The following is a 67378-nucleotide window of genomic DNA, read 5'->3' as shown; positions in this document are numbered from 1 at the left end:
TGGGGCTTAGCCTGCGCAGCACTGTGGGCAGAGGGCAGCCGGCACACGGGACGGACGACGTCCGGGGCAGTCCGGGGGGCCGCGCAGGCCTGTGTGACTTCTGCGGCAAGTCCACTGGGTGCCCGCGGGGGCCGCTGCTTCCGGAGATGTCTGTGGGGCTGTGTGGGCGACGGGCATCTGAGCCGGGTGACCCAGTGGGCCAAGGGCCGTCCCGGGTGGAGGGTCCTGTCCCGTCCATGGGGCTGAGGGTCGCGCCCGCCTGTGCTGAGCTGGGCCGTGGTGCGGCCCCGTCTCCTGGGTCTTGGGCTCCCGCCCCGGCTGGGCGCACCCCCCACCCCTGGCCTCCACACTGTGATCCGCTAACCTGGACTCTGCAGCCGTGTGACCGTGACGGCTCCCGCAATACCATGCTCACCGCCTGCCCTGCCCCTCCAGGAGCCCTGGGGGCACCGCCTGGCTCAGCTCCGGGGCCGAGTCACATCCTAGGGTGGAAGGATGTGCCTTTGCGAGGGAGGGTCCCCCCACAGCATCGCCTCTGCCCAGGATTCGTGCCTCAGGCCAGCTCGCACCACCAGCCCCGAGACCCGGGGCCACAGCACTGCTCTGAAGGGGCAGATGGAGGCCGGAGCACGCGCGCCCTGGCCCTGGCCCAGCAGGTGGCCAGCCAGGGGCAGCCTCACGGGGTGCGGCGTGGCCGGCATGGTGGCAGCAACGCTGAGGGGCCGGGGCTGGTCCCAGGGGCCAGAGGTGGGGTTGAGTCCCGACCAGTGAGAGAGGCCTGCAGCTCAGCGAGGTGGAGCTGTCTTTATGACTCTGCCTTCCCGACAGCCACAGGCTGGGCCTGGGGTCATGGGGTGCATCCCGCTCCCCCTCAGGATGCACAGCTCAGGAGAGGACCCGGCAGCCAGATCAAAGGAGCAGAGAACAAAGCAAACCCCCTCCCCCTCCGGGAGCGCTGGGGTCTGGAGGAGCAGGGTTCAGGGGTGTGGAGGGGCCACTGGCTGCCTACAGGGGCCCGGGGAAAGTGAAGTGGGGGTGTGGCCGGTGGTGCCTGGAGCCAGCCCTAGGCCCCGGAGACATCCTGGGGCCCCGCCCCACCCCACACTGCCACACTCTGGCCCCCCACCCACCCCATCCTTACACCTTACAGGTGAGTCTCTGAGCAGCCTGGGCACCCAGGCCAGGGCATGTGAGCTTGGCCTTTGCCAGATGCCGGAAAGTTGGGGGTATATGGGGGTCAGGGTGCCCTCTGCTCCCCCAGAGAGGAAGGCTCGGAGACCCCCGATGGCCCCCAGGATGGGGCAGGAGGGAGGGGCTGGCGTGGACACCTAAGCTCAGGGGTGCGTGGTTGGGGCAGGGTCCAAGGGTGCCCGCGCGGAACCTCACTCCCTCCCACTAGTCTGGGGGTCCCCGGGAGTGTCTGTGCTCACAGGAGACACCAGCTGGATAGGGGGGTGGCGTGCCCCCACACGCGCCCATGCCCTGACCCCCGGCACCCGTGCGGGTGCGCCTATCTGGAGATGGGCCTTGGTAGATGTGGCTGGGACCTGGGGGCGGGTCCCCAGGGTTCACTCGCCCGTCCCCAGCAGACCCCCACCTGAAGCAAGACCCCCGCAGGCGTGTGAGCGAGGGGCAGCTGGCACCCTGGGGCTGGCACCATGGCCTCACTCCTCCGGCCCCTTTCTCCTCGGGCCGCCCTGCCCAGAGGCCCTTCCTGCGGGGCTTTCCCACCCGACTCACGTTTCCCGGTGTTTGTCCACCCGGCGGCCCCTCCCATCCCGCTGCCCGCGCCCGGCTGAGGGTCACCTGAGGAGCGCAGGGGCCGCACCCCAGGGGCAGCAGCTGTCGGGCCTGCGGGTGCCCAGCACCGCCCCCCAGCCAGGCCCACCCCACGCTGCGGGGCCAGGAGAGAGCCGGGCACCGAGAGGTCACGGGGAGGGCCAGGCCAGAGCCGGAGGCTCGTGGGGGCGGGTCCCCCAGAAGCAGAGGCTTCCGGACAGCACGGTTTGGCCGGGATGTGACCTGGCCGTGGCACTGGGAGTGGGGAAGGAGCGACCCGGCGCCAGGGGCACTGGGGCTGCCTGCCTGCGGGGAGGGAAGCCGGGCTGCGCCTGAGGGCTCGGGGGTGTCAGCCCCCAAGGACCCGGCCCCTGTACCCAGGGAGCTCCAGGCAGCCTGTGGACACGCTGAGTGCCAGGGACGTGGCCAGCGGCTGGTAACACACCGCTGCCCGGCTGGAGGGACAGGAAGGAGAGGCCCGAGACCAGGGTCGGCCCCCAAGCCCCCACCACGGGGCTGCCGGGGCAGCGAGATGGGGAGACACTCGGCCTTTCCTGGCACCCACGGCCTGGGGGGCCCTATGGGGAGCGGTGGGGTGTCTGAACAGCGGCCAAGCTCGGCGAGGGGTCCGAGGCCCCGCGAGCCTCCCAGAGCGTCCACTGCCTTTGCACGGCCAGAGCCCGGGGCCTTCCCCAGGGCCGGCCTCGCAGGCAGCCCAACCAGCGTCACCCAGCCCCCCCCATGGGTGTCCGGGCCGGACACCCACTTCCGCCCTGGGGAGGCCCACGTTGACGCTCAGGTCCTGGGGAGCTGGCGCGAGTCCTCAGCCGGGCTCTGGAACCACGGCCAGGCCGCCGGCCTCCTCTTTTATTCCCAAATAGGACGTTTCCTGCGACCTTCAGCCCTAATGTGTGGGGCACGGAGGTCAGTGGGCAGGAAGCGCCGTCACCAAAAGGACCCAGCGCCAACAGGAGGTGGGAGCCGCCACCCCAGCCAGAGCCAGCGGGGGCGCCTGGGCTGGGCCCACTCCGGCCAGCGGGGGCTCCTGGTCCGGCTCTGCCCGCGTCCCTCACCCCGGCCCCTGAACACATGTGCAAATCCATAAGGGCCCCCCGAACGCTCCCACTGAAAACACTCTGGTTCAATGACTAGGCCCGGACGGCCCAGGTGCGTGTGTGCTGTGTGTGTGTTGGGGGGGGGGGTGCATGTGGTGGTGTTCTCTGGCCCCCTGGCCACCCCAGCGCCCCCTCGGGTGACCAAGGCTCAGCCTACCCTGGGGCCCTGTCCTCTGCCATCAGGCCTCAGGCCCCTGACCGGGCACTCCTGGGGCTCATGGAGGCTTAGGCCAGCTGGACGCCCTCAGGGGCCTGGTCCCAACACAGACGTGTCCGCTGCTCCTGGTTGTTGCTGCTGAAACCCACTAACGCGGGTTCCCTGTTCTGACCACACGACCTGGGTCACTTCATGTCCTCTCCACCATGTGCATGGTCCTACTGTGTGTGTCCCTACTGTTTGCCTGACCCCATAGTACAAATGCCCCTACTGTGTTCATGGCCTACTTGTGTGTCTGTGCTGTGCCCCTGATCCTACTGTGTGTGTGTCCTACAGCATAACCGCCCCTACTGTGTGCATGGTCCTACTGTGTTCCCTACTGTGCAAATGCTCCTACTGTGTGTACGGTTCTACCATGCACATGCCTCCACCGTGGTGCGTGCACCTAGTATGCATGGTCTTCCTGTCTATCCCTACTGTGTGCATGGTCCCACATGCTTGTGCTTTTCCTTACTATTTTTGTGCTCCCACTGTGCGGGAGCCTGAGATGGTCGCTGCTGGTGGAATCCATCCAGGGGTCACTGTGGGTTTGCACCATGGTCAACACTGCCCCACAGGGTCTCTGTAGCCCAGGGCTGCCCCTGCACTCGCCCTCGGCTGTTCACTGCTACATCTCCCGCTCCTTCACATTCCAGCTCTGGGAGCTCCCAGCCTGTGCGGGTCAGCTGGACTGCCGTGGCCTGCCGTGGCCACCACGTGTGTTGCCTGCGGGTCTGCGTTCCTGTGCAAGGTTAGAACTGCCCGTTCAGTCAGTCATAGCAAAATCTTACAAGGCGCCTTACAAATCAACCAAGAGCAGAAGCTGGGTCACCCTGGAAAGGGCGGGCATCACGAGGAGTGACCTGGGGGGCTGAGGACCAATGTGTGACGAGGGACCCCAGAAGCTGCTCAGTGGACGCCTTGTTGATAATGTTGGAACCACGGCCGGGGGCTGGGGCCTGGTTTTGATGACAACACTGAGGCGCCGCTTGCACAGGAGACCGTGACGCCAGCCGCAGCTGCACCTCCGCGCAGAGGGGCCAGCCCCCCGCCCCCCACGGGCCGTAGCCCCAGGCTCTCCGGGGGGGGGGTTGGGGGGAGGGGAGTAGGCTTGGGTCCTGCGTCTCCGGGACAGCTCCTGCCACCCAGGGCACGGGAAGCTCCAGCGCAAGAGCCTCCCACCGCCCCCTCCAGCTATCCCCACCCCCCGACAGAGGCAAGACCAGCCCAGGGTGCCCTGCCCACCGCAGACACCCCTGCACTACAGGACCCCAGGCTGCGCCCCTGTACCTGGCCCGGGGCCAAGTGTGAGCCGGTGGCCCGGCCAGTCAGCTGAGCGCCTCTCCCGCGGGGGCTGCCGGAGCAGCGACGGCGTCACCAGCACCAGGCACCAGCCCACAGCTCCAGTGTGGCGTGACCGGGGCTGGACCCTGACAGCTGCTCCCGGCCCGGGGATTTGCAGCTCCCTGAAGCGGGGGAGCCCGCTGAGCGGCAGGGAGGCGCCACCTCCTCAGGGGGCCGGGACCCAGCACCACCCCGGGCTGCCTCTGTGCACACGAGTGTGTGGAACGAGTGGCAGCAGGTGGAGGGAGGGCCCGGCTGGCGGGGGGCGGGCCAAGTGCTCTGGGTGAGCGGCCCAGGCCCGGGTGAGGCCCGTGGATGCGGCTGGGAGGGCCGTGGGGCTTCCAACCCGCCCCCCAGAGCCGCGGCACAAGTCGGCCCCGCAGCGTCCTGGTGACCCCATCCCGACCCAAGCCCGGGATCCCGCCAAGGGCTGCAGGATGGGGAGGCTGGAAACAGGCGGGGCCAGCGGTGCCCCACCAGAGGACACGGCTCCGACCTCTGAGCAGCCGCCGTGCCAGGCTGCCGCCCGCCGGCCAAAAGGACAGGGCCGGAGCTGTGCGGGCAGTGGGGGGGCTCCCAGGGTCAGCCTCGGGACCCCCACCCCATGCCCTCTCCCACTGCTGCCGTCGTCCTAGACACACCAACCTCAGGAGCCAGCCTGGAGGGGACCGGGGACACGAGGCCAACCGCAGGGAGGGGCAGGGCCCCCGCGGGGGCCAGCATCTGCCCCATCCGAGTGTCTCTCGAGGCCCACCATGACCCGCTCCTCGGAGCTGGGCCGGGCCTGGCCGCCGGGACAGAAGGTGCCACCCCAGCCGCCTTGGGCAGCCCATGGATGACGGAGACTGGGTGACAGGCAGAGATAGGCCTGGCACGCGCGGCCACCAGCAGCTGGGGTCGAGACCACTTGCTGGGGAGAGGACATCTCCCACCGGGGCGTCAGGAGTCCTGCCGTCCGCAGCCCCAAGTGAGCTCAGAGGGATCAGGGCTGTGGAAGCCCAGGGCTGGGGAGGCTCCCTCCTGCATCCTGTCCTTGTGCCTTCTCCCCGCCACCCCGCCACCCCGCCACCCCTCTGGCCCTTCCCCCCTGCACCCGCAGCCGGACAAGGGCCAGGCCAGGCCTCCTGCACCCATAGGAACTGCGGTCACTCAGACTTCCCGGCCCTGGGAAGCCCCAGTCGCCAGGCCGGGCTCCAAGGCGGCGGGTTTTCATCTGCATGGCACCAGGGCCTACGCCCCCACAGGCCCCAGCCCGCCGCTCCTGAGAAGTGACACCGACGCAACTTGAAGACACGCGTTGCGGGCGTGCCGGCGCTGTGTACGGGGCCCCAGGGCACGCAGGGGCTTCTGGGTGGGTGGCGGCGGGGAGGATCGGGATTTTTAGCGCCAGCTGGAGGAGTGGGTGGGACAGGGGCCTGTCCTCTGAAAAGGCCGGAAGGGACTCGGGACAAGTGGCCGGCCGCCCCCGGAGGGCCTGGAGGGCAGCTGTGGACCCGGCCGGCCGTCCGGGCTGGATGCACACGGGACAGGCTGGGCGAGCCCTGACAGGTGGCCGGCCCTCCAGACGGGACCCGCCGGCCAGTGCAGGACTGAGGGGCTCAGGCCTTCCAGACCCCGCGCAGGGCACCCTTTCTGGGGTTATGGAGGCGCAGGAGGGCAGAGCCAATCGGCAGGGCTGCGACTCCACCCTACGTCCACCCCTGTTCCCTAAAGCTCTCTCCTCCCCAGCAGCTCTTAGGAGGGGGCTGCATCTGCTACACCTGGGGGCCTGGCCTATCCTGGGCCAGCAGGTACAGGACGAGGCCCCCTGTGGTGGCAACTCCTCCGAGGACGGATCTCGTTCTGCAGGATGGGGTGGGGATGAAGTGCACCCCAATGGCCTACTAGAGTCTGTGAACCCCAGAACCCACCTCCCAGTGTGGGGTGCCCAGCCCAGCAGCGCTGTGCTCCCCAGGGGGTGACGGGCACCTCCAGGGTGAGCACAACCCCATGGGACCAGGCAGCAGGCAGAAGGGAGCCAGGCCCTTGCCCGGTCCAGGTGGGGAAGCAAATGCCGCCCCTCGCACCCAGCACACACTGGGGGGCTCATGTCCCCCTCGGGGGCGGGAGTGGGGTGGGTCATCTGTGGCCGGCAGTGCAGGCAGCCAGCCTGCAGCCCCTCGGCCCGGGTTCCGGGAAGAGGGAGCCAGACACCGGCACCACTGGGCGTGGCCCACAGCGCGGACAGGCCAGGGTGCCTGTAGCCAAACCCCGCCCACAAGCACCCCAAGATCGCGCCTGCCTCTGAGGTCGGACGAGGTCACCAGAGGATCTCCAATGGGCAGGCAGCTGGACAGGGGGTCCTCAGTAGCATCGGTCTGCCAGCAGGTCAGGGGCCAGGTGGCCGGGCTCCGGGGACAGGATACTGTCCACATGTCTAATGCGACAGGGCGCATGGGGCGTCACAAAGAGGTGGCCGGAACAGTAGCCTCGTCCTCTCGCGGCGCCAGGATGGCCCTCCTGAGGCAGGGTCGGCCACCCTCCAGCCCTTCCCAGGCTGCTGGTGCCCCCTGGCTCGGAGGCCACAGCAGACTCTTGCTGGTCCGGGGCGTCTTCCTGGGCGTGGGCTGGGTCAGGCCCAGTGACCTCCTCTCAGCTGGGCCACCTGCAGAGACCCTTTTTTAGCTGAGCCCCATTCACAGCCCCAGGGGACTCCCCCATCTTGGGGGGACAGTGAGAACCCCAGCACACGCGTAGCTGCAAGCCAAGGCAGACTTGAGGGAAGCACTGCTCTCAGCGAGGCCAGGAGCTGCCTCCTCTGGGTCCTGGGGCAGCTTGTGGGCAGCCCGCTGGCCAGCTGGGCCCTGGGTGTGAGAAGGGCCTGTCCTCCCCGCCAGGCATGTCCTGCTCGCCATCTATGCAGTGGCCATGGCGTGGGGAGCCAGCCCCAGGGCCCCCACGGCAGTCGGGGCAGCGCAACCCCCTCAGCAGGCCCGGAACCGCTGTCCACAGCTGGCTTCTAGGGCCCTGTCTCTGCGCTTCCCGGGCGGTGAGTGGCCACAGCTGGTCGCTGCCACCCCATCTGCCCTGAGCCCGGAGGAGACCGCCGGCTCCTCGCCCTCTGAGCAAGCAAATCCACACGCAGGACGACTTGAGAGAGCTGCGCCACTGGACGTGCGTCACACCCAGCTGCAGGGACAGCGCGGCCTGGAGCCAGGTGCACAACAGGTTCTGGGGTGGCCGTGCCCACTGGCCAGAGGCAGCCCTTTGAGAAGAGCAGGTGGCCAGCAGGGCGGAGCGGCCGGGACCCTCTTTGGCAGAACCAGAGGAGGCCTAGCATCCACGCTGCTCTCGGGATGAGCGTGGCCGGCCCCTCCGGGGCCTGCTGCAAGGGTGATGGGCGTGGAGCTGTGCAGGTGGCCCTGAGCAGGCCAGGGGGCGGGAGCCAGAGAACAGGGCACCTGGCGCCCCTCCACATCCGCGAGGCCAATCTGAGGCTCTCCTGGAAGCCTGCCTAGGGGAGGAGGGTTCCGGGGCGCACTGCCCTGAGAAGGGGCCGGCCCAGGGGGCCTCATTCGCCAGCTTTGCTCTTTTGTTTACATTCAGAATGTCTTTACTGAGCTGCACTGAGGCCGGTGCACATCTGAAAGTTTTCAGTGGGGGAAGGGCGGGTTCCGTCTGGCACGGCCACCAGGGAGCCTGCAGGGTGCAGCCAGGCCAGGAGTCATGGGGGGCCACAGCCGCCTTCTTGGGGGGCTGCTTGGGTAACTGCAGCTCGGCCCTTCCCTGGGCATCCCCCGACCCGTGCCGGCCGGGCACAGTGCAGACCGGGGCACAGGCCGAGTGAGGTCACGTCACACAGCGGACCCATGTGCCCGTGGTGGCTGAAGCATCCGGGCCCAGGGCTGGCCCACGGCCTGTCCATGGCGGCACTGGCAGCCGGAGTGGGCCGAGCCTTGCCTGCGGAGGAGGGGAAGCTGGGCGCCGCTGGGCCCTGAGGCCAGCTCTCCCGGGCTCTCATCAGCTCATCCCGTATCGCCACCATGGTGGGTCACCGCAGCTGCGAGCCAGGGTGGGCCCTGAGGCCGCGGCCTCGGGACCAGGTGCCTCCACTCCACCGGCATCGCTCGCTCGTGAGTCGTGTTTGTGAAGCTCTTACCCACCTAATAAACAACTTAGGAGAGTCTAAAAATAAACAAAGTGTAGGCTCGTGAGCAGCTGCAGGCACTGAGGCGCGTGGTCGTTGGCGCTGGCCGGCAACGGCCGCAGCTCGCTGAAGACACAGGCCCCGGCCGGGCTGCCGCAGCGTGCGGGCCCAACCTGGCGCAGCGAGCTCGGGCTGTAGAAGAGAAGGGCCCACAGCCGTCTCGGAAACAGGTCAGGTTGGGACCGGCCCGGCGCCACTCAGACACGGCAGAGCCCGCCCGCCCGGCGCCCCCAGCTGCAGCGCGACGCTCCCGGCGGCCTGGGTTTGAGCCCCGAGCTGGCGTGAGAACGGGCCGAGCAGGCCCAGCCCCGCCGGCACGGAGCAGCCCGGGGGCCCAGCCAGGTCTGGGAACAGCTGGTCGAGAACGGCCAGTCCGGCGGGAAGCGGCATCTCCAGGGCACGGGAGCCGGCGCCAGCCGCTCGGCTTGGCGGAGAAAGAGGCTTCCGGGGACTCCGCGCGAGGGGAGGCTGCTGGGGGCGTCGGCGGCTGAGGTCGGGTCGCTTGGAAGCGGCGTCCGGAGGAGACGGCCCTCGGCTCCGGGGGTCCCCGCGGTCCCGAGTGGGCCGGACGCCGGTGCCCGCTGACCGGGCGCCCAGAGGCAGGCTCTCGGGGAGGGACGGCGCCCTCCTGTGCCAGGCGCTTCTGGTTTGGGCCCGGGGCGCCGTGGTGTGTGCGGGGCAGGACAGCCGGCCGTGTGTGGCCTCGGGAAGGCCGCCCCCTCCCGCTGGTGCCCAGTCGTGAGCACGGGGGTGAAGACCGCAGGCCGGGGTGGCCCCTGCTCGCTTCCAGCTCCCATCTGGATGGAGGCCCAAGAGCGGGTTGCCGGCTACTTAGTGCCCCCGGCAGGGCAGGGGCCGGGAAGACGGGCGCGCCAGCCCGCCCCGGGGAGAAGGTGCGCAGCCCTCACAGCAGCGCCAGGAGTCCGGGGATGAAGCGCAGGAAAGCGAGTTGTCCCCACAGCTGAATGCTCAGAAAGTGGCACCATAAGGACTGGTGGGCACGTGTGAGGGCATCAGGGGGGCTCTTCCCTGCCGAGCAGGGAGCCGGGCACCCCGGCAGCTGCTCCTTGTCACGGCAGGGTGCCCCACGCACGGCTGCCCTGCGGGTAGCGCTTTGCTGTGTCAGCCGACTCCACCCGTGCTCTGCCGGCTCCCGCGGGGTCTGCGGCCCGGCCTCCCTCCCAGGACCGGGCGGCGGGTCAGCGGAGGCCTCATTGTCACGTCCAGAGACACCACCAGGCTGGCTTGTGCCACGGGACCCATTTCCAAGCAGCTCCAGCTTTGCTCCCCGCTCCCGGCCTGGCGGCCCCGGGGTACCAGGCATGTCCACCTCAGACCCCGGGCAGCGTGGCAGGGTCACCACCTGCTCCTGATTGAGGTGGAGCTGGTGGTGGCTTCTCTGCCATCTGGAGGCCATCTTGATTCACATTTTTGTCCATATTAAGGACCGGGCCATCCCCCTCCGGGGCTCGGCTCTCGCCCACCCTGCGGCGCCTGCGCTGGGCTCATGCTTCGCAAGGGCTTCCCTGTCCATCGGGCTTGTCTGTTCAACTTTCTTTGTTTTGCAGCCAAAGGGCAGGTTTGTCATAAAAAGGAGAGCAGGATAAAGGACACTTGCAGGGCACCAGCGGGCAGGAAGGGCTGCCCCGGAAGGGACAGGTTGGCGAAGAGGCACGGCTGCTGTCCGCAGGCGTCGGGACGCTGCTGCCTCTCAGCTTCTGGAGGGGTCTCTGGGGCAGCTGGTATTCGTGTCATCGAAGGCCACTGTGTCCTTCCTTGGGGCCTGTGGGGTTGCAGCTGACAATGTCCTAACTCGAGGGCACAGTGTCGGGTAAGTGAATACCAGGCTTTCCTGCCCTCCCGCCACGAGGACTGAAGCTGGACCCCGCGGCCCTGAACGCGCGCCTGAGGCGGCACCTGGAGTGGGGTGTGGGCATGAGTGAGTGGGCGCACCTGGGCTGAGACCCGCTTATGAGGGCGGCGTCCCGGGGACGCCAGCAGAGCGCAAGAGCAGAGCGCGAGAGAGACCAGAGCGGGAGAGCGAGGCCAGGAGAGAAGGCCGAGAGCCCCACCCGAAAGAGCAAAGACTTGGGGGGATGGGGGGGCTGCCGGCCTCCGGCCCCCGGGCCCCCTGCCTGCCGTGCGCCTGGTAGATGCCAACAGGAGCCTGAAAAAGCCACCGAGGGCTCCAGGAGTCCTCCCTCACCCGTCAGCTCGGTCACGGAGATCCTGCTCCGGCCCTTGCTGCCGCTCCACACGGCTTCTCCCGTCTTCTCTTCCAGGAGCCGCCAGCCCCGCCGCACAGCAGCCCCCGACTCCGAGCCCGTCGGGGCCACGGCGCCTCCTGCCCGCCGCCAGGCTGGGGCTGTGGCCACACGTGGACTCCGCCCGCCAGCTCCCCAGGGAGTCCTGACATCAGGTAAGAGGCGCCAGACTTGCTCCCCACCGCCTTTCCGTCAGGCCCTTCGTATCTCCACACGGGTTTGGGGATCAGGGCGCTGGGGGGCGGGATGGGCTCTCGGGGTAGCCAGTGCTGGGAACTGATGTCCCGCGGCGCCCCCCAACCCCGTCCGCGAGCGCAGGGCACCCCTGCACTCCTCCAGGCCCCCCACACCCCACCCCCGGGCACTTGCCTCCAGGGGACCGGCCCCGGGGGCGGGTTCCTCCCTCCGGCCCCGTGGCTGCCTCCAGGCGGCTGCCGACTACTTGCCACACGTGTGCGCTCCTGCGCTGCTCCGTGGAAACACCGTCCTGGGCGCTCACGAGGGAACCGCCTGAGGGCCGGCCTGGGCGCGTCCAGCAGGCCCGACTCCCGAGCCGCCCGAGCACACGCGTCTGGTCTGCGTGGGGGCGGCGAGTCACGGAAGCACGGCTGTGGCCGCTCTGGGCATCTGGTGCTGCTCCTTCACGGCACAGGCTGGGCCGGGGCAGCTTCCTGCAGGGGCGCGCGGCGTGCAGGCAGCCCGCTCCTGCTGCCCAGCTGGCGGGGGGCGCGTCTTCCCAGGTGGCTGCCAGGCCAGGGTCTTCTGTGTGCAGCACCGCCCGCCCACCCGGCGCCGCCCGGCTCTTCCCCATGGCATGGCTGGGGGCGGTGAGGGCGTCACCTTGCTACTGAGCTTAGGGGGTACTAGGGGCTGATTGTGCCTCCACAATCCACATGCTGAAGCTCCAATCCCACGACCCCAGTGTGCGGCCTTGCTTGGAAATGGGGCCGCTGCAGACACAGCTAGCTGAACTGAGGGCACCGACGGTGCCTCAGGACGCGGTGGGGCTGCCTCTGCGGGCTTGCTAGGACTGCGTCTCATCTGTCCACCCAGCCCACCAGGAACCGCCAGTCCTGCGGCATTCCACAGCCTCACGTCCACCACGGGCCTGAGCAATGACAGCAGCCAGGGGGAGCAGCAGCGGGCAGCAACCCGGGGAGGGCAGTCCAAGGCCCGGGGGCCCTGCAGAGCAGCCCCGGGAGGTCAGTGGGGGAAGGGCAGGGAGGTTGCTGGGTCAGCAGAGCTGGGAGGGGCAGGCCCTGCTTCCTGGGGTCTCACCCCAGCCTCCCCTTCCTGGGGCTCCTGTCCCATGTCCTGAGGCCTGGACCTTCCACGTGCCTGTTCTCCCCCAGGAGGGGAGACCCACAGCACCTGATGCCCCCACCCTGCCACAGGGTACCCCTGGTGACTGAAGGGCAGTGCCCGCTATGAGGGCGGAGCTCCCACCCTCCCGCAGAGGGCACATGGTGGGTGCCCGCCACCAACCTGTGCCAGGGCCCGAGAGCCAGAAGCGCGGGACTCCTCAGGGCTGGCCCAGAAGACCAGGCCACAGGGCTGCCCAAGCTGCCAAGATGCCGGCGGGTGCAGGCCAAGCCTCCTGCTGACCACACACAGCTTTTCCGGAAGGGAAACAGATGACGCCCTCAGAGAGCTGCTGTTCTCTGGACTTCTGCCTTCTCCAGGCTGGCCAGCAAAGGGCTCGCCCACCGCCTCGCAAGTGCCCTCCCAGGCGGGTTCGGACACCCAGTCCCGCGCTGAAGGCAGCGGCCGCCTCACGTGGCTTCTCTCGGGAAGGCGGCTGCAGGCTGCTTGGGGGCACAGCCTCTGCGCCCCGGCCAGGCACAGCTCCCAGGCCGGCCTCCTGCAGACGTGGGCTCCAGCCTCCGCCTTTCTGGAGAAACTTCCTGCGGATGCGAGGGAGCTCTCGTTTCCCTTCTTCCCAGAAGCGGCGGGCAGACGGCGGTGGCTTCCTGAGCGGGCTGGCGCGGGAAGGGCTCAGAGCGACAGCAAGCCCCGGTGCCGCTGCCTCAGTTTCCCCTGCCACAAACAGCCATGAGCCCTCCCCGGTAGTCTGTGTCCGTCCCCAGCCGGAAGCACCCAGGGCCCAGCTGAGAGCCCGCGGGACCATGTGGCCGTGACCCGCCCCAGCGGTTGAGGTCGGTGCCCAGGCTAGACTCGGGCGGGGCAGGGGAGAGCAGCGGAGCAAGCACGTGGGGGCGGGGAGCCCGGGGACCGGCCCCTCACCTGTAATACGCTTGAGCAGGATGGAGCCCACTGGCCTGGAGTGGGCACAGGGCCCACGCATCGCCCAGACAGGGGTGGGCACAGACACGCCAGGAGACACGCATGTCCTCCTGCCCTGGGGACGGGCCTCGGGGGCCCGCCCCGTGTCACCCTGACCTCGGGGCCCAGCCTCGGGGCGGCGGGATGGACGTCTGTCCTCTGAGCCCAGCCTGTGGCGTGCCACGCGGTGCGGAGACGGCCGGGGAGCGCTGGCCACCGCGGGTGCCACGAGGGGCTCGCCCTGCCCCAGCTGCGACGCGGGAGGTACTGCAGTCCTCCCGGGGACCTCCCGGCCACAGCGCCCCACTCAAGGCACCCGGGGTAAGGGCGGGAAAACAGCGGCCCTCAGCACCGCGTCTCCGCATGGGCAGCCTCAGCCTACGGCCCTGACGCCCGGGGCTGTCGGCCCCCCAGGCCTGGGCGCGCCCACAGACAGGGTCCGTGCACAGGGGCCGTCGTGCAGACGGACACTTCCCTGGGTGAGGCGCCAGGGGCTCGGCGGCCCTTCCTGCTGCCCCCACTCCAGCCCCACCCGCCGGCCCGTGCCCGGACGCTGCGCTGCGGGGCAGGAGGAGCGGCCAGGAGAGGGGGGTGTGTCCTCACGGAGGGTCCGTCCCGGGCCCCGTGCAGACAGACGCAGGCAGGAGGACGGGGGGCGGAGGGGGGCTACCCCAGTTCTGAGTCCCCCTCGGGCCAGGCCCTTTCACAGGGCGGCGGGGGCTCCGCGAGGGACCGGGGCCCACGGCAGGTGAAGGCGCGTCCTGGAGCCGTGGGCCGGGGTGGGGACCTGGCCGCCCAGCAGCCTCCCCGGCTGAGCTAGAAATCCAGGCACCGGCCGGCACTACCCTTGGGGACAGCGAAGCCAGGGACGCCCCACCACCCCACTACCCCCGTCCGTGTGCTCCAGAGGAGATGCCTGGCCGCCCGGATCACCTCCTCCGCCTCCGAGGGCTTCCTCTACCCTTCCACGGGGCTGGCGCAGAGCTGAACCTGGAGCGGGAAGAGCGGGGGTCAGGACACACCCCTGCAATGCTGCAATAGGCACCCTGGACGGGCCACCCCGATGTGAAAGCAGGTGCGAGGATGAAGTCAGCATCCCGCTGCGGCGCCGCTTCCCGGAAGGCCCAGCCTACAGGGAAACCCCAGCAGCGGCTTTCTAGGAAGGGCAGGCCGTGGGGACGCGTCTCCGGGCCGGCGACCCTGTCCAGGAAGGGCAGGGCTCAGGGCAGTGTGGTGCCGGCGCCCGCCAGGGAGCAGCCTGCTCGGCCGCCGCCCCTCCCCTTCCGGAAGCTCCCGCCCACTGACGGCCCTGAGCCCCGCGGGCCCCCAGCTGCGTCCCTTCCAGTGAGGCTCCCACACAGAGCGCCCCTTCCCTCCTCACCCAGCCACACTGCAGGCAAAGCGTCCTTGCCAAGGAGACCTTCTAGAAGGCCCGGTGGGCATGCAGACCTATCGGGGGGTGTGCCACGCGGGCCCTGCCCTGTTCTCCCTGCTTCTGGCCCGGAACACCCCACTCCCGCTCCGCCAGCATCTCCCAGGCGCCATGACCCTCCGGGCGGCTGCCCTCGGCGCAGGAGGCACTGGCGCTCTAGGCCGGACCCTCGCCGGCAATGGACGGTGCTGGGTCACGTGGAGAGGTCAGCTCGATCAGGGAGAGCCCGTCGGGCCTCGCCCCTCAGCCCCCTCGGGAGGAGAGGCCGGGGTGGAGACCCCTGGCCCCGGGCGAGCGGCGCGTCAGCGAGCACACACCGCCAGGTGCGGCCGGCCCGGGGGTGGGCTTCCCTGGGCCTCCGGTGGGCTGGGGCCATGCAGCCGTGCGGAGGGGGCCGGCAGACACCCATCCCCACACACCAGGAGAAGCGGGCGAGCAGCGTGGCCACATCCCGGAAGCCACAGGAGCGCTGTTGGGGTGACGCCCGGCGGCCTCTGGGTGCCCTCTCAGCTGGGTGACCTCCTAGTAATGACCAGCCCTCAAGTGGGGGGCACAGGTCCAGAACCCCACTCCCCCAGTCTGCACAGCTTTGCCCAGATGGGGCCCAGGGGCACAGGCCCGTGTGGGAGTGCCGCTGCGCCCCACCTAACCCCTGGGGAGCTGCGCCCAGCACACACACGCTGGGAGCTCGGCCGGCCGCGGCGGTCTGCTCTGGGCCAGGAAACACCAAGCAGCAGCCTGGCGGCAGCACAGACTTCCTCCCCTGACCCAGGGCCCCTCCTGAGCAGGCCAGAATGTTCCAGAAGGACTTGGGAAAGAGGAAGTGTGCACTGAGCAAGGGCAGGGGGTGCAAATTACAGGGAAGACGACGCCATCCTGCGGCGTGAGGGCCAGTAATGCAAGGCGCGGGCGGGTCAAACGTGTGTCTTGGCACGGAGCCCCCGTGACTGTGGGACAAACAGGAAGGTCTTTCACCTGCCCGGGTCGGGCAGGGCTCGCCACCAGGCGATAGCATCACAGCCAGGGGTACAGGCGGTCTTGTTCCTTGTGTCCAGTTCCTGGTGAGGATGACGCCAGCGGCAGAGCGGAGCCGGAGGGCGCAGGGAAGCTGCTCAGCAGGTCGCAGCCTCAGGGCTGGGCTGCAGGGCCTGGAAGGGCCGATTCCCTGATCGCTTTGCCGATGACCTTGGGCAAAGGCTGCTCTCCTGGGCACCGCGGAGCAGGCCTTCCTCCAACACAGCACACAGGGAAAGGCTTTAGGTGAGGACGTGAACCCGGCAGACGCCGAGGGCCGGCCGGGTGGGCAGCACGCAAAGCAGGCCACGCACAGCTGCTGCCCCTGCGTGGGCCAAGCCCTGCCTCGGCGGATTCCGTCAGGCCTGAGGGGGGACCCCAAGCCCTCGGAGAGTGAGGACGCAGTCACGTAAATGCGGGAGGAGGAGGAGGATGTCGAACTTTAGGCCACGAGTCAGCCCTGGCGGGGCAGACAGGCGCCACGCAGACCGCGGCTCCAGGCTGCCCCTCCACAGCCCCATGGAAGACTGCTGGGCAGGGCAGCCCGGAGGCGGCTGGGCTGGGGCTGGGGTGGCACAGGGGTACAGGGTGGCAGGTTGTAGGACTATCGATATCTATAGACCGTCAGCCCCAAGGGGGACTTAAGCAATGTAAGAGGATTCTTTTTTTTTTTTTAAGATTTATTTATTTATACAAGAACCGGGGTACAGGCCAGATGTGCGGGAGGGCGAGAGGATTCACCAGAGACAGAGAAGGGAACAGAACAGGCAGACTGACAAAGTACACTGCTGAGGGGAGCAGCGGGGAGACAGGAGGGGTCTGCGCGTCATGTGGGACCCTCGCCGGCCGGCTGGGATGGAACCGGCGCTGCAGAGGCTGCGGGCAGCTTCACGGTGTTCAACTGCCTGCGCCACCAGGGGAGGCCGTAAGAGGATTCTTAAGAAGTTAAAAATACGCGCTCTGGGGCCTCCCCGGAGGCGCAGCAGCTTGAGTGCTGGGTTGCGAAGCTGCCCGCGGCCTCTGCGGCGCTGGTTCGATCCCCGGCTGCTCCCCGGCCACCGGAGGAGGGTCCCGCATGGCGCGCAGACCTCTCCTGCCGCCCGCTGCTCCCCTCAGCAGTGTCCTTCGGTCCTTCTGCCTGCTCTGCTCCCCGCTCTGGCTCTGGGGAATTCTCTCACCGCCCCTTGCTTCTGACTGTGCCCAGTGCTTGTATAAACAAAACAAACAAACAAATAAAATAAATAAAACATGCCTCTATTAAAAAAAAAAAAAAATACGCGCTCCGCTGCGCTGTTATGTCTGAGACCTGAGCATGGCCAAGCAGACGTTTGTACCCACCTTTACGCTGAGCTTTCCCGGCATCACTGGATGCAAAAAAGATGAGAAAATATGTATGTCCCCCCTGACCGTCACACGCAAGAGCAGGACTGTCAGCCGGTCGCCCCCCACAACGGCCTATCACACCATTTGCGAATTGACCAACTTCCAACATCCACAGGCGTGGCCGTGTTCCCGCCCCGCAGCTGTCTGGACGAGCACAGGCGATGACATGGCTCCCCCCTGCCTGAGCCAACAAGCAGGTAAGAGGCAAGGGCCAGCCGGCCAGAGCCCTGACCTCGGCCCCGGGCCCACTGGCCCAGGACCTGCACCTGAGGGCAGCAGCACTCTGGCCTGACGCACCCCCAGATGCGGCCCTGACTTCAGACCCTGTGCTGCTGCCCTCCCTGGCTGTCTCCACCACAGACTCTTCAAAACCCACGCGGAGTGAAAACAGTGACTCCGATGGGTGCAGCAAGCCAGTGCCCAGGGCACCGGGAGCAGGACGCCACCCGTCTCTTTCTGACAGGATGCAGAGCCCCATGGCCCGCTCAGGGAGGACACGGAGAGGCCGTCCACACTGCCCGGAAGGGGGGGAGCAAGCCGGCTGGACAGGGTCCCTGCTCTCTGCTGTGGCCAATGCAGGCTTGAGGGACTCGGGCCGTGGCGTTCACAGCCATAGCGCCAGGAGGCGTGGGAAGTGCACGGCCCCGGGGTGTGATGGCTCCCCGCTAGGGCGGCGCCACGCTGTTCCGGAAAAGAAGAGCAGCCCGGCAGTGAGTCTTCAGACTTTATTCAAAAATAAAGACACAAAAATATAGAACTAAAATGTCCAACTGTCCTCCGAGACAGCAGCTCCGCCACAGGGGTAGAGACAAACCTGCGCTCGGGACCAACGGCAGCAACGAGAAAGGGGTGGACTGTGTTGGAAGAAATGTATCTCAGGCCGGTGCTGGCCAGCAGGGCGGTGGTCGCCACCTCCCGCCGTCACAGGGAAGTCCCCAGGCAGCAGCAGTGCCCGCCGAGGGGGCCCTCCGGCACCGCGACTCGGGTTCTCTCCGGGGACAGCGCCTTCAGGCCAGACGCGCCACCCCCAGCAGCTTCCCCCCACAAGGAGTGCTGTGGAGACGTGCCGGTCCCCCCAGCGGGCTGTGCCGCCCCCGGCACGGGTGCACGGGGGCCCGGAGCAGCGTGAGGCATGGCGGGGAGGGACACGCCGCTCCGCCTACACGGCCTCCAGGGCGCGCAGGTCCTCCAGGAGCTCCCGGGCCGCTGCCTGCAGGTGCGGGTTGCGGCTCTTGGCCATGGCCAGGATGCGCTGCAGGGGCAGGGAGCTGCGGAGCTCAGAGGCCGACTGAGAGAGGACCTCGGGCTCCAGCACCACGGACTGGACGAGGCGCAGCACGTGAAGACACACCTCGGCGTCGGGATCTGGGAGAGAGGGAAGGCTGGGTTACCACAGACGCTCCTCAGGACATGCCAGGTGACACGGAAGAGCGGCAGGACCGAGCGACTCTCTGCTCCACAGGGTGTCACCTTAAAGTGCCGAACTGAAATGTGAGCGCCGCCGGGCAGTGGCTGTCGTCCTGCCCACAGGTAAGACTGTTTTAAAAGGCCTTGGTCACCACGGTCCCCGCACAGCAGCGCCCTCAGAGGCCGTACGGACTCCGCCTGGGTGCCGGGTCCAGTCACAGGCTGAAGCCGCCCTCCGCCACCTCTGCGACGGCGCCTGCTCCCAGGCTTGGCCGGCTGGTCACAGCAGGCCTTGTCCCCCTGGGCTGCATCTGCTGGTGGGAACCAGGCTCAAGTCAGGTCCTCTCGGCGCTGCAGGCCCAAGGGGAGAGCTAGCTGCACACCCAAGTGGGCATGGCCACGCCAGACGTGAGTGGCACCTGAACCTGCCCTGCCCCGGAGAGTGCGGCATCCTCCTACACCATCTGAAGGAACCGTCTCTAAGACCTGCCCAAGGCTCAGGGCAGAGTGTGGCTGCCACATTGAGGGGGTACCCGCCACCAGAGGGGGGCACCGCAGGACTGAGCCAGACGCCGAAGAGCTCCTCCTCTAGCAGCCCGCCAGACCCCCAACGACCAGGAGCTGCCGCCACGGCTGGGGGAGGAGGCTCACGCACAGGGCAGTGCAGAGCGTGAGCAGAGCACCCCTCAGCAAGACACAGCCCTCTCAGCACCCGGGTGCACGAGGACGCCGAAGCCTCTGATGCCAGCCCTAAGCACCCACGCTGGAGGCCCCGGACAGGAGGTGTGGCATCTGTGGGGACAGCCACCGTCTACCTCCTCCCTGGGCCCGAGGCTGGGGCGCTCGGGCGCTGGGGCCCAGAGGTGCCGTGGCCCAGCCGCGCAGGCCGAGCTGAGGCAGCCTTACATTTACAGGGTTATTTTTCAAAAGAGCAAAGAAAGACACAGGCTCGTCCATTAGGAGGCCCGCGAGTCTCAAAGCTCACGCCACGGGCATCACAGAAGCCCACGGCCTGCTCCACGGCCAGCAGAAGTTCCAGCGGGCAAGAGCCACCGCGTGTGACATGCTCAGCGGAGCCACACCCAGACCAGGCAGGGGAGCAGCCTCAGACCAGACAATCAAATGAGGATCTGAAACAGGCAGGACAGGCGGCAGGACAGCCCACGGCCCGTGCTTGCAGCTCACCAAGGAGCACGAGGCAGTTTAGAGATTCTACCTGCTCGTGTTTCACTGCCTGTGATTACTACAGATTGTTTTGTAAAGCCTAGAGCAAATGCTTAAGAAAAAAGGCTGTATGGGTCTCCCCTGGTGGCGCAGCGGTTGAGCGCTGGGCTATGAAGCTGCCCGCGGCCTCTGCAGCGCCGGTTCGATCCCCGGCTGCTCCCCGGCCACCGGAGGAGGGTCCCGCATGGCGCGCAGACCTCTCCTGCCTCCCGCTGCTCCCCTCAGCAGTGGACTTCGGTCCTTCTGCCTGCTCTGCTCCCCGCTCTGGCTCTGGTGAATCCTCTCACCCTCCCGCGCTTCTGGCTGTACCCAGTGCTTGTATAAATAAAGAAAAGAAAAAAAGCTGTACAATCAAACGATAAGCAAAAAATAAAATGTAAGATGAAAATAATCCAATAGTAGCAAAAGAGAGGAAAACAAATGGAAATACTTGTGTGTCTCTGACACGTTTAGTAACACCAGCACCAACACCCGGCTGAGGGGCAGCGAAGGCAGACGACCGCAGGTGCCAGCCGCGCCAGGAGAAACACGAAGGCGCAGCTCTGAACCTGCGACCACGCAGCGCCAAGATGAGTCTCAGAAGGACGGCGGCGCCCCCATCACCACAGACAGAGCAGGCTTCGGAAGGGAGGGAGGACATGACCAGGCCCGAGCCGCGCGGGACCGCAGAGGCGGCGTGGACAGACCTGCTCGGAGCTTCCGAGAGCGCAAAACAAAGCAAGGTGGAGCCGCGGGCACGCAAGCCAACACGCTCGGTGCAGGGCCCGGCTCTCACCCCGTCACCGCTTTTAAAAAGGAAGAAGGCAAAAAGAAGTGCCCGACGGACACCATCCACCGGCCTCACCCGATCATGTTAAAGGAATTCAGGGTACATCCCATGACGGCAAGGATGAAAGTACAACTCACTCACTCCACAGAGCAGCGCAAACAGAAAAAAACACCCGAAAAATCCCCAAATACGTGGAAATAAGACAACACACTTGTAAATAATCTACGGGTTAAAAAGAAGCCATGAGGAAAATGAGGAAGGGCCGAGCATGGAACGAAGATGAAAACGCAGCATCAGCCAAATCTGTGTCTGTCTGCGGGTAGAGCCCGCCTGCCGGGGGCTCGAGCACTGGTGCTCACGCTGGGCGGGAACAGAGGCCTCGAAGTACCTCGGCTGCCACCTTAGAACAAGTAAGAGAAAAAGAAAATCATGCATAAAATGTGCCAAAAATAATAATACACAGAACTCAAATACAATTAAGAAAAAACAAAAAAGAGGGAAGTAACAAAGAAAACAAAAGCTGACCCCTTTGAAAAACTGCCTAACACGGGGCGGGGGGGGGGCCCGGGAGGGGAGAGGGCGGCTACCAGGCAGGGCGGCAGGGCCAACGGCCGCACCCCCCCCCCCTCCGCCGCAGGCCGGGCACTCCGGGCGGGCGCAGCGAGGGCTGCTCTCAACCGCTGGGCCCAGAGCGCGCTACACTGGTGGCAGGGACAAGTCCTCGGAGAACATAAACCCCCCAATTCACGTTGCAAAACCAGGCATCCCGCACGGCCGACTCATCAAGTTGCGGTCATAGTTCAAAATGTTCCAACCATTGAAGACAGAAAACCAGGCCAAGGCCCGGAAGGCGTCACTGGCAAATTCCACGCAAACATTTAAGTAAGAACTAGTGAGAAAGACACACCAGCCTTTCAGAAAACAAGAGGGCCAGTCCTGTGCATGAGTCCAGGACCACCCTGACGCCAAGAAAGACAGAGGCCACCGTCCCTCGGGGCTGGGCCTCAGCAGCCTGCGGGTGGCTCCTCGCGCCGGCCGTCTGAGTTGTCCCCACGTTACAGTGGTGCAAAAGCAACGTACAACCGGAAGAAACCGTCCTTTGATTTTGAATTTGGATCTCTTCCCGGGCTAACGGGTGTGATGGGGTGCTCTGGGGGGATGGCCTGGGGGGGGCAGTCAGGACCGGGTGTTCTGGAGTCATCGACACCGGCTCAGGCTGGAGGCAGATGCGTGAGGGGGAGGAGACACGTTCAGCGACGGTTGGTGCATGCCTGAGGGGCCGGGAAGACACAGCTGCCGCCCGCTGAGATCAGGAAAGCGGCGGGCAGCGTTCAGCTGGGGAAGCCGAGACCCGTGTGAACAGTCTGAAGGCCTCCCGAGGGCCGGTGCGGAGGCGTCTGAGCACCCGCAGCCCCTACCCCCCGCAGCCGTTGCCTGCCAGACGAGCAGGTGGGCGCGGCTCCAGTGGGCCGGGGCGGGACGCTGACTGGGAGAGCCCGCGACGTCTCGCGCTCCTTAGACAGCCCAAACACACGGGGTGCGAGAGCCCAGACCTCCCCAGTGCCCGCACGGGCAGGGGATGCTGCGGCGCCGGCCAAGCGCCAGCACGACACGTGGCACCAGCAGCTCCCCGCTAGGTTCTCTGCAGGCCGAGGCCTAACAGGCACGTGAGGACCATGGTGAGCTGGGAAAGCGACGCAAATGGAACCCAGCAGAGGGCAAAGGGAGGGCGTGGGTGGGCCCCGGGAGACGCGCAGCAATGCCGTGCGCCCACACGGTCAGTTCCCAAGTAGAAAAGCTGCGGTTCCCATCCGGACCTGAGGAGTCCGAGCCCGGATCTTGACGGCATGGAGCCACCTGGCAGAGCCCCTCCTCATGCCGGACCCCGCCTCGTCCTGCAGCCCCAGGGAAGCTGCGGCCGAAGAGACGCCTCACCGCTCAGGAGCCACCACAGCAGGGGGACGAAGCCAGGGCTCTCGCTGATGTACTTCAGGCCCTTCAGGTTGATGCTCACGTTGTACAGGGACATCAGCATCAGCCTGGAAGGCACAGGAAACGGGGGTGAGCGCTGACCCTCCCTGCTGGCCCCGGAAGCATAACACGCTTGGCGTCTGCACAGTTCCGACGCCGCCTCAACGACCTGCTGGCAGTGCGGAGAGCAGGCACGAACCACGTTAGCCTCTGCCAGACACTCCAGAAAAAGTGCCACATGACACTCGCTTCCCAGGCTCACACTCGAAAGGCACCTCAGAGGTGGACCCGTGGGGACCCCCTCCTCTGTACCGCCCCGCGTTGCTATGCAGGTGGCCCCGACCCCTCAGGGCCATGCAGGCCCAGGTCGGCCCCTAGCACTGAGCCCTGGGCTCCGCTCAGGGAGTGGCCCAGGGGCCACACCAGGGAGGGCACAGCCCAGCTGCCCTAACCAGCAGCAGGACGGCACCCAGGGCTCAACAGAGTGGGCCAGCTTCCTGGGGACCGGCCAAACTGCTGATGTGTCCTCCGGGGAACAGAGACGCGACGGGCCTGGTCCCTGCCAGCAGAGACCTCACAGCTCCACACAGCGAAGCGGTACCACAGAAGCGTTGTGCACACCGTGAGCGACGAGCGAGGAAAGGAAACCTCCCTGGTCAGAACTAAGCCGGGGGCAGAGGCAGAGGCCGGCACAGGCCCCAGCACAGCCACCCCACTGGGGCGACACAGAGAGCAGGAGCAGCATCACAGCTGGGCATGAGCCCAGGAGTTGCTACACCACCCCGGGGGGGTCACTGTGCGGAGCTCTGAACTCCCCATGATGCCCCTGCTGCTTGCAAGCTCCCTCAGTCCTCTGCCTCAGATGCCCTGTGACGCTGCACGCTCCTGGGCCTCTGCCCACAGTACTGAGGGTACACCCTGCCCACAGCTGGAGTAACTGGGGGCTCACCGCCAGGAGGCCCCTTCCCTTGCCCTCCAGCCTGGACAAGAGGAGGTCTTCCGGGCCATCCCCCGTGGGTCAGTGTCCCCCTGGGTTTGGCGCTGCCTCCAGGACAGGTACTGGACTCACCGGGATGCCTCACTGGACTCCCTCCTGCCCCTCCCTTTTCAGAGGCTTAAGCTGACCCCACAAGTCTGCTCCGAATTCACGCCGCACACACAAGGACGGAGAGGGTGGGTGTCCCTGTCTTATCTGGAACCAGCCTTTCCGGTTCATTGTAGTGAGGTCGGAAGAGACGCCCCCGCCCCACCCCTGGGGCTCTGCAGGTCAAGGAGGGTGTGAGGGAGCAGCAGACAGCGTAACACTCGCGGTGTTTCCTATGTGTTTCTACATATGATCCGTGGCCTGGTTCACTCCTCTCAAGCGTCTCCCCCCAGAAGTCAAGGCCAGCACAGACGCAAAGAGCGGCAGGCAGAACCCTGAAATGCCTCCCGACTTCCCTCCCCTCGTGCCCGAGATCGACACCCGTCTCGTAACGTGACAGGCCAGGGGCTACGGACACACCGGGCACTCACCTGCTGACTGAGTCAAGCACAGGGGTTTACCCAGCTTGGCCTGGCCCGACCCTCCAGCCGGCGCCCCCTCGGCCAGCAGCAGCAGAGGCAGCTGAGACCCCCGCGAGAGGAGGCCCCCGGGCTCTTGCCATGTAAGGACAGGGCGGGGACGGCGTAAGGAGTTCGGTCCGCCCCGAACACCTGGCAGCCAGCAAGGACACAGAGACTCCGGCCCCAGGCGCGGGACTGGACTTGGTCACGCCCCACATGTGCGGGGCGCGCCATCTCCCCAGAGCTGCTAGCAGAGGCCGGCCTGGACAAGACCCGGACTCTGGCTCCAAACCACAAAGCCCAGCTCAGCCCCTAGACTTCTGACCAGACCTCGGAAATGTGCTGTTCTAGCCAGTGAGTTTGTGTAGCGGGTCACACGACAACACAGGTGCAGACGTCAGTGCTGCCATGACAAACACCTGGGGAAGGTCGCCTCGGTCAGCCAGCACAGCCCTGGGCACCCTACGAAGCCCGCGGGCGAGAGCACGCCCTCGTCTCTATCATTCTCCAAAGGACCAGAGAACAGGCCCTGCACCCCTTCATTCTCCAGGCACTTTGTTTCTTCTCTTTAAGGAGACACTGCAAAGAAGCCAGCCCTCTCCCTCAGCAGCCCACGCGCGGGAGGTGCCACCATACACTTTGAGCTTGGTGCACTGTCCCGGCCTCAGGTCCCCCAGGAGCTGCAGGATGGTGTCCAGGAGCACGCGGCTGGAGGTCACCAGGAATTCGCGCCCACAGGCGATGGCAGCCACATCTGCAACACAGAGGAAGACAAAGCATCAGAATCACAGCCATTGCAAATCCAGAGGCTGGTCCTGGACAGTCTCTATGGCCACTGCTCTCCGCATAGACCTAGCGTAAACCAAGTCTGAGAGGCCCTGCCCACGTGGCCGATAGCCCCCCGGAGAGGCCACCGCCGCCACGGTATTGCCAAACCGTGAGGGCCATGCTCCCAGCACAGGAGGGGACGGAGCACCTGGAGAGCAGAGGCCACGCTCCGACCACTGGAAGCGACGGCTGTGCGCAGTCAGGGTCCACACAGCCTGGCTGCTTTAACGGGGACCAAGGACACAAAATCCACTTTCTGTCAGAACGCTGACCCTGAAATAAGAAACTTCGTCCTGAGTGCTGCATCCGACTATGGGTTAGTGCCAAGTTTCCTTTTTTTTTTTTAAAAAAAAAAAAAAGATTTATTTATTTATTTATACAAAAACCAAGGTACAGGCCAGAAGCGCGGGAGGGTGAGAGGATTCACCAGAGACAGAGCAGGGAACAGAACAGGCAGACTGATGAAATACATTGCTGAGGGGAGCAGCGGGCGCAACAGGAGAGGTCTGCTGCGTCATGTGGGACTCTCGCCGGCTGGGATTGAGGGGAGCAGCGGACGAGGCAGGAGAGGTCTGCCCTGCGGGAATCTCCCTGGCCGGCCAGGATCGAACCGGCACTGCAGAGGCTGCAGACAGCTTCACAGCGCTGCACTCAACCACCTGCGCCACCAGGGGAGGCCCTGTGTGCCAAGTTTCTTCAGGCCCACGACCCTGCGGAACTGGTGTGGATACTGGGCCGAGGAGTCCCGCTGGCTCCACAGATGGTGCTCTGAGAAGCCTGGCCCAGCAGGTTCCCACACACCTGCCAGGAGACTCTGTGGGGCCACGGAGATTTGCAGACAAGTTGATAGCATATCGGCTGATGCTAGCGTGACCCATGACTGAGTCCCGCACTCACACCAACGCCCTGGAGAAGGCCTTGCGGTGCCCGTTGCATCCCTAGCCCTCCTGGACAGCTGTGGGCGACGCCAGGGAAGCACCTGCATGCTGGCCGCTAGACACCCTTCACTTGCTTGAGGAAGTTTGCTTTTTCCTTTGTTCTTTTTATTTGTTCATTTTGTTATCTTTATTTTTTTTTTTTTTTACACAAGAAATTTGGTCTATTTACGCTCGCGGAGCAGTGAGGCTCCGGGGCTGCCCACGCTCTACTGTTCATCTGCTTGTGCGGGTGGCTCAGAAGTGGAGAGAGGCTCCGTGCCAGCCCCACTCAGCTCTAGCCATGGCGGGGCCTCGAAGCAGCCCTGCTCCCGCACGCACGTCCCTCTCAGAACGACGGCTGTCAGGTCTGAGTCGCCTACGACGTCTAGTTCTAATGTAGGAGGACTCTGAAGACTTGACCGCAGTGATGCAAGCAAGGACTCCGCGCTTCCTGAGATGCCATGGCTGACCCAGACGCGTGTCCCGCATGGGCCCGTGACCTTGACCTCAGGTAATCGTGTGTCACCTCGCCTGAGTCGCATCAGAGAGGCAGCAGGCTGGGGTGTGGATGGTGTCCTGACTGGTGGCGTCCTTCTGTGGCATTACAGACAGTGCTGACAACTTGCACATGCGTGTCCATGGGCACACATTTCAGTCCTCCAGGGCACGCTGAGGGGCATGTTGGGTTGTGTGGCACTCCGGAGTGGGCGTGCACTAAAGCTCCTCTCCCCTCCCGCCCCGCCCGACTGGTCTCGCTCACCCTGCCTGGGCCTGGTGCTCAGGGGGCAGGGCTGACCCTCAGGAGGGCGGCTCACAGACTGGTGGGGAGCCTGGTGGGCCCACAGGAGGGTGAAGTTGTTCCTCCTTTCATGTTTGCTTACTAAGAATTTTCAAGAAAGGGGGAAAAAAGGGAATTATCATGAATGGAGGATGGTTTCCATAGCAGAGGCACCGTGCGCCCCCTGGAGCCTGCTTCGCTGGTGTCCTCAGACAGCCCCTCCACTGCCTGTGTGGGAGCCAGCAAGACGACGCAGCTGAAGGTTTGGCTGGTCAGCGGCTGGGTGCCTGGGATGGGCAGGGGGCTGATGACAGAGGACGGAGCAGGAGAGGTTTGGGAGGGCCGCAGTACTCGGGGTGGTTACGAGACCGTGCATTGTTCAAAGCGTGCAGAAGCACAAGAAGCTGAGGAAAGACATGACAGGTCAGTTTACTGCACGTAAACTTTAAATTCTGGAAAGGAACCTTTCCTTGAGAAGGCAGAGGGCCTATCTGAAGCTGCCTCTGCTGTCCGCTGACTCCCCACAGGACAGTCTGGGTGCCCGAGGGCACATGACCGAGGCTCTGCCAAGCGGCACTTCCACACCACCCCGCGGCCCCCAAGGGAAATCCACGGGAGGCTGCCGTGTGCGCCACCCAAGCAGGGCAACTGAGCCGAGCTGAGTGTGCATGCTGCACCCGAGGCTGGACCCAGGCCAGATGGACCCCGCTGCACATAGCTTGATTCACAAGCAACACAATGACACACCATGTGCAGCACAGACATCTGGGCCCTCGCCAACAGCAGAAAACGCAATCAAATGTGCAGATGCCTTCTGTTCTACAAGGAGAGAGAAAATACCTTAAAACAATTTTTCAAAGAGACCGCCCGAGGCCAGCCTCCGGCATGCCAGTGCAGCAGGAGGGTCAGAGCGGCTGGTCGTGGATTTCAGGAGCGGCCCTGAGACCACCCCAACCCCAACCTCCGCCCGGAATAGGCCCCAGCTCTTAGGGGCCGTGGAGACACTATCTCCAGACTCTCCTCACTGGGCCAGGATGTGCCCTGAAGACAAAACGTCCTCCAGCGGCGGCACTGGGAGTGCGACCCTGGCGGCTCCCGCGGGACCACGGAGCACCGCCGCGACGAAAGCGAACTGTCGGTGATTCGGGCAGAGGGAGTCCGCCCAGCCGCGCCACCCGCCTGGCCAGACGGCAGGGACCTACCAATCAGCCGTCCAGGTTTATCCTTGCAGCAGCTTTGCCACAGAATTGTATGGACCATAGTCTTTGGAGAAATTCACTGAAGAGACACGCTAGGTTTCGGGATGCTTGACCACATAGCAGCCAGCGCACAGCTGAGGCACCCTCACCAGACGCCCCGGGCGGGCGGACCCCACAGCCGGCGCCACACCCCAGGGCCCCTGTGGCTCACGGGCACCCGGTGCTGGGCACAAGCAAAGGCATCCGAGACCCTCAGCGCTGCCCCACCGAGGCTGCAGCACACGCACCGGCCCTGGCCCAGGCCCGCCGAGCCTGGTCCTCCCAGGGCCGAGCCCGTGAGGCAGAGGCGCCCCCAGAGCAGCTGGTGCGCCACCCAGAAGGTGGCAGTCGCCGGAAGAGAATTACTTACTGGTTACAATTCCAGCCAAGGCGAAAACAAACTGATTTTCATCAGAATCCAGCTCCTTGACATCCCCATCCAGTGACTTCACAAAACTCGCCATTGTTTGACCAGTGATGTGGAAAAACTTCAAAGCTTTATCCTGAAAGTTTGGAAAACACCAGTGTAAAGGTTTCCACGGTCACCAGCATGAAGCATCTCCAAGTGCAGGACACAGAAGTTCCGGCTTAATCACAAAAGCGGTATTTAAAAACCTGTTTATTTGCTAAAAATTCCCATGGAAAAGGCCAGCTAGAAATGGGGGACATGCAGGAAAGCACCCCCAAGGATGATGGGGAGCAAAACAACACGCCCGCGGGGCAGCTCAAGGTTACGCAGTGCTGGGGACAGGGGACTGCACCCAGGCGTGACGCAGCGGTGCCAAGCCTCGCAGCACGGCCTTTCACAGCTCGGGACGACTCACGGGCCTGCGAAGTTCTCCCGCGGAGGGAGGCGGCAAAGCCCCCAGCTATAGTCTGAAGCCAACCTGCCCGCGAACGGCACAGGGAGTGCGGGGTGATGCAAATGTAGGCCGGGACTGCGAGGCGGTTGCACAGCTCTGAGAATCTGCAAAGACCACTCACTGCTCTGCACTCTTCCTGGGGGCTCGCGGCATGTCAGTGACCCTCAGAAAAGCTTACTAAACTTTAAAAGACACATGACGTCTCTCCTCCCAGAGTCAAGCACAATTTTTATGCTACAGCTGCTGAGTCATTTGCCGCCGGCCCCCACCAACAGACCCGGAGGCGGTGCTCCCCGGCGGTGACGGCACCGGCCCCGCCTCAGCCTCAGCCTCCCTGGCTCCTCTGCCCCCTCAGTCATCACGCCATCCTTGTCACCTGCCTCAGGGACCACAGCTCCCCTTTGAAGCTTCCTCTCCCCCCACCCCAGCATCTGCCTGTCCAGCCGCTGCCCCACCATGCCCCTGCTAGCCCTGTCCTCATGCACCATCAGGCTAACCTTCCAGAAAGTCTTCTCTTGTCCTATTACTTTGTGCTCAAAAGCCCTGAGGAATCCTGTCCTGCCACCTACTGGTTAAGCACAGCAACCTGGCCTCTGAGGGCTCCTCACCGCACCCACCCTCCACCCATGTCCGTGCCCCACTTGCGGCCCCACCCCAAGCTTCAAACTTCTCACCCCGCAGCTGATCAGGCCACGTCTCTCCTCTAGGGCTGCTGCCCCATCTCTGCCCCTGCTACCCATTCAGGACACCCAAGGGCCACTTCCAGTCTCCCTGATGTGCGTGCACGTGACCAGCACGCACAATGATGAACGTCACCCACGGGAAGGGCGCGCGGAAGCACCTTAAACTTTGTTAAACATGGGAACCTCAGCTGCGACTACTGCAGTGACACTAGCCACAAACGCTGCAGCCCCTGAGGAAGAAGCGGTCCTGTCCTCCGTGTTCCACGCGCCAGCGCCGCAGTGGTGGGACGCGTGCAGCTGGCCCTCTGAAGCGGCGCGGCGGACTTAAGGCCAGCTGGCGTGCAGGCCCTCACAGCGGGGTCTGCCCCAGGTTACATGAGCCTCGCCCCACGCCCACCAGAGCTGGCGGTGCTTACCCCCCCCAGAATGGCCTTGACCACGTCCTCACTGCTGGAGACACCCCACAGCAGGGTGCAGGCCGCCGCCCCCATCTCCGTGCAGTACTCGGCCTGCTGCAGGAGCTGCTGCTTCGCCTCGTGCAGCTGCTGTCGCAGGGCCAGCTTCTCCTGGAATCAGAACAAGATCAAATCAGAAGAAGGAACACCATTCGACCTTGAAATATCGCTAGTGTTCCCTCTTTCAAAGATTTTTTGTTAAAGAGAAGATATGCACGCAGAATTCTAGAAAAAAGTTGGCAGATGAGGGCCTCCCCGGTGGCGCAGCGGTTGAGCACTGGGTTGCGAAGCTGCCCGCAGCCTCTGCAGTGCCGGTCTGATCCTCGGCTGCTCCCCGGCCACCGGCCTCCCTCTCCTGCCGCCCGCTGCTCCCCTCAGCAGTGTCCTTCGGTCCTTCTGCCTGCTCTGCTCCCCGCTCTGGCTCTGGTGAGTTCTCTCGCCCTCCCGCGCTTCTGACTGTACCCAATGCTGTATAAATAAATTAATTAATTTAAAAAAAAAAAAGTTGGCAGATGAGCTAGTCTTCAGAGATCCATAGTTCGTATTCACAAAGTAAGTCTCGGAAGCAAAATAACGTTCTCAGAAAAGATCCCACTATAGTCCCAGCTTATAAACGCTGCAAGGAGCATCTCGAGGTGAAATGGGGAAGCGAGGCACCCAGGCCCCATCCCGACGCACTCGGGCAGCTCGGCCTCCTGGCGCGGACTCCACCGGGATGCGCCCTGGGCCGCAGATGGGTAAGATGAACAGGTGCCCGAGGGCTCTCAGCTAGGGTGACAGTGAACTGTCCTGCTGTCCCTGAAACTTCTCTTTAAAAAAGCCCTCTCTTCTTCAAATCCTACTTACCAGTGAGAAAAAGAATGACTTGCCTCCTGGTCTGGAGCAAGGCCAGGATGTCCCGCTCACGGCTGGGAGTCACAGACAGCCTAGAAGGTGCGGGAGGCAACACGGGGGCCCGGGCGGACTAGGAGACACAGCAGGCCCGACCTGTGGGTGCCAGCACGGGCCGTGCCAGGCATCTACAAGGAATTCACAGGCCCCCGACCAGGCCGCGGGCACAAGGGCAGTCCACAAAAGCAGCCACGTTTCTGTATTTCTAACAAGAAGAAAAGTGGGATCCAAAGTCTGGAAACTGAACACCCCTGACAACCGCTCAGGAGGGAGCGACCCGCCCGGGCAAGGGGCCAGCAGAGCGCAGGCGGGACGTGCCCCTGGAGCCGCTGGCGCGGGAGCGCAGAGACAGCCGAGGCACGTGACAAGACACGCGCTGTTCAGGCTTGAAAACTCTGCAGGGGTGCAACAGCAATGATCCCCCCCTGCTCTAGAGAGAGAAGACAATCCCTGGCAAAATCCCAGCAAGACACGGAGGCGATCACGCTAAAATGTCTACGGAAAAGCCCAGCAGCCGCTGAGCCCGAGCTGAAGAGGACGAAGTCGGGGGGCACCACGTCAGCACCGAGGCTGCATGGGGCCCCATGATCTGGAGGCGAGGCGCTCGGGGGCGAGGAGACCAGAGGACAGCGAGACCAGAACGAGGACTCAGAAGCGAACCCGCGCAGCCGCCTCTGACGAGAGAGAGGCAACAGGGGAGAGACGGCCTTTCAGCAGAGGGCGCCGGCGGACCGCACGGCCACACGCAGCAGAGGCTCCGAACCGACCTTCACGCCTCAGCAAAAGTGGACTCCAGGGGGCCAGGAACTGAAGTGGACAGCACGGTGACAGAACTCTGTCACGGCGGGGCAAGGAGACTCCTCGGGGCTGCAGCCAGGGGGCGGCCAGTACGACACGGGCTCCCTGTGGGGACAGACACGCGCACACGCCACATGCGAACCCAGGGCCGCGGCTCTGCTCGGGACCGCGGGCGCGAGATGGACAGACGGCGCCGGGCCGGGAGAAACGCCACACGCCACACGCCGGCCCCAGCCAGGCCCTTCGCTCTCCAAGCAGAAAAAGAAATACCCCAGCGGGAGGAGGCGCGGGCCGAGCAGGCCCCCGGAGAGGCAGGCGGCAGGCAGCACACGGAGAGGCTCGCCCGGGGGCGGGGGGTGCGGATTTAAGCCCCGCCTCTCCCCCGGAGGCCGAGGCCGCCGGGCCGCCAGCCTGGGGCCGCCAGCCTGGGGCCGCAGCACCGCAAGACACCCCAAGACACCCCAGCCGCGGGCAAAGCGCTGGGCAGCTTCTCACACATCCGCACGGGGACTTTCCGCGTGGCCTGAGAAACGAAACACGCACTCACACGAACACCGCTGCACGTCCACAGCCCTCACTCGCCACAGTGAAAACCGGAAACCGCCAAACTGCCCTTCAAGGGGTACCTCCGCACCCTGCAAGCCCGCAGCCACGGCTGGCGCAGGCGGCACGGGGGGTCTCAGCCGTCGAGTCCACGGCACCCGGGCACGAGCTGAGCCACCGCTGCGCTTCGTGATACTGCCGAGGGGACAGGGTTACAGAAGCAGCCTTGGCCACCTCCCGGCCTGGGCCGGGGGCAGGCTCGGCAGGGCGGGGGCCGCGCGGGGGCTGGCACGGGAGTGTGCCCGTAGGGGCAGGCCCATGCACGAGCGCGCACACCGGGGAGGCCCGAGCAGGCTCTGCACGTGTGCCGACGTCACTTCCAGCCATTCCCCTCCTGCACTCGAGGGGAGTCCCTTGCTGCCACCTCCTGCGAATCGGTAGTTATTGCAAGAATTTGCCGACCAGCTGGGCCGGGGTGAGGGCTGCAGGACCGCGTAAAAGTACTAAACGCTTTCCAGCTGTACCTTTCCAACAGACGGACTCCGCGGTACAGCAACACGCCCCAGGGACGCTGCTCCCGAAAGGCGACCGAGCCCCGCCGCCCTCGCCGACGCCACGCAACACTCGCGCGGTGTCAAGCACGCGGCTTTCACGAGTCCTCCAAAGGCTTCCCACGCCCGTCCCCGACGTCACCGCACCAACTGCACCGGCGGGTCGGCTGCTCCACACGTCCGCGAGAGAGCAGCCGCGCTTTCCCACCTGAGAGGCGGGCGAGGGGCGGGCCCCGCGGAGCCGGGCCGCTGGCCGGGGCGGGCTCTGTGAGCCGACAGCAGGGAGCAGGCACCCCAGGTCGGGACGGCCACGCCTGCTCCCCACAGCGCTCACGGCGAAGCCGCTTGTGGCCAGGGCTGGCTCACCCACGGGTGGGGCGGGGCGCCCGGGGACACCCCGCCGCGGCGCTTCAGGAAGCCTCTGCCAGCCTCCGCGGACCCGCTGTGCCCCTCGAAAGGCGGTGCTAACCTCCCCCTGAGCTCGCCCGTGCCATGGGAGCAGGAACCCTCCCTCCCTTGAGGTCAAAGGTTGCCAAAACCAGACTCCTGGGTGGCTTCCCATCCCCCCAAGGTCACGGGCCTGGCCAGCTGACAAGGTTGGGTCCGCCCCTGAGGGCGCTGCGCTGGGCAGGGCGGGAACGGCGCCCCCTTGGCCCTTGCCCTGGGCTCTCGGCCTCCAGCACAGACGAGTTTGCTCTCTACTGCTCCCCTACAGCCGGACGCTCCCCCAAGGATGTCGCCCCCCTCGGGAACTAACTAGCCCTTGCCTGATTTCAGGAACTGGTCCTGGGGTTCCTCCCTGGCGGCTCGACTCTGACACCAGCTTCCGGAGGCCCGCCCCCTGGCCTGGCCAGACCTGCGCGGAGCGCAGCAGAGGCCGGGGACTGGCGGCGGGGAGCAGAAGCCCGTCACAGGCAACGGCGGGGCTCCCCTCCACGTGGCGGGCAGAGCTACCGCACAGGAAGCGCGACTGGAAATAGGAGACAGTTACACCAATCTAGCCCCCCGCTCCCACCAAGGTCACATGTCAGGGCGGCACGTGTGGCGCCAGAGCGCTGTGCCAGCAGCGACGCTGACTGTCGAGCACGGCAACACCCTGTTCAGTGACGCGTCAGCCTCAGCCGGCACGCCCAGCAATGGGGGGGGGGGGGAGCACAGACCCAGAGAACCGCCTCGTCAGCACCGACCCCAGGCCTCGCCGCCGGGGTCAGCCTCCTTTAGGACACGCGTGGACGCAAACGAGCCAGAGGGACGCTCGTGACAAGGCTAAAATGCAGCTTTCAACATGTGACGCTCAGCCTGACTGAGTTTTGAGCCGAACTTTCCCTCAGACCTTTCCCGCGGGCTCAGCACTGAAGTCTGCACAAAGCCCGCCGGCTGGGGAGGCCCGTCGCGCCCACCGACGCGCAGGTCCCGTCACACAAGGTGGCGCGAGACAGCGAGCGCAGCACACCCTGGCCCAGCTGAGCTCCTGGGCGTGAGCAGCCCCTGCCGGCCGGGGGAGCGGCTTCTCCAGGCTGCTGACATCATGAAGGTTTGTATTTTGGAAGTCTCTTGCTCATCTATTTACTTTAACCATTTATTTCATTATTCACTTAGCGACTGCATAGAAGACCTGGGGTGCAGGCCAGAGTGGTGGGGGTGAGAGGACTCCCCAGAGACAGAGTGGGGAGCAGAACTGGCGGATCTGTTGAAATCCACTGCTGCTCCGCGGCACCCCCCCCCCCCCCCCGCTGCCGACAGGAGAGGTCTGCGGCGCCCATGGGCTGGCGCCCTGGCCAGGGATCACCTGGCCGCAGCGGTCGCTGCCTGAGACGAACCTTAGGCCACCCGAGGGGCTGTCCTGTCTTTTCACTGTGAAGACTCACCGTAGGTGGCCACTGAAAGGCTGCGCGCGACTCCCCACGGCAGCGGGCTGTACCGTGCCAGCGCGCACCCCTGCGGCAGGCACCCACCTGACGCGCTGGGGGCTGGAGCTGCCCGCCCCCTCCCACCCCCCCACCCCCCGTGGGCCGCGCCGTGCTCCTACCTTCCTCTCGCACACGCTCTCGGCCTGCATGGACTCCAGGCGGGCTCTCAAGTGCTCACAGTCCGTCCGCAGCTGCTCGAGTTCTTGCTCTTTTCTTTCCAAGTCTAGAGGAGAGAGAGACAGACACCGTTTCCCACCATGCACCTCTCCCAGCGAGCTGCTCTGCCTGGTCTGCTCCGAGGGGGACCCGATATGACTTTTCAGGCAGGGGAGGATGGCCAGTCCTGGACTAGCCAATGTCCTCGAAGCCCAGTTTTTCAGTTTGTCAGCAGCGCGTAGCCCACAGCAGGAAGCACTGTTTTGGTGGTTTCTGTTGTAAGACGGCGCCTCGCCGCCAGACCGGGCAGGGCCGCAAAGCCCGACTGTCAGGCGCAGACTTGTATCTGCTCCAGGACAAGCACAGGGCAGCTCCGGGGGGGCGGTGCCAGTGGGGTGATTCACTAAGGCCGCTCAGGCCCGGGGCGAGCCTCATGGAGCAGCTGCAGCAGCAGTGGTGGGTGCAGAAGAGGCTGCAGAGGAAGGGCCCGTGGACAGGCGCTCTCGCCACGGGCACTCGGGTGCCTCAGACACGCAGCAGAGGCCCCAGCCAGCCAGTCGCACTCATCGGCAAGCTGCGGGATCATCGCCCTTAAAGAGATCACGCCACAGAAACGCTCACCGTCAAAAAGCAGAGGGCGCGGAATTCAGAATCCCAAGGGCCAGGAACCCTGCCTTGGCACTGGCAGCTCCCAGGACCAGAGGCCCCCCGGCGCCAGCCTGAGGGCAGTCTCGAGCTGTCACACACCGCCAGTTCCCAAGGACCAGCTCGGACAGGGGCAGCCGCCTGGTCCTCAGTCGGCCTGGGGGCGCTGGTCAGCTTTGGGGGGGGCTGTTGGTGTGGGAACAGGCTTCCAAGAGCGGCCTGGTCTCACACTCACAAGACTAGCCCATGCAAAGGCAGCGGAAGAAGGAGGGCGCCCGCCACAGCAGTGGGGCAGGGTGGAGAGACGGGGAGCAGCCTGCAGGGCAGTTCACAGCAGAGCCTAAAAGCCACACGGCCCCACCAGAGAAGCGCCCAGTGTACCCGTGGGTGGGCAGAAGGGGCGCAGCTACGACCTGGGGCGCAAAGGCCAAGACATCCAAGTAAGAAACTCAAGGGGCTGCCAAGAACCACCCAGCATTCCAAGAGCTCCAGAGGGATAAAGGACACCCCTGCAGTTTCTGGGGGCCCTCTGCCCTGGAAGGCCAGAGCCACAAGCTGACTGTTCAGCTGCAGACCGTGAGGCCGCTGGCAAAGCTGCTCTTGAGATGTGTAACCTGCGTCACCTCTTCCCTGAAGCCGCCTTCCCTCCCCGCCGTGCCGCGCCCGCCCCGGCTGCCCGGACTGGCCGGCGCTCTGCCCTGCAGGCCAGCTACCGGTCTCGGCAGCGTCAGGGGAAGCACGCTGTGTGCATGCACACGCGCCACTTCCATTTTATGCGGCACGTGCACTGCACATAAAAAATGAAAAAAAGGAACTAAAATAAATTTGCTCGCTATTATCAAACCGCACTCCTCAGAGTCAGGACAGGAAATGACACGCCTGCCAGCCCCGCGCCATGCCAACACCAGCGGGGGTGGGTGCGGTCTCCCGAAGACCTCTGGCTGTGCCCATTTCCTCATCTCTCCGCCCCCACCCGTCTCGATGCCCAAGGGCTCCAGCAGGAGCGCAGGCTAGAACGCCCCGTCACCGCCACCCCCAGGATTCAGCGTCCGCTTAGGAGCGCGCCCCGCTCCCGCTGCGGCCTTCCCGCGGTGGGAGGCCCCGCCTTGTGGCCAGATGGGGCACTGCAGCCCTCCTAGCAAAGCCCGCCGGGCCGGCACGGGTCCTCACGCGGGGACACCCAAAGGCCCAGGAGGCAAGGGCAAGTGGCACATAAAGGCATTTCGCTTCCTCACACGCTCCTGCTGCGCCCTGAAGCGCGCGGCCACGCGAGCAGGTCTCACCCTGTGATGAGCTGCTTTCGCAGGTGTCAGAAAGAACAGGCACCGAGAACGTGGACAGCGACCGGTGCGCTGTGTCCAGCCGCGACGGTCCTCCCAGCCTCAGGCCAGGCCAGGGCAGGGGCGGCCGCCAGCAGGTCTACGTCAGGCGCTCAGCTCGGGCCCAACAGCTACCGCTAGTAATAAATCAACCCTTTCGCGTTAGTGAAAAATACTTGCTTCTTGATCAAAATAGCTAAGGATGAGTCTCAAGTCCAAAAGAAAGGCTTTTTAGTCATTAAATGTTACCGGCTTCTCGAACAGGTGTAGCAAGGGCTAGGGCCAGCTGCTGCTGGCGGCCTCTGGCCGGGCAACACGCCCTAATGGAGCACTCATGCCGGAGGCTCAGAACCTGAGGGGCCCGCGAGGGCAGAAATCAAGGCGGCAGCAGGGCCACGCCCCTCGGATCTCTAGGGGAGGGTCCCTCCCTGTTCCAGGTCTGGAACCCCTGGTGGCCCTGGCTCTACGGCAGTGCAACCCTCACCTTCGCGGGCCTTCTCCCTGTTTCTTCAGCACCCGCCCTCTGCACTGAAGGGCCAGCAAACACTAAGGGCGATCTCGCTGCACCCCAGGACCCTGGGCCAAGGGCTCTGCCCTGCCCTCACCGGTGCTCGGGCGCGATGTGAACATTCACGTGGTCAGGAGCGACAGTTACGTGACCCATGTGTCTGCCCTCCCGCCATGGCTCCCTTCCCGCCGCCTCTGTCCACTGCCCTGTAGGTCCACTGTCTTCTTCCCCACCCCCAGGGACCACAGACAGTCTCATCCCCTCTCCACCCTGTAGAGGCTCACCCGCCTCCACCAAGAGGCTGAAATCAGCATCTCGGCAACCAGACATCCTCGGGGGGCTTCCTGTTGGTCGAGGCAGGCCCACAGGACAAGAGGACACTGAAGCTGAACGTAATGTTCCCAGGCCTCGCCCTCGCCGGGATCCAGGCCAGCAGTCACTTCCCCGAGTTGAGGCCAGGGTCCCATGAGCCGACAGGGCAGCAGCACTCCACTCCCTAGTTTCTGGAACCCCTCTCCTGGCGAGTCCCCAACGCCTGCCTCATCTTTGCCCGTCTCCTCACGCGTCTGCTGTGGGTGCTCTGGTATCGGGTCTGCTGGAAACGGCGGCTAAAGCCAAGGTAGGTGGCAGCCCCTGGAGGGGGTGCTGGTAAGGATTAACAAGGATCACATTTGGGGTGGAGCGACTGATAAGAAATACAAGGGGCTGCAGAAGAAACCGTGGAGTATCCAGTGTTCCGGAGTCAATGTTTCGGATTCAGAAGGCTGTTGCGGGCCTCGGAAGGTGGAGGCCTCCAGCAGCCAAGCTCACAGAGGTAAATTTCAGAGGCTTTGCAAACAGCCAAGTGACTGAAATTGTTCCCAATTTTGCTGTTGTCACAGTCTGGCAGGGAAGGCAAAGACCTGGAGCCAAGCGCCTCGCTGAGCTGCCTGAGTGTGGCGGTTTGTCTGGTCATTTGGCCGCGGCAGCTGTTTTGCGTGTCACTGGTCTGGTGCTGTGCTGGGGCTTCTCGGCAGCTCCGGGAGCATCTCCTTTGTGTTTTCTGTTGTTTTCGTGAGTTGGAGCCCGGCCTAGAGTCTGGCTGCCACATGTCAGCAGAGGCACGAAGACATCATCTTCGACATGTGGCCTACTGTTGGGGAGAGGAGCTCCGCGTCCTCAGTGGCGGGAAGACGCCATCTTAGCTGCTTTTATTTAGGACTTTAAAACACTGGACACTGCTTCAGGTGAGGTGAACAGCCATTTTTGGTCTCAGTAACTCTGTTTTTCCTTAGTTTGTTAAATCCAATTGTTCTCTAAGCCTGCACAGTCTTGCAATTACATGCACAGGTGAAGAACTCAGTGAGCAGTAAAGTATTTGGGCAGTGTCCTTGGCCAGTTCTAGTGCCCCTTGCTGCCCTGTATCAATGTGGGCCATAAAAGCCTCTGCTCTCTTCCTGGTGACTCTAGGGCGACTGCTGCTGGATGTCCCTCTAGTTCACGTTTCCATGAGCCAGAAGTGGGGGTTCTGCTCTGAGCTGACAGAGGGTCCCCTCTCTTCTCACCAACATCAAACCCTTGGAATTTATTGCAAAACACCCCATGAGCACTTCAGAAACCATGCAGTGCAGGGCTCTCAACCCCCACTGCTAAGAACTGGAGAGAGCCCAGGGAAGCAACAGTTCTGTAAACCACGAAATTTTCATTCTATTTTAAATTTTTTATTTGGTATTAACTTACAACTTATAAAAGTGTGTAAAAATAATACAAAGAATGCCCATACACCCTTACTTACTGTGGACATCTTACCACATTTCACATTTGTTCATTTGTACCACACACAGTATTTCTTGAGCCATCTGAGAGAAACTTACTCCTAAATGCTTCAGCTGCGTATTCCCCGAGGATGCAGTGTTTCTCACCCATACACAGTTCTCAGCTGCGGGGTAAATGAAAACGTTCAGGCTTTTGCACCATGGGCCTCTGTGATTATCACGTACTGGCCCTGAATGCAGGAGGTACTTGGGACCGTGGGTGCAGGGCATGCGGCCCTGATGGTGGACACCTGGAGTATGGGGTGGGCACGCAAGTGGGCATACCTGAGCCTAGAAGTTGAGCACAGAAGGGGGGAGAGGGCGGCAGAGTGCAGCATTGAGCGGCTACAAGATGACGAGCCTCTGAGAGAATGTCAGAGGGAGCACAGAGTGTGAAAAGCTGGACGAGCACCTCACACACTGGGAGCAGCGGCGCCACAGAAAGGGCCAGAAACAGCTTTCCGTAAACTGTGTTGAGAGCGACGCCAGGACAGCACAACCCACACGAGGAGGGGTGGCTGCTGGGCAGAGGCCCCTATAATTGCCGACTCGGGCAAATTCAACACTGGGGACCCTGTGGTAAGGGGGTAAGGGGGTGACAGCCCTGGGTAAGGGGGTGACAGAGCTGACGTGAGGACAGAGGGGATGCAGAGCAGGGTGACTGGCTTGAGCCTGAGCCATTAGAGAGCAGCAGACTGGCCCGCTTGGGTCTCCTCACGGAAGAGGCTACCCTCAAGTGAGTGCTTGAAAACATTTAAAAGAGGGCCTCCCCGGTGGCGCAGCGGGTTGAGCGCAGCTCTACTAAGTGGTCTGCAGCCTCTGCAGCGCCATTTCAATTCCCGGCCGGCCAGGGAGATTGCCGCAAGGCAGACCTCTCCTACCTCATCTGCTGCTCCCCTCAGCAGTGTACTTTGGCCCTTCTGCTGAGTACCTCTGCCGGCTCTGCTCCCTGCTCTCTGGTGGATTCTCTTACCCGCCCATGCCTCTGGCCTGTACCCCAGCTCTTGTACAAATAAATCTTTTGGAAAAAGAAAATCCCATTTAAAAAAAAAGAGGGGCCTCCCTGGTGGTGCAGTGGTTGAGCGCTGGGTTGTGAAGCTGCCCGCAGCCTCTGCAGTGCCGGTTTGATCCCCGGCCACTGGGTGAGAGTCCCATATGGCGCACAGACCTTTCCTGCCACCCGCTGCTCCCCTCAGCAGGGTATTTTGTCAGTCTGGCTGTTCTGCTCCCCGCTCTGGCTCTGGTGAATCCTCTCACCCTCCCGCGCTTCTGACTGTACCCAGTGCATGTATAAATAAATAAATCCTTTTTAAAAAAGAAAAAGGAAAGAAAATATTTACAACACCCGCCACTCCCATCCCAGGGCTAAAACTAAGACGGCAAACGACCCCCGCATAAACCAGGGTGTAAACACCTGCCAATAAGCGGCAAACACCCCCTGGTTAAGCCCAGTGCTGGAAAAGGAAGAGCGACTCCCTGCCCACGGCCCGAATGAGCTACAGCCCACACCGGCACTGCACTGAAGGCTGGAGAACAGCCCGGGTGCGGCAGACACAGACAAGCTGAGGAGGGGATCCTTGTGGCCACACAGTTCTGGAAACCACAGCGCACAGGAGGAAGCCTGAATCCCGGGTGCTCACTGAGGGAGCCCTTGACCTTTATCTGAAGACCAAAGAGAAGCCGCTGAAGGTTCACGCGGGGAACAACGCGCTCAGACAGAAGAGTAAAAGTCACGCGCACAACCAGCAGGGATAGTCGGGAGTGGCGAGGGCTGGGCCCCAGGAGGCAGAGGCTGGGCCTGGGGGTGGCAGTGCCAATGAAGGGAGCTGGTGAAATGAGGTACAGGGGGCAGGAATAGGTGTGCTCAGTGAGGAGGTGGGCCACCGGGATGCCAGGCTCTAGTCTAGATGGCGCTGCCCGGAGACCGAGGCAGCCAGCCTGGGCGGGGCAGAGCGAGAGTCTGACAGCAAGCAGCAGTCTGCTGAGGCGGCGAAAACCCACCCGGCGCATCAGGCTGGGCTGGAGGGGCAAGCGGAGCCAGAGGCCAAGTTAACAGGAGACAATACCCATCCCGAGGCCACGCTGCAGCTGTGAGCTTCACGCCAACCCCTTCCTTGCGCGCGCAGCCTTGTCACTCAGAGCAGGCTCGTTCTGTAAACCCACGGCCCCGAGAAACCCGCTGTCCGGAATCCAGGCGTCAGGAGGACTCGCCTCTCGCCAGTGGGTCCAAGCCCCGTGACAAGGCGCAGCGGGCTGTGCAGCTCCAGGAGGGTTTCTCCACCTCCAGGCCTGTGCTGGGAGCCTTCAAACCCCTCCCCCGGCGCCTCACCGACGTCCACCCCGCTAGACCCCGGAACAACCTGGCCTGTCCTGGGCTGGCAAGACCCCCCAGCCCCCGGGTGCGCGTGTCCTTGCTGTGCGGCCGGGAGGCTGACCCTGCCGCTCCTTCCCGGAGGCTGCGGACGACGGGCCGGGACCGGGAGTGAAGGTGAAGCGAGTGAGTGAACCGCGAGCAGGAGACGCAGGCCCCGGAGCCTGCAGAGAAGTGGCCGGGGCTCGATGCCTCGGCAGCGGGACGGCAGCGGGGCCCTCCCCGAGGGCGGCGGACGCCCGCGCACAGCCCAGAGCCGGGTCTTGGCCGGGCGGCACGTTCACCTGCGGGCCCGGAGCCTCGCCCCAGAGGCCCGCCGCGTGGCCCGCAGCGCGGCGGGGGCACGAGGCCGCCTCCACGCGGGTTCCTCAGCGCCGCCGCAGGTGGCTGGGCACGGCCGGGCGCCCGGCCTCGGCGTCGGGTCAGGAGCGCGCGAAGGGCGCGAGCCCGGCGCCCCGGCCGCGGGGAGACTCACTTTTCTCCAGAGTCCGCAGCTTCGGGCCGCCGCCCAGCGCCTCCCCGCTCAGCAGGCGCGGCAGCGCGTCCCGGGCCTGCGCCACCTCCGCCGCCAGCCGCGCCAGCTCCGTCTTCCGGACCCGCACGAACTCCTCCTCCGCGGCGCGCGCCGGCTGCTAGCACACAGGCGGGCTGGGCCGGCTCCTCCCGGGGGCGAGCCCAGCCCGCGCGGGGACCCCCGCCCCCCCCGCCGGTCCCCGGGGCCGTCCGTGTCCACCGGCCCGACGCGGGCGCCCGGCAGCCCCCGCCGCCCCGCGAGGCCCCGACACCAGCGGCCGGACCGCGACGGGACCCCAGGCCGAGGCCGGCGCCCCCGGCCCGCCCCGCCCCGCCCCGCCCGCCCCTCACTGACCCCGCGGGCCTCCTCGGCGCCGCCCGCCTCGCCCATGGCGCCGCCCGCACGCCGGAAAGCGCGGGCCCCGACGGCGCCTCCTCGCGCTGCTGCGGGCCGGTGCTCGTCGCTGGCTGCGGGGCGGGGCGGGGGCGGGGTGAGGCCGTGCGCGGCCCCGGGGGTCCCCCCAGCCCGGGCTCCCGCGCGCTCCCGACGGGCGGCCTCGGCTGGCGGACGCCCCGCCCGGGCCCCGGGGAGAGCCCCCACCCGGCGCAGCCGCACGCGCCGCCCCGCCCCGCCCCGCAGGGCCACAGGCCGCCCCCCCCCCCGCGCCCGGCCCGCACCCCAGGCCCCGCCCGCCCCGGGCCCGCGTCGCTGGAGAGCGACGCCCGCAGGCCCGGCCCGTCCTCGCCGCCCCCCGGCGCCGACGCGCTCGACGGCGCGGCCCTTCCCTTCGCGGCCGGCTGCCGGCGGGCGCCCCGCGGGGTCCGGGCGGCCGGGACGGGCCCCCGCTGCCCCCGGCCGCGCCCGGCCCGGCTGACCTCGCCTCAACGGCCGGGGGCCGCGCCGAGGCCGCCGAGGCGACGCGGACGCGGGTCGGGTCGGGCCGCCCCGCCCACCCGGCGCCCTTGTGACGTCCTCGCCGCGCGCCGCCGGCTCTGCGCAGGCGCGGCGGGAGCGCCGGAGGCTGCCGCGGCCGCGACGGCCCCGCCATGCACCCGCCCGAGCTCCAGTTCGCGCAGCGGCTGGCGTCCCGCGAGAGGGGCGTCCGGGAGCGCGCGGCGCGGAGGCTGCGCCAGTACATCAGCGCCAAGACGCGGCGGGAGGCAGGTGGGCGCCCCGGGCCGGCGGGCGGCGGGCGGCGGGCGGGCGGGCGGGAGGGCCGGGCCGGGAGGGCCCCCTGGGCCGCGGGCCCCCCTCACGGCCCGGACTGTGTGGGGCCGCTGAAGCCGCGGGGCGCCGGGCCCGCCCGGGACGGCCCCGGGGCTCCGGCGCTCTCCAGCCGGGGCCTGCGGGTCTGGGGCTCCGGGGCGAAGACCGCCCGGCGTGGCAGCGCCTGCCCGAGCGGAGCTGGGGGCAAAGAGGTCGCCAAAGCGGAGCCGGTGTCCGAGCAGCAGAGTGAACGAAAGCCCCGCGAGGAGGGAACTCTCTGTTAGCTGTCCGGGAAGGTCCCTCCGGGGCGATGCTCAGCACCCCCAAAATGGGCGGCGGCGAGGGCAGAGCATGCCCGAGGAACAGCGGGGAGACCGGCAAGTCAGGGGGGGCGCCAGTGTCAGACCACGAAGTCGGGGCGTGGGCACTGCCGGGCCGCACCAGGCTCTGTAGTTGGGCTTGAGCTGCAGTGGGAAGGAGCTCGCTCACCTGTGGGGATCTGCTCCGTGACCCCCTGGGCCAGCGCATCAGCAGAGGGTTTCCGTGGCACCGAGACAGCGCAAGCTTGACTGACTTTCGTTTACTTGAGAGAACAGACGGTGTCTGTCCCTGCACCAACGTTCCTGCTTTTACAGTGAAGGGAAATCACAAAAGACTATCTTAGGGGTATGTAATAAAGTGCAGTTTTATGGCAGATGTGCTGGAAAAAGGAATAAAACCAAAATTCCAGACTTCAATTCTGTTAAGGTACCCCCTGAGAGATTTGAGTTACTCGTGGGGTTTCAGGTACCCTGTTGGTGCTCACGGTTCTTAGACCTAAATCTGCTGCTTTTGGCTCAGATGCATCCTAGCAGCCCAGCCCGGTGCCAGCCTGGCATCTCTCCCTGGGTGTCCCACAAGATTGCAGGCTCCAGATCCCCAAAAGTGACTTATTTTTTACCTCCCCAAAATCTGTCTTCTGCTGCCCCTCTGCACTGTCGTTTTGGTTGCTGATTTCCACCATCCCCTCAGACTCCCAGCTGGACACCTGGTGGTCTCCTGGCCTCGTCCTGTGCCCACCCCCACCCTGCGTCTACTGTCCTTTGATCCTACATGACTATCTCCTGAGTTAATCTGCCTTGTTCCCCCACTGGGTTTCTGCACTCACTTCCTGCCTCATGCCCTCACTGCATGTGTGCCCCCTGAGCCCGTTCTCCACAGGCCAGCGCAGCCTCCTGAGACCCCAAGCCCATGCCCTCCCCTCCTCAGCCCTTGTGTGGCTGCTTTCTGCTCTGCTAGGGCCACTGCCATTGTGGTCATGGTCTTCATGATACCATTTCACCCCCTCTGCCTTTGTTTCTCCTAATCCCACCCTTAGTCCACTCCTAGCATTTCGGGTCAAGAAACCTTCCTGGTTATCCCTGCTCAGCTCTCTAGGGCCTGAGACACCCCTTATGTCTCGCTGCAGCCCGTAACGACCCCGCTTCCCCATTTCCTGTCCATGTAGCGTTCTCCCTCCTGTCTGTTTTCCTCGCCTGCTGGGGGCACAGCTAGCATAGGAGGGTTTTGCTGTTGCTCACACCCCTCAGCTGAGCAGCCCAGCACACGGGCCGCGGAGGTGATCCCGGACGTGACACCAGTGAGTTTATAGCAGCCCTAGGCACCTGTCTGCCCGCACCCATCCCAGCTAGCGTCGCTTGCTCGTTCTTCTTGTCCCCCCATACGTGCATGGAACAGAAAAGCGGCTCTTCAAAGCAGTAACTGCCACGGACAGGGAATGATAGGACACATAGGCAAGGTCTCCGCGACAGCTGCGCTTGTCAAAATCAGAGTCCCCGTGTGGAGACAGCCTCGCTTGCCGTCTGACTCGCGAGTGGTCTTCGGCTAGGAGAGGCGGCCTGAAATTGGCTAGACCATCCAGTCGTCCATCCGCCTCACACACAGCTTGGAGGCTTTAAAAACAGTTGGGGGTCTGTATTGCGTACACGTTGCTCTGCCTACCTGTGCTTTCCCCGTTGGTGTCGAGTAATGACTGCTGTCCGGGGCGTAGCTCAGGGCCCACTTATCTCCATTCATTCGCCGCTGGGCAGATGCTCGCTAGTGCCTGCGGCGCCGTGCCCGCGCGAACTCGGCGCCCAGCTGACGGCAGGACGCAAAGCAGATGAAAATCCTGGCTCAACGTTGAACAGCCACCACCTTGGGCCAGCGTGTGACGGGCGCGCTTGCACTCTTGCTTGCTGCGGGCGGCACGGAAGCGAGCAGGGCCTCTTCCCGCGGGGGGCGTCTCGGGTGCAGCGGAGGGGATGGCAGTGGGGGCCCAGTAGTTACAGTGCCTTGGAGCTGCGGCTGTTCTGGCTCCGCTGTGGATTTGGGTGGACCCTTCATCCCCGAACACAGGCCCTGTTCTCATTCGGGCGAGGGCCGCTGTGGAGTTGCCTCGTTTCGGAGCTCTCGGGCCCCGCGCACGCCTCGCTCGCCTCCCGCGTCTGCAGGCGATGTCAGAGGCCGCTGAGGACGGGCTGCTTCGTGGCTTGGTCTTCGGGCTGTGAGGGGCGAGACAAGATGTTCTCTGTTGCTTTCCTCTCTGGCTGCTCTTTCCGCACCACCGTTTCCTGCCCTGGGCGGCTCCGAGCCTCCGCGCGGCGGCCCGTGTTTCCTGCGGCCAGCCTGGGCGCGACAGGTCTCTTGGACCCGCGGTGGGTCTCGTGCCCGGAGAGCCCTGGCACGATGGGGTCTGTGCCGAGTGATCAAAATAAAGTGAACTTCGGAAAACAAAACTGCAAGATGGTTTCTGTTTTGCTTTAAATGCTTCCGTTCCTGGGTAAAAACAACTGATTTTGTGCACACGTTGAAAGGAGACTTTTGAAAGGAGGGAAGTTTCAGGCACCTGTGGGTGGAGACCAGATAGTCTTCACAACTGTACCCACGCCTGGGCAGTGCCCACCTTGCCCGCGCGTCCCGCCTCCTCTCCACCCCACCCCCGAGACCTCACCCCCATAGCGAGGGCGCCAGCTGACGTCTGGCTCCGCACAGCACACAGCGGGTTGGAGCTGGGGCCTCACCAAGGTCCAGGGCCTCGCAGAGCTGAGGCAGCAGGTCCCTCGCCTCGCTCCCTCGCTGCCCTGTGCCAGAACCTCCCCCACCCCAGGTAGTGAACTTGCCCTCGGGGCTGCTTGCCACGTCCCCCCAGCCTCGGTGGAGAGCGCTTCCAATGAGGGAAACTGCCCCATAAATGATAACTGTGGCCAGGAAGAAGAGTGGTCAGGGCCCAGCCCAGTGGGACCCGACAGCAGGAACCTTCCGCGGTCATTGCAGCAACGGTGTCCCCGAGCTTTGCCACTTCCCCGGGGCCCTTGGATCTTGGGCTTCGACACCCTGCCCAGAGGCCCATGTCCTCATGGGGTGGCGCGCTCGCCCTTGGGAGTGGGGTGCCGGGGCCTGGATTTTGCATCTTTTGAAGGCTTTATGGGTTTACTTTGCAACGGGTTGAGAATGTTGGTGTGCAGTGCTAGACCCTTGAGGGGCCGCGTGCCCCAGGTGTGTCACGTGCTGTGGTGGCCACGTGCTTGCTCTGTCCTGGAGACCCAGCGCCGGCACAGCTCCATCCCCGCAGCAGGCGGCCTCCTGCCGTGGGCGGTTCTTGCTGGACGGGGGTGAGGACTCAACATTTCTGTGCTGTTTTGCCTTCTAGGAGGTTTCAGTCAAGAAGAACTTCTAAAAATATGGAAAGGACTTTTCTATTGCATGTGGGTGCAGGATGAACCCCTTCTCCAGGTAACGTTGGTCCCCCGTCACAGGACTGGCTTCTAGGCGCAGGGGAGCGCCGGCCTGCGTTGCGTCAGCCGTGGCCCGCTCACACGGGAAACGTTCTCCTCGGAGTCCGCGCTCGCCGCACCTACCGCTCGGGAGGCGTCCCGGTGCCCATCGAGCGGCCTGTTCAGGTGGCGGGCGGTGCGCTAAGCCAAAGGTTCTTACCTCGCCTGCTTTCCTGGGCCCGCCCCCCGTGATTTTAAGGTGATGTTAAGGTTTCCGTGTCTCCCCTCTGTTGTCCAGCGTGTGCCAGGGAGGTGGGCCGGGCGCCCCCTGCTGGCAGGGTCTGTGTAGGCCCGCGGGGGGCCCCCTCCTGACAAAGCCCCCTTGTGGGGGTGGCGGCGTGGCGTGCAGACCCCACCTGCCCAGCCCCCGAGCCTGCCAGCAAACACTTGAAGCATGCAGCCTCCCTCTCTGAAAGGCCGTTCTGGGTGCAAGCAGGTGGTGGCCAAGTGCAGCCTGGAGCGCCTGCGGGGCCCTTGGGTGCACTCGCCACGGAAGGGAGTTTGCTTGTCTGGGTTTGTTGCGCCCTCATCCCTGTAAAGACTCGCTGTCACTGAACATACTGTGAGTAGGAGAACAGAGCCAACATTGGTAAATCGCTTTCAACAGTGACAACCCACAGCTTTGGTGGAGGAAGGCTCAGATGATGAAGCATGGCTGTCGAGCCTGGGGGTTCACTACCTGGGGGGAAGGGCTCTCACAGGGGATGTGACCAGGTGTCCCCGCCCCTGTGCTCTGTGACTGCCCAGAGTCCTCCTGTGGATGCCCCCCAAGGCAGTTTCTTAGCAGCCCAGGGCCCTGAATTCTCCCCCAGTGAGCTGCCAGGACGTAACTGTCAGCAGCACTTAGGCCCAAGGCGAGAGCCCGAGGGGTGGCGTGGCCGTGGCTCCCAACGCCCGGGAATGGGGGCAGGACTCCAAAACCGTGGTGATTCCAGCATGTCTCTTTCTCTGCTCTTTTGGGTGTTACAGAATCACAGTTTAAGTCATACCGTGTTTTGAAAGCAGTCATCGGCAGCTCATTGATTTCTAATGTGGGTCATTTGAACTGATAACTGGAGGCCCTTTTAAATACGCATCTTAATTCTTCAGGGCCTCCCTGGTGGCGCAGGGGTTAAGTCTCAGCACTGGTAGCCACTGTGGCTTGAGTTCGATCCCCAGCCAGGGAGTGACCCTGACAGACCTCTCCTGTCTCCCGCTACTCCCCTCCGCAGTGTATTTCAGTAGATCCGCCTGTTCTGCTCCCCACTGTCTCTGGTGAATCCTCTCACCCCCCCCCCCGCATCTCTGGCCTGTACCCCAGTTCTCGTTTGCATAAATAAATAAAAATGAATCTTCAAAAAAAAACCCCAATTCTGAGAGGCATAAAAGCCCATTGAAATTGGAGTTTCTCATCTGATGAAATTCAGATGCTCCAGTACACACTTGGCGGTGGACGTGGCCATGCAGCCCCCACAGGCCTGGGGGAGCACAGGCGTGCCACTGCCTAATAACCCGAGTTTCTCCCAACCCGCCTTGCAGGAGGAGCTGGCAGTCACCATCTCCCACCTCGTCCACGTTGTCAACAATTTGGAGGCTCGTAAGTCCCAATACTTTGACTTCAACCCTCCTTGCACTCCGGCCATGGCACCTCGCCTGGGCGGGCAAGTCCTGCTGCTGCTCCTGCGCTTCCAGGCTGTCCTGGCGCTCGGGCTCCTGGTGCGGAGCTGTGGGGCGGCCTGTGCGGCGCAGACCGTGCCCGGCATGGGCACCTGTGAGGGTGCCGGGGGCCTTGGGGGTTAGCGTCTGCCACCTTAAAGATTTCAGAAATCTGCTTAAATGGCGGCCCTCCAGGAGCGCCAAGGTCTGGGTGACTTGGACACTCCAAGGCAGCACGAGCCATGTCCACAGGCGCCCGGTGTGGCCGCCTCACGACCAGCGCCACCAAGGCCGTCCCTGGCGTGTGGGCTAGGCCCTTCCCCACCAAAGGGATGGGGAGTGCGAGTCGCCCCGCTCCGCCTCCTTGCGGGGGCGGGACAGGCCCAGAGGCGTCTTCTGCCTCCCTCCCACTCCTCGGGGCCCAGACTGGCCAGGGGCTGTGTCCGCTCTGACGAGGGAGGGCCTGCGCATGAGGAAGGCGTCAGAGAGACAAGTGGGGTCCAGTACAGTGAGCAAACAGATGTCATTTCTGGATGGGAAGGTGCTAGCTCCTGGGCTCAGAAGGGAAGGAGAGGGTGCTACGCCCAGCCCCGGGCTGACACCAGCACGAGACGACGACCGGCCGCCAGCGTGGCGCGCCCGCAGACATGGCTCAGGGAGTCGCCCAACCTGGGCAGAGACCAGCCGGGCAGGTGACCTGCTCCAGAGCCTTCTCCTTGAGCGTTAAGCTGGCACCCGCCCGCCTGGTGCTTTCCCTTGACTGGGCACAGGCATGCTGGGCCTCACTTATTGACCAGGGGTGCCAGCTCCCATGATGCTCAGGGGCAGCAGTAGAGAGCCCAGTGATGCTCCCTTGGCTGCACTGGCTTTGGGAGGGGCCCGCGCTCAGGCCTTTCGTTCCCTGCAGAGCACCTGTTCCTGCAGACCTTCTGGCAGACCCTGAACCGTGAGTGGGCAGGGATCGACAGGCCACGCCTGGACAAGTACCACATGGTGAGGCCGGCCTGGCGGCCTGTCCCGTCCGCGCTCGTGGGCTGGTGGGGGGCTCACCAGGCCGGGCCTGAGACTGCCCTGACACGGGTGCCTCGGCTCCCTGCATGTCCCCTTGGGCTGTGGGGGGCTTGGGGTGCTGCTTTAGTCTTACCCGGTGCACCTAGGTGACACTGGAAGCGCCAGGCAGGCTTCAGGGCTGGGGGTTCCCTCCATCGCGCTTGGCATTTCACGGAGTTCTGGAGGTTTTGCTCCAGGCGAGAAACCAGAATATTGTGGCCTGGGGTTCACACCATGGGGGCCCAGGCCGCTCCAGTTCCCCGGGCCCCTCGGTCTGTGGCCGGCGGCGCTCGCTTTCCCCCACGGGACAGGCTGTCTCTCCGCAGCTGATCCGCCTGGTGCTGAGGCAGTCCCTGGAAGTCCTGAAGCGAAACGGCTGGGAAGAAAGGTCGGTGGAGGATTTGGGGCGGTCTTTGGGGGCCCTCAAACATAAAGCCTTTGGGGCGTCCCTGCGTGGGGACTGGCGTGTGTGCTGCTGTTGTGGACCGCGTGTGTTTCCTGTAGCCGAATCCAGCTCTTCCTGGACATCCTGACGACGGAGGTCCTGCGCCCCGAGAGCCGATCTCCTAACGGGGTGAAATTTCACTTCATTGACATTTACCTGGATGAACTATCCAAAGTGGGAGGGAAGGAGGTGAGACGTCTTCGGGCGCCGAGTGCGCACCCCCAGATGGGCAGACTGCTGGGGCGTCCGAGTGGTGCGGGGGAATGCTGGGGGCCCTCAGGCTCCCCAGCGATGGCCATGGGCAGGGTCCCTCCCCACCCAGGGGAGGCCTGGCTACAGGCATCTTGGCGGTCCGCTCTGCTTCCGGGAGCGAAAGCCTGACTGGGAAATAACTGGGTGCGCGGGGACACGCTTGTGAAGCTGAGCTCTCGGCCAGGGCGTGAAAGGCACGCTGGCCAGTGCGTCCTCACGCGGGCAGTTGAGGGGTGGACAGGACAGAGGCCCGGACCAGGGTTCAGGCAGCTCCTGCTCTGTTCTCTCGCTTATGTCCTGCCGTGGATGTTCATGTCTTGTCTTGACTAAAAAAAAATGCGAGTTGCGTGTGAGAGGAGGACTCCTGTGTGCCACCCTGCAGCCCCGGTCTCCGTGGACAAGGGCCGCAGGCTGCGGCCGGGGTCTCCTGGGTGGCCTAGTGGCCGGAGCCTGGCCCTGGCTGGCCAGTCAGAGAAGAATGGCTCCTTTATTGTTCTTCTCTACTTGATTTCGTAATTACAGCTCTTGGCAGATCAGAACCTCAAGTTCATTGATCCATTCTGCAAAATTGCTGCCAAGACCAAGGAGTAAGTAATTGCCACGTCTGCTTCCACTACTCCGCTGGGGAGCCTGGTGCCGGGGCCCTGGGGTGGTGTCCAGAGCGAGGGCCCCACCAGCGCCCTCCCCCGCGGAGAGCTGTGGGCCTAGGCCTGGGCCTGCCCGAGCTGAGTTGGGGGGCAGCGGGCCCCGCCACGGTGCTCTCCCCGGGCCGGTCCTGATCATGCTTCGCCCCTAGCCACACCCTGGTGCAGACCATCGCACGGGCTGTGTTTGAGGCCATCGTCCATCAGTCTCCATTGGCACCAGAAGAGGCCATGGAGGGACAGAGCGCGCAGGTGGGTGACGGCGGCCCCTTGGCGGAAGAGCCACCTGCAGGCGAGGCGGTATGGAGTGAGGCGGCCAGTGCACCGGGGGCAGGTGAGCACCTCAGGCGGCTTGCTTCAGGCTGGTCCTCCTCCGACACATGCTCTGGTGCGTCTGATGGGCATGCTGCGGCCTGCCTCTGTCTGCCTGCACGGGGACACGGACCGGGCACGCCGCACGCCCTCCTGCCTTCTCTTCCGGGGTCTCCTGTGTGGCTGCAGTTTCTCTAGGCTTTCACGCAGCGTTAAGCACGTCAGCCCACGTAGTCCGCAGCGGGCCCTTGCCGGGAAACTGGGTCGTGGTGCCCGGCGGGGGCGCTACCTCTGAGGCGTCTCGCTGCCCTGGGCACGTGGGCCTCGGCCAGGGGTGCTGCGTCCAGGGCCCAGGGCGGGGCTGGGCAGAGCCCCGCTGCTGAGCTGTGAACAGCTGCCCGCCCAGCAGCGAATGGAGGAAATGCAGTGCTGAGGCAACCGCGGAACACAGAGCACTGCGGAGGGCCTGGCCCAGCTCGGCCCAGCAGCGGCATGGGGGCTGGTCGCTCTCCCTGGGGCAGGCGGGTGAACACCGCTTGCACTGCGCTCGTCCAAGTTTAGGTTTCCTCAGTGGCCACGTTATTCTTTATGAGAGAGAGATCTCCAAGAGGAAGTATTCTCAGTGTAGCCGAGCACAGGTAGCCACTGAGGGGTGGGTGTTGTCTCTGGGCCCTGACTAGAGGTGCCGTCCACACCCCAGCCGTCTCCACGGCGCTTCCCACAGGCCGCAGCACACTTGCCTGTCCCTGCCTCCCGCAGGGCCTGCCCTGGCCATACCTCCTGAGAGCTTAGAGGGTTCCAGAAAAGCTGTGATTTTCATTAGTAATTTTGATCTGCCTCGTGTGCTTTGACACGACTTGAACAGCTGTTGTTGATGCCTGTGATGGGCTGCGTCCCGAGGCGACCAGGACACAGAGGCTGTCCCTGGCAGCTTCACCATGGCCCACGCTTACCTGCCCGGGACACCCCGCGCCCCCCGACCAGAGTCCTGGGACCCGCGCCACCTGCAGCAAGGGTTGACAAGCCAGGAGTTATAAACATACTTGTCAGATTGTTCTCTTTAAAGAAAACCTTCCCACTAGGCACCGTCTCCTCCTGCCGTGGTCCGGCAACTGTGGGTGAAGAGTTTGTCTTTTCTGTGTCTTGGCAGCTCTGAGCGAATGTCACTCCAGGAGAGACGGGGTGCGTGACGGGAATGCGAGCGACACCAGCCACGCAGAGGACGGGGGACCCCTCCTGCAGGTTGGTGGCAGTTGTTTAGATCGGCGGAGAGGCCAGCTAATCGGGAATTGGGGTCCAAGCTGATTGAAGGCAGGGGCTGCTGGGTCACCGATCTTGATCCCCTCAGCCGCCAGGGTCCCCTTCCGTGCACTAGTTCACTGGCGGCCAAGAAGCTGAACTAGGAGGGAATTTGGACCGTGTCGGTCTTCCTTTTGACCTGAGTGGCCAAGAGCTGACCTGTTGAACACGGTGGAGCCAGCTCAGGGCAAGTGGGGCAGCTGGGGTTGCAGAGCAGCACAGCCAGGCCCCTGTCACGTCACGTGTTTCACCAGTTTCTCCTGTAAAGGAAGAGTCAGCTCGCTGTCCCGGGGCGATTGGGACACGTCCTCACAGGCGCAGCGGTGCTGCCCGGGCTCCGGCCTGCCCTCGGTGGTGTCCATCCCCGCGGCTCACGGCGGCTCTCTCCTCTCACCTAGTTTGACTACAAGGCTGTGGCCGACCGACTCCTGGAGATGACCAACAGGAAAAACACCCCTCCCTTCAACAGGAAGCGACTCTCCAGACTTGTCAAAAAGTACGTGGCAGGTTGGGGTCTGGCCTCGGCACCCCGAGTTTGAGTCCGCCTCTTTGTCCCGGCAATGGGGCGGCTGTCGCCACGCTCACCACCTCTTGTGGCTCTTCCCTCTCTCTGCTCAGAGCCCCGCGGCATGCACAGGGACCGAGGGGAGTGACGGGCGCGCCCACCCCGGCTCCCCCAGCTGTGTCCTCGCACCGTGGAGAGTCTGCTGGTAATGTCCAGCACAGTGGGGAGAGGCACGCGGCCACCGGCTCGGGGGCCCTCATGGGGCGCTCACGGTGACCAGGCTTCAGTGCTCTGCCACCACCCAGTGGCTCTTCCCAGGGCCCGCTGGCGCCCGGCAGCCCCGCCACTGGCTGGCAGGCCGGCTGAGTCTGCGCTCTGGAGAGGTTTGCCCTCAGCAGCCATGTTGGAGGTGTCGTATTCAGGAAAGCCCTAGAACCCATTCTCGTTCCCGTTTCACAGCCGGGAGGGCACCCAAGGTCTTGCCGGCCCGATCATGCAGCTGGACTCTGGCTTCTCTCGGGGACCCACAGTACCCCAGCTCGCCGGGCTCCCGCAGTGTGGCGACCCTACTCTCCCTCACCGAAGCACCCTCAGTCCGCCCCTTTCAAGAGCTTGTTTAAAAGTCTGTCTTGGACCCTTTGTTTAGTTTCTTTTATTCCACGTGTACAAGACACCAGCCGGTTTCTTTGGGGAGCAAAGAGCTGAGCATGTGCGGGGTCTAAGCGGCTCCAATCTTTTTTTTTTTTTTTTAAACCTGATATTTTTAAAGATTTATTTATTTATTATTTATTCATACAAGCACTGGGCACAGTCAGAAGCACGGGAGGGTGAGAGAATTCACCAGAGCCAGAGCGGGGAGCAGCGCAGGCAGAAGGACCGAAGGACACTGCTGAGGGGAGCAGCGGGCGACAGGAGGGGTCTGCGGGCCATGTGGGACCCTTTTCCGGTGGCCGGGGATCGAACCGGTGCTGCAGAGGCTGCGGGCAGCTTCGCAACCCAGCACTCAACCGCTGCGCCACCGGGGAGGCCCTGCTCCAATCTTAATAAACTGAAAACAAGAAGGAAACTTTATTTTTTTTTTAAGATTGATTTATTTATATAAAAACTGGGGTATAGGCCGGGGCCTCCCTGGTGGCGCAAGGGGTCAAGCACAGCACTATTAAGCAATCCACAGCCTCAGCAGCACAAGTTCAGCAGTGGATTTCGGTCCTTCTGCCTGTTCTGTTCCCCGCTCTGTCTCTGGTGAATCCTTTCACCCCCCACACATCTCTGGCCTGTACCTCAGCTCTTGTATGCATCAATAAATAAAAGCCTTTAGGGAAAAAAAAAAGAACTGGGGTACAGGCCAAAGGCGTGGGAGGGTGAGAGGATTCACCAGAGACAGAGCAGGGAACAGAACAGGCAGACGGACTGAAATCCACTGCTGAGGGGAGCAGCCAGGAGACAGGAGAGGTCTGCTGCGCCGTGTGGGAATCTCCCTGGCCGGCTGGGAATCACGCCCGCGGAGCCCACGCTGCAGAGGCTGCGGACAGCTTCACAGCGCTTCGCTCAACTGCTGCACCACCAGGGGAGGCCCAAGAAGAAAACTTTAATTTGTTGAAATTTTCTGGATGTGCCGAGACAGTGCCAGCCCCGTGCCGGTTGGCGAGGGGCAGCGAGGGCTGTGGTGTCCCTCTCGCTGGGCCGTGGCGCTGTACACCGGCTGGCATCTGGACCAGGAAAAGGCGCTGCCGGCAGCCAGACAATGCTTGGGCTCAGGCTGAGGTGGCGTGTTCAGAGAAAATAAGCTGTTTCTTGATGGGCTTTTGTTTTTCAGGTTCCAAGGCCTCTCCGAAGGTGAGGAAGGTCGGGGTGACCGTTGGAGATGCTCTCGTGAGGGTAAGGGCTGCCACGTCACTTGGGCCAAATGCCGACACACGGGACTGAAGGCACTGGTGGGAGCTGAGGAAATAGCGCCGCAGCCTGGGGGCCTCTCTCAGCTGGCTGCCCTGACCCTGGCCAGGGGTTCACTTTTTCATTGTCACCTTAACAAGATGAACTTGTGTCACTCAGGAAGGTTCCGACTTGACCCTTTGTGAAGGGAAAGATGTGGTCTGTCAGGGCCCTGTTGCTTGTTGCTCCGACCGCTCTCCACTAGGGAGGCTGTTGCTGGTCTTGGGTTCCAGCCAGTCAGTGCCCCCACCCCTTGTGGGCAGGGGTGCTTAGCATTAAGAAACGGGCCCCGACTGGAGGGAACGTGGAGCCCCAGGGCTTGAGCAGGGGGTGTCACCCTGAGGTGAGGTGCTGTCCCTCACCTCGCCACGGGCAAGGCGAGATCCCCAAGCACGTTTGCAGCCCGGCTTTGAGCCTCGTGTAGGGTCGCTGCGAACACAGGGACAGGTCCATGTCGGTTCGGGAGGCACCGGCTTGGGGTAGCAGGGTGGAGGTTCCACTGTCAGCGCGTGACTCTGGTGTCCGGCAGGCCGCGTAGCTCAGCTCAGCCTCGCCGAGCAGGATGGCCCGTCCCCCGGCCAAGGGAGGCACAAGAGGAAAGGAAACAAGCTGGGCCAGAGCAGCGACATGGAGAGCCAGAGAGGTGAGCACCGGGGCCTGCCCGCGTCTCCCACGTGTTCTCAGCGTCCGCGCTCCGGAAGGCAGGCACTCGTTGCCCGGAGCTCTGTGGAGCGTGTGTCTGCGATTTTACAGACACCGGAATGCGGTCTCGGGCCCTGACGCCTCACCGGCGTGGGGAAGGCTTTGGCCGCAGTTGTGGAGGGAGAGACGGCCGGTGCAGGGGTGGGGGGGTGTCTGCGGTGGCCTTGCTGGGCCCTGCCCCGGCGCTGGCTGACCTGCTCGTGTGTCTTCCTAGGAGACTCGCTTCTCGCCGAGGAAGAGGGGAGTGAGGGCAGCGTGCAGACACGGAGGAGGAAAAGGCGGAAGAGGAGCCACGTCCAGCCCGAGCACTCAAGGTCTGGGGGTGAGGCCATATCCCCCGAACCACACCAGGGCGACGAGCCTGAGGGGGCTCCAGAAAGAGCCCAGAAGACGAGTGCGCTGGAGCTAGGGGTGGCCGCCCAGCCCGGCCCAGAGCAGCCCCCGAAGCCCAGGAGGAAGCGGCCCAGGAAGAAGGGTCTGCGGGGCCAGGGGCCAGGCCTGGAGCGCATGGCGGTGGCTCCCCCGCCGGACTTGTCTCCAGGGAGCCCCAGCAGTGGCCTCTCTCAAGAGCCTGCCGCGCCAGGCTCCCCAACCACTGGAGCCCACATCCCCAAAAGGCCGTGCAAACTGGGGGTTCTCCCGGCCAACAGCAGCAGCCTGCCCACGCTGGCCTGGCCCCTGACCCAGAAGGAAGAGCCTCCAGTGAGCCGGGTGGAGGGCGGGGATTGCCCGCGCCACCGGCCACAGGGCGGGAGGCTGAAGAAAAGGAAGGGGCAGCCCAGCACCCTTGACCTCTGTGACCCGGCCGGTCCGAAAAATGCCATCTTGAAAAAGAGGAAGAAGATGAAAGAGATGTCGAACTTGGTGGCCCACGGCGGCCTGCTGAGGCCCGAAGCACAGCTCCTCCGGGCTCTGGTAAGGCGGCGGCCTGGGCTGCAAGCACCAGGCTGGTTGGCGGGCGGGTGCGACCGGCAAGTGGGGCTGGCGTGGCTCGCGCCCCCTTTGCCAGGAGTGGACGGACAGGCGCCAGCGGGGCTTGGCACTCGTGTCGCTCTGTCCGCCCCCACCACCCGCCGGCCTTGGGCTGGGAGGGCCGGAGCTGGCTGAGCAGGCGGCGGCCTCCGCGGGGCATGGCCGCGGCAGGAGAGGCGCCCGGTTCTCATCGCGCCGACCTCTGTAACCAAGAGGCCTGCTTTCCCCATGGCTCTGGGGCGGGACCCGGGCCGCTTGGGGCCTTCTCTGGACAGGGCGCCTGGTCCGCACACTGACCTGCCTCCCGCCTGTGCTCCAAGGCTGCACCGCTCCTGCTGGCAGTGGGTGGGCAGGTGGGGCAAGCCCAGGACACCCCCGCCTCAGAGAAACCCTGCGCCCCGGCTGCTGTGTTCGCATGTCACCACCTCTGCCGGGCCCCGCCCATGGCCCCCTGGGGGACTGTCGGTGGAGGGTAGGCTCCCCGCCAGCCGTGGCCTGTCCCGTCCCATGGCCTGTCGCCTCCGCCCTCCCTCACTGCTGTGCGAGGCTCCTTCCCGCGCCAGAAAAGTTCCCGCTTTGGTTTCATTGCACAGGACCCCGCGGCTTTTTCTAGAGAGGGTTGGGGTGGCTTCTCGGCCAGTTCGCAGGGCCGAGCGAGGTCTGTCCCCCAGAGGAGTGATGTCCGTGCATCTGCCTGTGGCGGGTCTCTGCCGCGGCGGCAGGGGAGGATGCACACGGGCCCCGTGCTGCACAGCGTCCTCGCGAGAAGGCGCCAAAGCCGGCGTGGCCGGCCAAGGGCTCCCGGAGCTCGGGCAGCGTCAGCTGCAGTGGTGTGGGGGAGGGCGCCCCCAGAGCCTCCCAGACCCCAGCTGAGGTATCCTGCCTGCCTGGCCTTGCCCCCAGCGGGAGGAGTGTCTTGGCAGGTGTCTCTGACGGGCAGGATCTGGCCTGAGGCAAGCACGGGCGGGCCCGTGGGGGCTCCTGGTGACCCCTCTTCCTTCCCCTCACATAGGGGAACCGCGGGGCGCTCGGCCCTCTGAAGAAGCAGCAGCTGAGGACAGAAAACGACTTTGTGCGGTTTGATACCCCCTTCCTGCCCAAGGCCCTGTTCTTCCGAAGGGCCAAGGGTGCCACCGCCTGTCCCCTCAGCCCTGCCGTGCAGGTGCGTGCTGGCGTCTCTGCAGTCCCTGGGGCCCAGGTGCCCAGCACGGGGGCTCAGGAGTGGGATGGGGGCTGCCCGGGAGACGCGGCTGGGGGCATGGGGCGGGCACGGCTCCTGACAGCAGAGTCGGGCAGCTCTGCCGCTACCCCTGCCTGGACAGGGACGCGGATCTGGGCTTGTTTCCCAGAGACGGACGTGCAGGGATGGGGGAGCTCAGAGAGTGGGGAGGGGGGCTTTAGGGGGTGCAGCAGATGTGGGGTGCTGGTCTGGCCTGCTGGGGACCCACACTGAGGGTCATCTCAAGAACAGGGACCCACTGGTAGGAGTCTTGGCCTGGCTGCAGGCCCCCGTGTGTTGTGGGGGCTGTCTGCTGAGGGATGGTTTGAGGTTGAAGTCGGGGACGCACGCAGAAATGGGCTGTGGGGTGCTTCTTGGTGTGAAGGGGGCGCGCTTCTTGCCGTGGAATGAGTGGCCACGGCGCGTGCTCCATGCCGAGCCTGCGGTCTCCAGCGCCACGCGCCAGGCAGGACTCGAAGCCACGGGTGGCGAGGGCAGAGCTCGTGACTTCTCATCCGGGAGCTTTTTCCTGACCCCCTTTGCCGGACGCTCTCCCGTGGCAGTGCTGCTATGGCGACTGCAGGCGGCCGCTACCCTGCCAGCCTGCCCCTGCCGGGAAGGAGTCCTTGGGGCCGTGTCCTGAGCTGGAGCAAGGCCACCTGCCTTCCGGCTCAGGGTGGGCAGGGCCGGCTGGGCTGGGGTCTGCCGGCTGCCAGGAGGCAGCTCGAGTGTTACCCGTGTGTTCGCAGCTCAAGGCCCCACCCAGCTCTAAGAAGGTCACCTTCGGGCTGAGCAGAAACATGACTGCAGGTGAGTGTGGGGCTGGGGGGGTGGCGGTGGCCTTCCAGGACCCCTGGCCGTGGGTGTCCTGGTCAGAGGCTCCATGAAAGGCATCTCCCCACGTGCTGAGTGGCCTCATCGGTGTCCCCAAAGCCCAGCACTTCCCGGCCCGATGGGTGGAGGTGCAGAGCCAGCGTGGCGTGTAGCAAAGGTGCCGCTCAAACCACGTGAGGATCCCAGACCCCTGGAGCCACAGGGACACCCCTGCTTGGGAGGTCTCGTCCCAACGGTGTCTTCCCTGCAGCTTTTCCTAGGCCAGTCCAAACTCGGCACTCCAGAAACAGCCCCGGCCCCCAAACTCCTTCTAGGGGCTGGCCCAGCTGGTGCTCCCCAGTGGCCTCTGGGCGTCTTCCTTAGAGAAGCAGCTGGAAGCAGCCCTGCTAGTAACTCTGCCGCCTCAGAGCACTTGGGCCACTCCCCCGGGGCCTGGGGCAGCAGCCTGGCCAGCCTGCCCGCAGTGCCCCCCGCAGGGCTCCCAGCCCCAGTGCTGAGCTGGTGACGGCTCCAGGCGGGACCCCATGGATAGGTTGGCAGGACGGGATCTCCCCACTAACATGCGCCCTTGCTCCCTTCGGGGCAGAGTTCAAGAAGACAGACAAGAGCATCTTGGTCAGCCCCACGGGCCTCTCGCGGGTGGCCTTCAACCCAGAGCAGCGGCCCCTCCACGGAGTGCTCAAGGCCCCCGCCAGCTCACCTGGCAGCACACCCCTGGGGCCCAGGAAGCTGCTGACCACCACCCCACAGAGAAGGCCCACGGCCATGGACTTCTTCTAGCGCGTCGGTCCCTTAGAAGATGGCTTTTGTACAGGAGATTTTATAAATTATAACTTTAAAAGATGCGGGTTTTTTAATGGTTTTGTAAAAACTCCCATAAAACGTATGTGCAAGGTTCTACGTGTGCTGCTGCTCCAGCATCCCTGCCGTCGGGTGGGGTCCGAGGGCTCGTGCCCAAGCTCCCGACGGCCCTCAGCAGTGCTCACCCGCGCGGGTGTCTCGGCCTCGGTGCTCTGCACGGTTTGCGGGTGCGGGCTTCCTGCTGGCCACCTTCCTGGCCCAGTCGGGCTTTGTGGAGCTCGTAGGACTCTGCTCCCGTGTTTGTGCATTTGGGTGGGTCCCAGAGCTGCTACCGTGGGTGCTCTGCCTGTCACCGGCAGGGCGGAGCCTGGGCCCGGGGACCGGTGCCGCCCCGGTGGGCCTGCTTGAGACAGCATCTCTGGGAGCCTGAGCTCCCTCCAGGCGCCAAAGCAGGAGCCTGGAAGTGCCTGTGGGGGTGTTTGTTCGCAGCTGTCACATCTGAAACGCCGAAACTTGCCTCTGGAGAGTTGTGTAAAGTTCTAGCTTCAGTTCACTGAAGACCTGCGGATGGAAAGCGCCCGGATGCCAGCTGGACAAGCGGGCAGCGGCTCAGTGGGGCTGGCCGGGCCCTGTCTGTGCAGGGAGCGGGCACAGAGGAGGGCAGACTCGCGACTCCAGCCACAGCAGCCCTGTGACCAGCAACACTGCGCCCCTAGGGGAGTTCAGGGTGGGGGGCGCCTCCCTGGTCACCCTCTGCTCGGGGACCTCGGGCCTCCTAGAAGGGAAACTGTCCCTCCCGCTTCCCTCCGTCCTCCTGCCACAGAAACCCGTTCTCTCTCCCAAGCCAACCCCCTTGGCCACTCCCCAGCCGTGCTTCCTGCCTCACCCTGGATCACGTCTTGGGGGGCTCACCTGCTGACTCCAGTGTCAGCCGGCGGTGACTGCAGGCGCTGGGGAGGAACGGGCTGGGCCCTGCCTACCCAGCAGGGAGGTTTTGTCAGCACGGGGCCGTGGCGAGAGGCCCTGGGCAGGGACGGTAGCTGCAGGGCAAGGCTTCGCCCCGCGCGTGCAGGCTGAGGACCGATGTTGCGTTCAGAGCCATGGCGCACAGCGTGAAGGGTGAGGTTTACAAGCCCAAGTACTGATTTCACTTCTTAAAATTATTTTTCTAACAATTTTCGTGTCAGTTTTAAAGGCGGGCCCAGTGCCAGGTGCATCTCGCTGCAGCGCCTTGCGGGTATTGGCTCACTGTGGCGCCGGGAGCCACACCCGAGGGCCTGCATCCAGGGGACGGTGCGCGGGATCCCCTGCACCCCCTGACTGGCTCCACTTTGGGGCATGTCAGGAGGTCCAGACATTGGCAGCAGAGGAAGAGACGCTTCCTGCGCTCGCAGTGCCGGCCGGCCCGATTCCCCAATCCCCCACCCCTGGGCGACAGCTGCTTCTCCGTGGGACTGGAAGAGGGACTTGCCTGCTGCTCTCTCTGGGCAGGCCCCTGCGGGGTCGGGTGCTCAGCAAAAGCCCAGGTGCCGAGTCTGTTAGTCTCACTAAGGAAACAGAAATGTCACCAGGCCTGGGGGGCTCTTTGCTGGCTCCCACCGGTTAATCCCATTGTAGTTGTTGGCAAGCTAGTCAGCTGTTTAGTTAGCTGGCTAGTTAAACTAGCTCATGAGCTAAACGGGCTGGGCGGCTAGCCGCCTCGTCAGCGAGCTAGTCAACTGGTCGGCACTCTCTCATCAGAGAAGCCTCCAGAGCCGTAGCCCGGCTGCCTGCGCTCGTGCTCCATGGACTCCTCGCAGGGAGATGACCGTCCAGCCTCAGGTCCGAGCCGCCCCCTGGCTGCGCTCTGAGTCAGCCAGTGAACAAGTCCGCCGGCCAGCTGGTCAGTTGTTCAGTGAGTCAGCCAGGGAGGCGCCGGCGCACGTGGAACATGCTGGCTCCAGGTCTAAAACACGATTTAGCGTTCTTAGGTCACGAAACCATCACAATATACGTGAGCTAAGTCTAGTTACCCTCTCTCATCACACAGCTACAGCTTTTTTCCTGAGATGACAACTTCTAAGACCTGCTCTCAGCGGCGTTCAAACGCCCAGTCTGCCAGCGCGGTCGCCGTGCGGGACGGACACCCCCATGACTTCGTTGTTTCATAATTGCTGGCTTGTCCTTTCGAGCTGCCCTCCCGTGGAAGCTCCCCCCCGCCACTTCCCCCGCCTCTGGTGGCCCCCAGCGCGGCCTGCATCCCTGAGCTCAGTTCCCTGTGTTTCTGGCTCCCACGCGTCCGGAGGCCTCGGCGCCTGTCTCACTGCCGCGTGTCTCGGGTTCTGTTACCAGCAGAAGCAGCACCCAGGACCCCAGACCTGCCTGCTCTAAGTGGGCGCTGCCACCTGCCGCAGAAAGACGAGCACACCCCCGTGCGGAAGACCTTCCGTGGAGAAGAGCTTTAATGAGTGTGTGGTGAAGAGGAGAGAGAAGAGAGGTAATATGGTTTCCCAAGGAAACACCCAGAGTTGCCCCTCCCCTTGTGGGTAACGTCCAGCCACAAGCTGACCCCAGAGTGCCAGACGTGCTGTCCATGCGGGCATCCAGCTGACAGGCCGTGTGTGTGTGCCAGGCCTGCTCTAAAGCAGTGCTGACCAGGGCTGGGGCGGGCAGGGCCACTCCTGGGCAGGTTCTGTGCGCAGCGTAGGCTCACGTGCACCCTGGGGGCCCAGCGCGCTGTTTTCTTTAAAACTTGCTTTGAACTGAAATTCCTGCCCCGACGGTGCCCGAGTGAGTGCCAGACACTGGCGCCTGCAGGTGGAGCGGGGTCAGGATGGGCAGCGGGCTGCAAAGCAGTCCTGGGGCTGAACAGGACGAACCAGGAGCATCGGCCGTGACGTGGTTGCTCGTGACTACTGGTCTTTGTGTAATGACAGTATAAAAGGTCACTCGAGGTGAGAAGGCAGAGCATCTCGGGGGTGTGCCTGCCGTCCCCGTGGGGCCATGGCCAATGGCCTGACGAACACGCCTGGAGATTCAGCCCCTGTGTCTGCCTGTGGCCTTTGGTACTGCCAGGCGGCAGGACCCGGCCTGTTCCAGCCACACTGACTGACACAGCGGCTGTGTCTGTCCTCACAGGCTGGAGTCAAAATCCAGGTGTCCCTGCTTCCTTCTGAGGGCTGTTGGGGGTGCGACAGGGGTCACCCAGGCTGCTGCCCTTGGTGACCACATCGCTGACAAGACCCCACTCTGGGGTCGGTGCCGGGGCTCGGACTTGGACATCATGAATTTCACCCCGTTCAGCCTTGTGCTGAGCTCCCCACTCAAGCCAAGGCCTAATACCCGACTTGTCGTAGCCGCTCCCAGCAGTGGAATTTTCACCTTCAGCCTGGAACTTCCTCCGCTTTGGCAAGGTCGAGCCCTGGGCCCTGCCGGCAGGTAGCGCGCTTCCCCCGCCTGCCCTCTGAGCGGGCGTCCCCGGGCTGAGGAGGGGCGCGTGTGTAACAGGCAGCTCCTGTGCCAGAGTCACCTCTCCCAGCAGAGGGCGAGTCCTCCGAGGGCAGGGCCGGGCCCTCTTTCCCAGGACAGGTCACGGCACCCCAGGGAGTGGTGGACACAAGTCCGGGCTGGTCTGGGCCCAGCCCGGTGCCCCGGTGAAGGGTCAGCTGCTGGGCTCTCGTGGCTGGCAGGTGACTGTCCAGACTCCGACGACCACAAAGCCTAAGGGCCGCTCATCTTTTTTTTATTTAAGATTTATCTATTTACTTATGCACGCACTGGGTACAGTCAGAAGCGCGGGAGGGTGAGAGGATTCGCCAGAGCCAGAGCAGGGAACAGAACAGGCAGACTGACGAAGTACACTGCTGAGGGGAGCAGCGGGGGCAGGAGAGGTCTGCGCGCCATGTGGGACCCTCACCCTGCGGACGGGGATCAAACCAGCGCTGCAGAGGCTGCGGGCAGTTTCGCAGCCCAGCGCTCAACCGCTGCGCCACCGGGGCAGGCCCTGCTCATCTCCTTAAAGAAAAATGACTGAACATCCCCTAGGCCTGGCCCTGGGGCTGGAAACCACTGCCCAAACCTTCCCTGGGCGCTCTGTCTCCCAGGCAGGGCGCGGCCACCCCCAGGGTTTATGCGCAGATCTGCTGACAGTGCAGTTCCGTACTCGCCTGCCCAAATCAATGCCGTTTTGGAGAAATTCCTGGCCACCTGGCCTCGAGGCACCAAACTCATGGCCACTTTCCGAAGTCAGCGTGCTGGCTGGCACAGAGAGGCCCGCCAGCCAGCAGCGCAGGGCATCTTTCTGTCCTCTTTCCTTGGTGAAGGACTGTCTGGAAGCCCCTTGGGGGGCCCCCACTTGCCTCTCCAGCCACCTTCTCCCGAGGACCGACTGCGCCATTTCCTACGCAGCCATGGGCCACCCCGCAGAGCCCCTGCCAGGGACACCGCCTGGTCCCAGGAAAGCTGTCGGCCCGGGGCGGGCGTAGACGCAGGAGCGCACGCAGAGTGAGGCAGCCCACCCTCGTCTGGCCGGCCGAGGATGGCTTTCCAGGTGTTCTGGTAGTTTCTGGGAGGTCACCCAGGGAAGGGTTTGTTCCTGGACCGTTCGCGCCTGACAGCGCTCACAGCCCCTCCAGAGCAGCTCCTCGGCGCGGCGCGGCGCTCCCAGGCGGTGGGCCCAGCTGCATCGCTGAGCGGCCTGCACGCCCCGCCTGTGGGGCAGAGGCTCCGCTGGGCTGTCGCCCCCCCAGAGGGAAGAAGACCTTTGCTGAAGAGCCAAATTGCAGAATGGGCTAAACCCAGCCCAGCCCGGCTGGAGGGAGCAGCACACCCAGCTGGACCCCTCTTTCCAACACTAAGTCACCCCAGAGAGCGCCAGCATTGAAGTAAAACATGAGCTGCGCGCAAGCCCCACGGAGATCTGTCCCCAAACTTGTGGACACTGGGGACCCCCTCCTGCCGGCATCCTGCGGCCGGGTGAGGGGCACACCGTCCCCCTTTCCACGGCTGACCAGCCCCAAAGTTCCCGCTCTGCCCTTCCAGACCCGCTGGCTGACCATCCCCAGCCGGCCTCACGCCCGACCTTCACCTTTCGGGAAACTGACATTGGGAGGAAGCTCGGGCTTTCAAAGGCCCAAGGGAAGGTGGCTGGTCAGGGGGAGAGGCTGCCCTGGCTCCTCCCGCGGGCTTTGTGGGCCCCACCCCCACCGCAGGCCAAAGCCGGCAGGACCCTGGGGAAGCCCAATCCCCTCGCGCCTGCGGCGGAGCATGGGCAAGTCCTTCTAACGCGCGGGTGAGGACCCACAGTCAGGCACCCCGTTTTGTATCGGGGCTGCTCTTCAGCAAATTCACCAAGATGCATTCCCAGGGTGCTGCTGGCTGGGCCCCCCGCACAGGAGGGAGGCTCCAGAGCCCAGGGCTGGCCCGGACCAAAGAGCAGCCGGACCCCTCCGAAGAGCCCAGGGAGCCGCCCCAGGAGGAAGGGGGGCCCGACCCCCATGCACACGGGGGGCACCCACACGCGTCACTGACCCCCGCCCGCCCTCCAGGGCCCGTGAGGGGGTGCGGGGACGTGCCTGGCGCAGTCAGGCCGGCGGTTACCGCGGGCGACCGCTCAGGTCCCAGCACCCCCAGGTCCTGCACCCCCTTCTCGCCAGGCTAGAGGCGACCATGGGAGCCACACACGAGTCCGCACCCCTCCTCCGCGGGAGCGGGGCCTGCGGCCCGAGCTGGGCTGGGCGGGGGGGGGGGGGGCGGGGGGGCGGCCGGTCGCCTCTGCGGGGCTGGGCGGCGCCGGTCGGGCTCCCCCGCCAGGCCGCTCCCGCCGGGCGGGGCGCCGTCACGCGGGCCGGGCGGGAGGCGGCCGCGGGCCAGGTCGGCGGCCCCGTGTCGTGGGGAGGTCCGGCCTGGCCTCGGGGCTCCGGGCCCGCGCGGTGGCGGGGGGCGGGGGGCGGCCCGGGTTCCGGCCCAGCGGCCCGCTGGGGGGGCGGACAGCCCGGTCGTCCCCAGGGGAGCCCGCGCGGCCGGCGGCGAGAGCGCGTGGGGCCCCCGGGGAGCCCAGAGAGGTTCCGCTTCCCCGGGGAGCGGGGCCTGCCGCCCCCCCGCGCCCCCGCGCCGTCCCCCGCCCCCCCCCGCGCCCTGCTAACCCCGCCCCCCCGCGCTCCCTGCTAACCCCGCCCCCCGCGCCGTCCCCCGCCCCCCCCGCTCCCTGCTAACCCCGCCCCCCGCGCCGTCCCCCGCCCCCCGCGCCCCCGCCGCGCGCCCGCCGCCCCGCCCCCGCCCCGCCCCCGGCCCGGCGCGCGGAGCGGGAGGAGCGGGAGGAGCGGCCGGCGCGGAGGGCAGAGCGGCCGGCGCGGCGCGGAGCCGGGCGGCGGGCGGCGGGCGGCGGGGCCGGCATGGAGGCGCCGTGCCGGGTGCTGTCCATCCAGAGCCACGTCGTCCGCGGCTACGTGGGCAACCGCGCGGCCGCCTTCCCGCTGCAGGTGCGCGACCTTGGGCGGCCCGCGCGGGGGCCGGGGCCGGGGCCGGGGCCGCGCGGGGGCCGGGGCCGGGGGGGGCGGGGGGGCGGGGCGGCCTCCCCAGCGCGGGGCCCGCAGGAGCAGGCGGGGCGGTGACCCCACAAGCCGCCGCGGACGGGGGCGGCCGCCCCTGGGCCTCCGGCCTGTCCCGCGGGCGCCCCGAGCCCCCCCCGCGGCGCGCGCGGCCGGGCAAGGTCCAGTCCCAAGGCCGCGCCGGCCCGCGGGGGCACCTGCTGGGGCGCAGCTTCGGCCGGGCGCTCCCGGGCGGCCGGCAGGGGGCGGCCTCCGGAGCGGGGCGTCGGGGCTGAGGCCTGGCCCGCCGCGGGGTCAGGAGATGCGGGGAGGCTGGGCCGGCTTGTGGCGGGGCTGCCTCGGGCGACCTGGAGCCCCTTGCGCTGAAGGCCCAGCGCGGGGGCTCGACGAGGGCTCTGGGGGGTTCGGCTCCCTGCACCCCAGTGTCAGGAGCGGCCCAGCCCACTCTGGCCAGCAAGCCTCGGAGCTGCCCCGGCGAGGGGTGCCAGCCCTGGGCCGCCCCGGCCCTGCGCCCCCTACCTGGCGCCACCCCTCCCGCCCTGCCGCCCGGCCCTCCTGCAGTCGGGCGCCCGGGCCGCCACCCTTCCCTGCGCACAGCCGAGGTTCCTCCGGGTCTCCCCGGGTCTCCCCGGTGCCCGCACCCTGACCTGCGGGCTCGCTGTTGAGCGGGAAAGCCAGCCGCCCCGGGCTCAGGCTGTCACCTGCTCCTGTCTCGGTGACGCTCTGACCTAACCCACCGCAGCTCTTCCCTCCTGCAGGAGGAGGGGGCCGGAGGGTAGAGGTGCCAACTGTGGGGTGGGCGTGCTGCTTCCGGGGGTGGGGGGCAGCGTGCGGGCCTCGGAGGCACGGGTGGCTGGGCCAGGTGGGCCAGCGCTGCTGAGCTGTGCTCTCCCCTCTCTGCAGAGAGAGCAGGCGGGAAGGCAGGCCTGGGCTGCCCAGGCGAGCCCGGGGCCTCGCAGAGGCCGGGCCTGGCCTCATCCAATCCAGGGGTGGTGGCCCTCAGGCCGTGCTCCCCAGCGCTGGGCGCCCGCAGGGCTGTGGTGGTGAGCTCGGACCTGGCAGAGCCAGCGGCCAGTGTTGTCTCTGGCTGCTGGAACTGGGGGTCTAGGCGTCTTCGGCAGCCGTCACCCCTTCCCACGGGCTGTGGACACAGGGGCATCCCTGGTTGTTGGGGCCCTGCGCCCTCATTTCCTAAAGACCCTATCATTTTAGGTCGGGCCGTCCCCCCGTGACCTCCCTTAGCCTCAGTCACCTCTGTAAAGACCCTTCTCCGAAAGTAGTCAAGGGCCTCCCCGGGGGCGCGGCGAGTGGAGCGCCGAGCTGTGGAGCTGTCCGCAGCCTCTGCAGCGCGGGTTCGATTCCCGGCCGGCCAGGGAGACACCCACAGGGCGCAGCAGACCTCTCCTGTCTCCCCGCTGCTCCCTCAGCAGTGGATTTCAGTAGATCCGCCCGTGCTGCTCCCCGCTCTGTCTCTGGGGAGTCCTCTCACCCCCCTCACCTCTGGCCTGCACCCCGGCTCTTGTATGCATAAATAATTTTTTTGAAAGAAAGAGGGGCTCCTGCACAGGAGCCCTGT

At 65.1% G+C, this 67378-nt stretch overlaps 3 protein-coding genes across 3 annotated transcripts in view; 2 read left to right on the top strand and 1 right to left on the bottom strand.

Annotated features, from left to right (window-relative positions):
• Nucleotides 1-18120: 18120 nt before the first annotated feature.
• HSF2BP (heat shock transcription factor 2 binding protein) lies at nt 18121-42721 on the bottom strand. Its single transcript, XM_037524773.2, has 9 exons — nt 42436-42721; nt 42028-42140; nt 41635-41788; nt 34487-34590; nt 29636-29785; nt 28044-28176; nt 24549-24666; nt 22332-22435; nt 18121-18361 (listed from the first exon to the last, which is right to left on the bottom strand). The coding sequence occupies exons 1-9, from the start codon at nt 42719-42721 to the stop codon at nt 18156-18158; spliced, it is 1368 nt and encodes a 455-aa protein (XP_037380670.1). The 3' UTR covers nt 18121-18155.
• Nucleotides 42720-59389, top strand: RRP1B (ribosomal RNA processing 1B). The gene is made up of 16 exons (XM_037524876.2): nt 42720-42837; nt 46550-46632; nt 48192-48249; nt 49216-49301; nt 49685-49746; nt 49863-49992; nt 50578-50642; nt 50852-51033; nt 52162-52253; nt 52709-52806; nt 54632-54693; nt 55277-55390; nt 55664-56364; nt 57434-57583; nt 58390-58450; nt 59061-59389. The coding sequence occupies exons 1-16, from the start codon at nt 42720-42722 to the stop codon at nt 59252-59254; spliced, it is 2256 nt and encodes a 751-aa protein (XP_037380773.1). The 3' UTR covers nt 59255-59389.
• A 6251-nt stretch (nt 59390-65640) lies between these two features.
• The window catches only part of PDXK (pyridoxal kinase), a 14885-nt gene continuing 13147 nt past the window's right edge, over nt 65641-67378 (top strand). The window contains exon 1 of the mRNA XM_037524875.2: nt 65641-65733. Coding sequence (XP_037380772.1) covers nt 65647-65733 — 87 coding nt within the window. The 5' untranslated portion in view covers nt 65641-65646. The remainder of the gene's footprint in view (nt 65734-67378) is intronic.

This window comes from Talpa occidentalis, unplaced genomic scaffold (genome assembly GCF_014898055.3).
Source record: "Talpa occidentalis isolate TD23 unplaced genomic scaffold, MPIMG_talOcc4v2.1 talOcc4.4, whole genome shotgun sequence".
NCBI classification, from domain to species: Eukaryota; Metazoa; Chordata; class Mammalia; order Eulipotyphla; family Talpidae; genus Talpa; species Talpa occidentalis.
This window is presented reverse-complemented; position numbering and strand designations above follow the sequence as displayed.

Bases quoted from the DNA above. Each gene is read 5' to 3' on its own strand.
- RRP1B (XM_037524876.2), top strand. From the start codon at position 42,720: ATGCACCCGCCCGAGCTCCAGTTCGCGCAGCGGCTGGCGTCCCGCGAG. The intron at 46,633-48,191 runs GTAACGTTGGTC...CCCGCCTTGCAG, and splicing joins AGGATGAACCCCTTCTCCAG to GAGGAGCTGGCAGTCACCAT. The intron at 50,643-50,851 runs GTAAGTAATTGC...CTTCGCCCCTAG, and splicing joins ATTGCTGCCAAGACCAAGGA to CCACACCCTGGTGCAGACCA.
- HSF2BP (XM_037524773.2), bottom strand. From the start codon at position 42,721: ATGGCGGGGCCGTCGCGGCCGCGGCAGCCTCCGGCGCTCCCGCCGCGC. The intron at 22,436-24,548 runs GTATGGTGGCAC...TGTGCCTTCCAG, and splicing joins CAGTGCACCAAGCTCAAAGT to GCTGATGCTGATGTCCCTGT. The intron at 18,362-22,331 runs GTGAGGCGTCTC...CCTCTCTCCCAG, and splicing joins GCTGTGGTGGCTCCTGAGCG to ATCCCGACGCCGAGGTGTGT.